This window comes from Serpula lacrymans, assembly GCF_000218685.1.
Source record: "Serpula lacrymans var. lacrymans S7.9 unplaced genomic scaffold SERLAscaffold_13, whole genome shotgun sequence".
Classification (NCBI taxonomy): domain Eukaryota; kingdom Fungi; phylum Basidiomycota; class Agaricomycetes; order Boletales; family Serpulaceae; genus Serpula; species Serpula lacrymans.
Window position 1 is genome coordinate 1001875 of NW_006763302.1, and position 69667 is coordinate 1071541.

At 45.0% G+C, this 69667-nt stretch overlaps 13 protein-coding genes across 13 annotated transcripts in view; 4 read left to right on the forward strand and 9 right to left on the reverse strand.

Annotated features, from left to right (window-relative positions):
* Positions 1-2391: 2391 nt before the first annotated feature.
* Positions 2392-2889, reverse strand: SERLADRAFT_399955 (uncharacterized protein; the record flags this gene model as incomplete). The annotated part of the gene is made up of 1 exon (XM_007322663.1): positions 2392-2889. The coding sequence occupies one exon, from the start codon at positions 2748-2750 to the stop codon at positions 2556-2558; it is 195 nt and encodes a 64-aa protein (XP_007322725.1).
* Positions 2890-13936: 11047 nt separating this feature from the next.
* SERLADRAFT_442098 (uncharacterized protein) lies at positions 13937-17965 on the reverse strand (the record flags this gene model as incomplete). Its single annotated transcript, XM_007322664.1, has 6 exons — positions 13937-14043; positions 14095-14163; positions 14224-14340; positions 17172-17259; positions 17409-17732; positions 17786-17965. The coding sequence occupies 6 exons, from the start codon at positions 17963-17965 to the stop codon at positions 13937-13939; spliced, it is 885 nt and encodes a 294-aa protein (XP_007322726.1).
* A 424-nt stretch (positions 17966-18389) lies between these two features.
* Positions 18390-19083, reverse strand: SERLADRAFT_411029 (uncharacterized protein; the record flags this gene model as incomplete). The annotated part of the gene is made up of 5 exons (XM_007322665.1): positions 18390-18492; positions 18549-18643; positions 18824-18885; positions 18939-19010; positions 19065-19083. 5 exons carry the CDS (start codon positions 19081-19083, stop codon positions 18390-18392), a joined length of 351 nt encoding a protein of 116 aa, XP_007322727.1.
* A 6906-nt stretch (positions 19084-25989) lies between these two features.
* Positions 25990-26350, reverse strand: SERLADRAFT_399956 (uncharacterized protein; the record flags this gene model as incomplete). The annotated part of the gene is made up of 1 exon (XM_007322666.1): positions 25990-26350. A coding segment is annotated over one exon (197 nt), but the record flags the coding sequence as incomplete, so codon positions are not given.
* A 145-nt stretch (positions 26351-26495) lies between these two features.
* SERLADRAFT_399957 (uncharacterized protein) lies at positions 26496-26783 on the forward strand (the record flags this gene model as incomplete). The annotated part of the gene is made up of 2 exons (XM_007322667.1): positions 26496-26505; positions 26530-26783. 2 exons carry the CDS (start codon positions 26496-26498, stop codon positions 26781-26783), a joined length of 264 nt encoding a protein of 87 aa, XP_007322729.1.
* A 6544-nt stretch (positions 26784-33327) lies between these two features.
* SERLADRAFT_399958 (uncharacterized protein) lies at positions 33328-33907 on the reverse strand (the record flags this gene model as incomplete). The annotated part of the gene is made up of 3 exons (XM_007322668.1): positions 33328-33475; positions 33566-33626; positions 33686-33907. 2 exons carry the CDS (start codon positions 33819-33821, stop codon positions 33583-33585), a joined length of 180 nt encoding a protein of 59 aa, XP_007322730.1.
* Positions 33908-48068: 14161 nt separating this feature from the next.
* SERLADRAFT_399962 (uncharacterized protein) lies at positions 48069-48467 on the forward strand (the record flags this gene model as incomplete). The annotated part of the gene is made up of 2 exons (XM_007322669.1): positions 48069-48412; positions 48443-48467. 2 exons carry the CDS (start codon positions 48069-48071, stop codon positions 48465-48467), a joined length of 369 nt encoding a protein of 122 aa, XP_007322731.1.
* A 5871-nt stretch (positions 48468-54338) lies between these two features.
* Positions 54339-55385, reverse strand: SERLADRAFT_442107 (uncharacterized protein; the record flags this gene model as incomplete). The annotated part of the gene is made up of 2 exons (XM_007322670.1): positions 54339-55196; positions 55257-55385. The coding sequence occupies 2 exons, from the start codon at positions 55383-55385 to the stop codon at positions 54339-54341; spliced, it is 987 nt and encodes a 328-aa protein (XP_007322732.1).
* Positions 55386-60284: 4899 nt separating this feature from the next.
* Positions 60285-61920, reverse strand: SERLADRAFT_417884 (uncharacterized protein; the record flags this gene model as incomplete). The annotated part of the gene is made up of 4 exons (XM_007322671.1): positions 60285-60344; positions 60389-61252; positions 61301-61419; positions 61472-61920. 3 exons carry the CDS (start codon positions 61316-61318, stop codon positions 60285-60287), a joined length of 942 nt encoding a protein of 313 aa, XP_007322733.1.
* A 116-nt stretch (positions 61921-62036) lies between these two features.
* Positions 62037-63262, reverse strand: SERLADRAFT_417885 (uncharacterized protein; the record flags this gene model as incomplete). The annotated part of the gene is made up of 5 exons (XM_007322672.1): positions 62037-62500; positions 62550-62654; positions 62710-62925; positions 62982-63087; positions 63151-63262. 5 exons carry the CDS (start codon positions 63240-63242, stop codon positions 62408-62410), a joined length of 612 nt encoding a protein of 203 aa, XP_007322734.1.
* Positions 63263-63328: 66 nt separating this feature from the next.
* On the forward strand, positions 63329-66565 carry SERLADRAFT_363525 (uncharacterized protein; the record flags this gene model as incomplete). The annotated part of the gene is made up of 14 exons (XM_007322673.1): positions 63329-63595; positions 63650-64000; positions 64061-64170; positions 64223-64377; positions 64432-64642; positions 64696-64727; positions 64788-65029; positions 65093-65306; positions 65358-65555; positions 65608-65652; positions 65725-65819; positions 65877-66182; positions 66237-66251; positions 66306-66565. 14 exons carry the CDS (start codon positions 63365-63367, stop codon positions 66345-66347), a joined length of 2247 nt encoding a protein of 748 aa, XP_007322735.1.
* Positions 66566-66760: 195 nt separating this feature from the next.
* Positions 66761-67018, forward strand: SERLADRAFT_351878 (uncharacterized protein; the record flags this gene model as incomplete). The annotated part of the gene is made up of 1 exon (XM_007322674.1): positions 66761-67018. The coding sequence occupies one exon, from the start codon at positions 66761-66763 to the stop codon at positions 67016-67018; it is 258 nt and encodes an 85-aa protein (XP_007322736.1).
* Positions 67019-67410: 392 nt separating this feature from the next.
* The window catches only part of SERLADRAFT_477258 (uncharacterized protein), a gene marked incomplete at both ends in the record, with an annotated part of 3606 nt that continues 1349 nt past the window's right edge, over positions 67411-69667 (reverse strand). Inside the window, 3 exons of the mRNA XM_007322675.1 lie at positions 67411-68338; positions 68359-69483; positions 69546-69629. The remainder of the gene's footprint in view (positions 68339-68358; positions 69484-69545; positions 69630-69667) is intronic.

Here is a 69667-nt window from a genome sequence, read left to right on the forward strand (position 1 = left end):
AACCTGGCAAAAGCAAGAACGAGGCTGCTGAGAACATGGCGAAAGACATGAAGTCTGTCTTGGACAAAACGTGCAAGGCGCTATTTAGAACTGCAGAGCAGATGAAAGACAGGGCAGAGCGTAGACGCTCTAAAGCCCCTGATTACAAAGTCGGCAACCTGGTCTGGTTAGACACCGACCACTTAAAATTAAAAGATCGGCAGTCTAGAAAACTGACCGAAAAGTGGATTGGCCCTTACCGGATTAAGGAAGTCAAACCTAATGCGGTAGAGCTGGAACTCCCAAAAAGAATGAGGGTGGTACCCACAGTTAACATCAGCCGTGTAAAACCCTACAAGGGACCGTTGCCGGGACAACGTGTAGACTGGCCCGGACCGGTAGTAGTCACCCAGGAAGGTGAAGAAGAATTTGAAGTCGAACAAGTGGTAGATGCACGCTTGAAGCGTGGAAAATTAGAGTTCCTGGTCCTATGGAAGGGCTATGGAGACGAGGACAGAACGTGGGAACCAGAAACCCATCTGGAAAACTCCCGCGACACTGTTTGCGAATTTTATTCCAAGAATCCCGCAGCTCCCAGGAAGCTTAGAGGCATGGATTCGAAACTTTTTAATTCTCTTTTCCAACCGATGCCCGAAAATTTTACTACTACCTCCGGTATCTGGTCGAGCCTGGAAGTCGAGCCTTAGAGGGGGGGTAGTGTTACGATAACACAAATTCCGGACATCTCCTCCTGTTGTCTGTTTACCTTCTGGGGGTCTCAGAAGTAGGTGAGGTTCTGATGGTCGGTGAATATGGTGAACTGGTGTTTAGCTCCCATGAGAAGGTGTCGCCATTCTTCTAACGCGTGCATTACCGCTAGCATCTCTTTATCCCAGATAGCATAATTTCTCTCTGCAGGGTTCATCGACTTTGACAGGAATGCAACCGGTCTCCATTTCCCTTCTTGCTGCTGGGATAACACCGCTCCTGTGGCATAGTTGGAGGCATCACATTCAACTTTGAATGGATCTTCATCGTTAGGGATTGCAAGTGTGGGCGAGGTGGTGATTGTTTTTTTGAGAACGTCAAACGCTTGTTGTTGGTCTTCAGCCCATTCCCAGTCTACCTTTCCGGTGAAAATTGTCAGCGGTTTGGCAATTTTTCCATAGTCCCTAATGAATCGTCTGTAAAAGTTCGAGAATCCTAGGGACAACTGTAACTCCTTCTTGGTTCGTGGTATCGGCCATTCTGCGACCGCTTGTACCTTTAGCGGGTCCATGCAAATCGTATCATGGGAGATGATCATTCCTAGATATTCAACCTCTTTCTTCTCGAACTCGCATTTCTCTGGCTTGAGATATAACTGATTGTCTGCAAGTATCTGAAGAGCTTTGGATACAATCTTCCTATGTTCTTCTAACGAGTCGGTGAATATCAGGATCCTTCGTTGATTAGGTCTCGGAGAAGTCGGTCCATCATTGTTTGAAAGGTGGCTGGGGAGTTTGTAAGTCCGAAAAACATAACCAGAGGTTTGAACAGTCCTCTGTTAGTTTTGAAGGCGGCCTTGTGCTTATCTCCTTCTTTGATTTGAACGTTATTATATCCCCAACGGACATCTAGCTTGGTGAAGAATCTAGCTCCTTTGAGTCGGTTTATCAATTCTGAAATGAGGGGTAACGTATATCGGTTTTTAATCGTGAGGGCATTAAGTTTCCGATAGTCTTGTACCGGTCTGAGAGATCCGTCTTTTTTCTTGATAAAGAAGAACAGGGATGCGTAAGGGGATTTAGATACTCTAATCCTCCCTGTCTCCAGGTTCTCTTTCAAGAATTCGTCAAGATGAATTTGTTTGTCACGGTTAAGTGAATACGTTTTACAGTCTAGACCTTTGGCTTCTGGTAGGAGTTCAATTGCGTGGTCCCAGACTCGTCGTGGGGGTAGTTTGTCAAATGACACTTTCGTGAATACTGGCTCAAAATGATGATAAAACGGGGGAACAACGTCTCTGAATGTGAGTGTTGACTTTGCTCGTTCTGATTCTTCCGCAATCTGTTGGCTTTTGGTTTGAGATATGTTGCTTTCAACAGAAATTTTGTCAATCCTGCTCTGTAAGTCTACAGCAATGACTCTATCTCCGTCTTCAGGGTGATACTCCGTATCATCGGAAGGGTAAGTGATGGTGTTGGTTTGCCAGTTGATATTGGGATTCGTGCGTTGTAGCCAGTCATGTCCTAATAAAATTCTGGTCTTTTTCTGTCCAGTGACCAGAAAGTCCATTAATTCCGTGCGACCTGCCACCGTTAGGCAAAGTGTCACATATTCCGTCAGAGGTCCAGTGCAATTTTTGGTTCCATCTGCATTTGAAACAACAACACAAGTTGGGAGTGGTTTAGTGGAAATGTTGTGTTGCCGAACAAAGGCTTCGTCAATGATAGAGTCTGTGCATCCCAAATCTATCAGAACTGGTATGACATGCATCTGGTGATTGTCGATAGTGGATAGTTGGCATTGTAGTGAGAGTTTGCGTTGATGAGATGGGGGGAGAGATGCAAAGTCTTTGATCACATTCAATTGTTCTACGATGTAATCTTCATCGTGTTGCTTGAGCAAATTGATTGTATCCGTCGTGATGTGGGGGTAACACTGGGGTGAGGCCCAGTTGCGAACCGATGCTTTAGCTCTTTCTTCTTTCTGGTCTTTAATTCGTCGAGCCAACCATTCCGCTGAATGTGGCTTAGCGTATTTCTCGGCACGTAGGTTTTGGGAAACATGTTTTGATTTATCAGTTACAAATACATTTTCCGAACCATGCTTACTGGTCAGAGAGTTTGTGCTTACTCCTGACCTTCGAGAAAATCCTTCGTCTTTGTCTCCTCCTGGGTTGTGGTTGCTTCTTTAGCTGCAACTTTCTTCAGAGGGCAGTTCTTTGCGATATGACCCGGCTGGCCACATCCGTAACATAATCTGAACCGACTCTGTCTGTCTGTATCCATAGGTACGCCTTGTCCGGTGTCGATGATGAGAACTGTTGTTAGAAAACCACACACAAAAACAAACTAACAAACAATCCTCCCAGATTCCACGGAACTTGTTTATGGGCTTTGCCTCCTAGAACAGTGGGTGCTCTGGTTGTTCGTGGGGTGGTATGTATGAAGGTCCTTCAAAGTAAAACCCAGAGAGGTATGGGTGTGGGTTTTGAGGAGGAGGGATAGTTGAATTTATAGAAGATGGGGGCTTAATGACGAGTATAGAAGAGCACTACCTTGCTAATCGTAGCACAAGGTAGGTTTGAGGATGACAAAGATGACAGGGTGACGAGGTTCCCAGTGATAGCAGGCTCCTGAGGTGCTCCACAGCCTCCTGGCTCAATTTGTTAATAGGGTCATCAAAAGATGCATCCTGTACCAACATAATAAATTGCATCTCTTGCTGTATTTGTGGAAGGATGACAGAAGCTGTAAGTTGGTCTATAACAAGACCCAGAGGCTTGCAGCAGAAAACGCAGGGGGGAGGCATCTGGTGGTGGAAATTTGGATAGAATTGGTGCCTCGTTTAGCTGTAAACATGGTGGCCTTGTTAAAAAGAACTCAGTAGTAAACAGAATATAAAACTCACTTGAACGGCAGAACTTTTAGTGTGTTTGCACCATTTGGCATAATTTGCCCAAGTGCCTTTGTTGACACGTTTGGATGAGGCTGTGTGCTCCTACACTGCTGGGGCCTGCACTTGACTCAGCCTGCTGGGAGTCATACAGGGCTGTGAGGTTGGGAAAAGCCTTTTCCATCTGAATCTTCTGTTTCTCATCTTTTGTAGCTTCAGCTAGGTGCCGATACCAGGTAGACCTAGAAATTTGGTGAGCTTTACCCTGACTGTGTTTCATGCAAACACAAGTCAAGCTTTTGTTGGGGTTTTCAGGTGCAAAGTGATTTGTTTGCATTTAATTATGCTGGAAGGAAAGAAGTCATTGAAGTAGAAGAGCCCAGTGTTAAGAACAAAGCTTAAAGGAAGTGTTTAACCACTTGCTGAGAGCTATCAGAGACTGGAAACTAGAGTCCAATGAGAGAATACAGAAGGTATACAGTACCTAGAGTCCAATGTGAGTGACTATATTATGAGAGAGTACAGAAGGTATACAGTACGTAGAGTCCAATGTGAGTAACTAAATAATAGGAAGCATTGGACTCTGCAGTATTGTCAGAAGTTTTGTAAACAAAGGTAAACAAAGGAGTCACAGAGTCGAAATAATAGAGAACACAATCAATACTGAATGATAGAGGAATAGATAGAGAAAGGAATAGAAATAAGTAGAACACACAAAGGTGCAGAATCACCAAAACTAACACCCAGTTGTTTGCCTCAGGCTTGCACGTGTGATTAATGTGATTAGTGATTCACACTTAAGGCAGATTTCAAATTTGACTTGCATGCAACTCAAGGTGAACCCAAGCATAAGATAACTTATATTTCAATGTGCTGATCTGTGCTAATGATGTGTAAAAACATATATTAAAACAGAAAGTCTCATCCGCGCATAGTCAGTATCACAGGGACTCGACAGCCGGACATTGAACATTGAACTCAAGACTGCGAGTCTCTACAAATCTAACGCAAGCTTGCCAATATCAACTCCACTTCCAGACGCTCATCACAATGAGTTTCTGCGCAGCTATATTGTGGTTTAGCAAGGCATTGCCTCCACAGTACAAGTTTGCGGCCGAGCATATTCCAGATCTGTTGGGGAAGATTATAATTGTAACCGGTGCCAATACAGGGATTGGGAAGGAGACGGACAAGGGGGGTGATTATGTGGTTTTGTGCTTTCCAGCTTCTACCCAAAACATCTGCTCACACTGACTGGTGTCATGACCCTATGGTAGGTTTTATTGGAACATAATGCAAAGGTGTATATTGCTGCGAGAAATCAGACTCAGTCAGAGGATGCTATTCGTGAACTCAAAGAGAAGACATTTGGTATCCCAAGAATTTGAGATGCTTTGAAACCTAAAAAGATAGTCAGCTTGCTGATTCCCATTTTCAAGTGTAGTTTGCGATATTGCGACTCATTTGTTGCAGCTGCATCAGGAAAAACCATTTTTCTATATAGCTAAGCATGCTTCTATGGCTTCTATAACAGCTATAGCATTACTATAATAGTCAAAAATTTTCTATAATAGATATCATAACTGCTATGGTAGCTATAGCAGCTATAGTAGCCATAATGGCTTGTTTCTATCTATGGGAACTTTGTTCTGATTGTGATAAAAACACCATTATTACTCACTAAATGGTTTAGCACATATATTAGCCTGCTTATTTATGTAATAAAAGTCTATCACATATGTCCCAAATATTGTTTGTATATTTCAGCAACCAGGCATTGCTATGATAGATGCTATAAGTGCTATGGCAGCTATAGGAGCTATAATAGCTTGTTGTTTTCCATGAGACATTTTTCTGGTGGTAATGAGAATGCTATTATTATTCATACAATGGTTTGTTATGCATATGGACTAGTCTCATGGTTTTATAAAAATCTATCACAAATATTCAATTGTACAGATACTAAAGAACACCACTAACATCACATCAAATTTGAAGTGTTTTGCTTGACGCACAAGGATGGATTTAAGCGGAGTTTGAATATGTGGCACCAAAGCGAATTTTTCAGCAGTTAACTTTGAACACTATAATTGTAACAACCAAGAGTGATTTACTCTGGCGCACACAGCACACACTATAAAGAAGAGGAAGTTGGGGAGTGATTACCCCTTAGGCTGCAGTGAGTTAGTTGGTATACAACAGGAGGACTCACTGAGGAGTCTCCTGGATCTATTGGGGTATATATACTACTACAGGTTTGTTTGTACATATGTACTATACAGTTGATGAAGGCAGTGGCTGATGATGTCATAGGGCCTAGCCCGTATGGCCAGCTCCACTGCGTGAGAGAGTTGAATCTAAAAATAAGAGAAAGGCAGCGCGGCGCGGGAAAGGGGAAATGCCGCGTGGCGCTTAAAGTATAGAGTTGAAGCGGAGAATAAAAAGAAAGGAAATGTCCGGAAATTGTGTTATCGTAACACTACCCCCCTTCTAAGGCTTGACTTCCAGGCGAGACCAAATGTCGGAGGTAGTGGTAAAATTTTTGGGCATAGGTTGAAAAAGGGAATTAAAAAGTTTTGAATCCATGCCTCTAAGCTTCCTGGGAGCTGAGGGATTCTTAGAATAAAATTTGTGAACAGCGTCACGGGAGTTTTCCAGATGGGTTTCTGGTTCCCACGTTCTGTCCTCGTCTCCATAGCCCTTCCATAGGACCAGGAACTCTAATTTTCCACGCTTCAAGCGTGCATCTACCACTTGTTTGACCTCGAACTCTTCTTCACCTTCCTGGGTGACTACAACTGGTCCGGGCCAGTCTACACGCTGTCCCGGCAGCAGTCCGTTGTAGGGTTTCACACGGCTAATGTTAACCGTGGGTACCACCCTCATTTGTTTTGGGAGTTCCAGCTCCACTGCATTGGGTTTGACTTCCTTAATCTGGTAAGGGCCAATCCACTTTTTGGTCAGTTTTCTAGACTGCCGATCTTTTAATTTTAAGTGGTCGGTGTCTAACCAGACCAGGTCGCCGACCTTGTATTCAGGGGCCTTAGAGCGTCTACGCTCTGCCCTGTCTTTCATCTGCTCTACAGTTTTAAATAGCGCCTTGCGCGTTTCGTCTAAGACAGACTTCATGTCTTTCACCATGTTCCCAGCAGCCTCCTTTTTGCTTTTTCCAGGTCCTACACCCATTCTAGGGAGGTACGATCTAGTAACCTCAAATGGTGCCTTTCCTGTAGCCAACGACTGTTTGACATTATATGAGAATTGGGCTATTTTTAGCCACTTGGCCCAATCCGTCTGTCTGTCATTAATAAATATTCGGAGATACTGTTTCAACTCCTGGTTGAGTCTCTCCGTTTGCCCATCAGTTTGCGGATGGAACGCCGTTGATAATTTAGGTTTGATGCCCAGCATCCGGTATAGCTCTTTCGTAAACTCGCTAGCGAATTGTGGTCCTCTGTCGGAGATCACCGTTTCTGGCAATCCGTGGATGGACCATACAAAATCTTTAAATAAGTCTGCCGTACCGGCGGCGGTAATGGTTTTGTTGGTAGGTATGAAAACCACTTCCTTGGAGAAGCAATCTACTACTACCATTACCGAGTCATACCCGTTTGACTCAGGCAGATCCGTCGTGAAATCAACCGATATATCCTGCCAGGGTCCAGCTGGTATTGGGTTTGGCATAAGTTTACCGGCTGGCGGTTGGTGAGAGTTCTTGGCCATGGCACATCTTAGACAGGGTTTTACGTATTCCTGTACGTCTTTGACCATGCCAGGCCACATGTAGTTTCTGGAGATCGACTCCATCGTTTGTTGCCATCCAGGGTGCCCAGCCACTGGAGTGTCATGATGTCTATCTATGGCCTTGATCCTTACGGACTCAGGCACATAGATTTTGTCTTTAAAATGAAAGAGCCCATCTGTCCATAAATAGTTTTCATTGCCGTCAAGGCGCACCTTCTCTTCTGAGGAAATGTCTTTTTTGAAGACTTCTAGAAGATCAGAATCTTGCCCGATTCTAACATTGGCAACCCTTGATTGATCTATCAAGGTAACACCTTTGTTGTCATCTTTGATGCCGTTGGCATGATCCTCTCTTCTGGATAAAGCATCTGCTTTCCCCATTGAGCTTCCAGGCTTATGAATTAACTTATAATTAAACCTTGACAAGTACACCGCGTAGCGGGCCTGTCTTCGGTTCAAGTCCCGGGCCGTCATGAAGTACTCTAGGTTTTTATGATCGGTCCAGACTTCAAATTGGTGTCTAGCACCTTCTAAGTAGTGCCGCCAGTGCTCTAGAGCTCTAATGATGGCCAGCATCTCTTTGTCATAAATCTGATAGTTGCGCTCTGTAGGCAACAAGCCACGCAATAAATAGGCACAAGGCCTCCAAAGATTGTCAGGGCATTTGATTGATAGAACAGCCCCAGTAGCAAAATCAGAAGAGTCGGTTTCTAGCCGGAACTCTTTGTCTAACTCTGGAAATGCCAATATGGGCGCTGTTGTAAATGCCTGTTTAAGCTTATCAAAAGCTTCTTGTTCTTTGGCGCCCCAATGCCAAACAATGTCCTTTTTTGTGAGATCGTTCAACGGTCTCGTGATTTTTGCGAAGTCTTCAATAAACCTTTGGTAGAAATTGCCTAAGCCAAGGAAGGCCCTAACTCCTTTGACACGAGTAGGTTCTGGCCATTCCAAAATAGCTTGAACTTTCTCAGGGTTCATCCTGATTCCATTCTGGCCTATGATCATACCAAGGAAGTCTACTTCCTTCACTTTAAAATTACATTTTTTGGGTTTGACAAATAGGTCCCGTTCCTGTAAGCGTTGAAGGACTTCTTGCACGATCTTGTCATACTCAGCCTCATCGTCCGACTTCGTAAATATTAGTAAATCATCAATGTAAATGACAACACAGTTTTCCATATCCGCAAAGATCTTGTTCATCATGCTCTGGAAGGTTGCCGGTGAATTGGTCAACCCAAAGAACATAACAAAGGGTTCGAAAGATCCTCGGTGGCACGTGAACGCGGCCTTCCAAGCATCTTCCTCTTTGATTCGTACATTGTTGTACCCCTATCTGAGATCCATCTTTGTCAGGATCTTGGCGCCAGCCAATTTGTCCACTAGCTGACTAATTAAAGGCAGCGGATACGCATTTTTAACCATGTGCTCATTCACGTAACGATAGTCCATAATCATTCGCTTCTTACCATCGCATATCGCGATCACCATCCCCTCTGGACTTGTAAGCCCCGAGAATTTCTCGTAAACTGGGTGGAGGAGCCTGAAAAAGAGACGAGAAGAGGTGGTCGGTAATTAGATACGACGACGAAAGAATTACTGCAAACCTGTTCGAGAATATGCCATGTGTATTAGGAATGAAGAACACCGGGGACGTCATAGGACTTTTGGAGGTCCGATGTAACCCTTCCTAAGCTGTTCATCTATGAAACTTGATACCTCATCTCTTTCTGGAGCAGAGAGTGGTATCATGTATCCTTTTCTCGGTTTGAAGGTTTCTTTCAAATCTATAGCATGGTCCCAAGGCTTAGCCTCTGGGAAGTGCTCTGATTTATGTTTTGAAAAGACTTTCCAGAAGTCATGGTACTCGGGAGATACCAGCCTCTTAATCTCTTCCTCAGGTTTCACCTCGTCATCGTCATCGTCAATCTTTTCTAAAGATCTGAGCTCGTAAACGTGACTAGCGTTTAACTTTTCAAGACGCTCATTGTGATGGACATGATTTGGTTTACCCAAGTTTACACATTCCTGAGGGCAACGTGACAACGTGACAACCCCTGTCTGCCAGTTGATCTCAGGATTATGTTTAAATAGCCAGGTCCAGCCTAAGATTAAATTAATCTTCCCTAGTTGGGAAGCTTCGGCAGTGACTCGTTCTCTGTGTCCTTGGTATTTGACCACAAAAGAACATTTGTGAGTGATACAGCCACCTGCGTTAAGCGTACCGTCAACGTTATAGACGGGAATAGATGCATCTAATTTTACAAGGGGGAGTCCAATTTGCTCTGCCCTGACCTGATCTATGAAGATTCCGTTAGCGCCTGAATCAAGCAGTGCGCTTGTTGAGTGTACTTTGCCCCGGGCAAGGTTTTCCACGCCAACATCTAAACGGATCTCCTTTTGGAATAAATACGTGCGCATCAACACACGCCTTGGGATTTCGGGAAAGGGTGGCTCCAAAGAAGAAGAGGAAAGATTGAAAGATACATGTTTTTCTATTTTATTTTTACCAGAATCAAGTACCCTAGTGTTTGTCTCGCCGGGGCCACGCTCCAAGGGAGACGCTGGTGCAGCGGTAGTATCATAAATATTACAATCACATTTCTTCATACAAGTACAGACTTCAGATAACAAATTTAAAAATCTATTTACAAATTGGGGAGCCATCCCCGTCATTCCGTTATTGCTCGTGCAACACCCCGGAGCAGGGGCCACTTTGTTGTGGTTTACTTCATTTCTAGCTGGAGCTAAGGTACCCAAGTGACCTAAGCCCCGAATTCTTTTTCCTGAGCCTTCATTTCATTGACCTGCTGGTCATAGAAGAAGGCCCGGATTTTGTCGTATGAACAACCGGCCAAAGAGTTGAGCTGATCGTCCGGCTTCTCGGTTTCTAGTTGGTGCGCCTGGCGCCCTTGGTTATTTTTTTGTTGGGCGGCCTGCGCCCCTTTTCTGCAGTCTCGGGACATGTGTCCCTCTTGGCCGCAATTGTAGCAGCTCCCCTTGAATCTGCGCATCTGTCCGCCTTGGACCGCGCCGATATCTATAGGGGCTCCCTGCCCTGGTTGCAGCCCGAACGGCTTGAACCCGTGAGAGTGATTATGATTTTGGTTTGATGACCCAGGGCGCCTCTGGGATGTGTTGTTTTGTTTGGTGGACCCACCACCTTGGTGCATGGTGTAGAGCTCTCTGGCTCTACCGACTCGTTGTACTTCCTCAGCCGCCAGGGCCAAGTTGTCGCTTCGTGTATCTTGCAGATAGATCTGCTCTGCAATGCGAGGGTTCACATTGCGTTCTAGCAGTTCTACTGCATGTTCATTGCCAAGACCCCCTTGGATTGAGAGGGCCAGGAACCAGGTTACGAAATCATCTGTCCTTATGTTTCCTTGTTTGAAGGAACGGATTTGCTGACGCGCCCAGTCACGCTTAGCTTGCGGTTTGAAATATTTTTCGATCTCTATTTTGAGATCGTCCCAGGTGGGCCACACTCCCACAGTGTAGCACTCCTGCAATTGTACTTGGGCGTATCGACCTGCCACAGGTCCTTTTAGGCAAGATAGCACCGCAGTGGCTACCTCAAAATTGTCGGCAAACGCGTCCCAGTTTGCCTTGACCCAAATCTGGAGCTTGATCCACCATTCGGCGAATTGTGCTCTATCTCCTTCGAAGGCGCCAGGGTCAGCGACGACTTCGACTTTCTTGTTAAACTTTTTCTCTACCGAGGGGGTTGCTACAGGGGGGTTAGCCTGTATCTCGGCGAGCTGCGAGGTTAATGCAGCTATCTGCGTATGCATTGCGTGCAGTAGCGCATTCATGTCTTGGGGTTGCAATGACATGTTGACTTGTTCTCTTTGGGTAACGTAAAAATAGGTAACTGGGGGTCCCCGCTTGCTATCTGCAGATCAACCTCTTCCCAGCTGAGTATCGGATCTCAATCTCCGACTACCCACACTATAGTATTTAAAAAGGTATATAAAAATGTATTTGTAATAAACCCTGGTCCGAACGGTTGTCAGGGGGTGGTCCGCTTGTTAAGCTGTCAACCCTTCTCCAGACTGGCGGAGGCAAGTGCCTGGCCTGGTCAGAGGTATTTGAAAGTGAAGATTTGTATTCTAAATCTAATCAACAGTGGTTTCACACCGACTGCTGAGCTATAGTACTCCCCTTAACGCTGGGGGCCGCGTATCAAAGGTTTTGGGTTCTTCTCCTGAAGCACTACAAGGCCGTCGCTAGGAGCGCACCTATCTGCTATATGGGATATTCCTAACCGCTAACCAATCTCCTTCACCCTGGAGTCCGGGTGCCCAGTGGGACTCTTTGTACAAACGTGCGAGAGAGTAGAAAGAGCGAGTCCTAATGTAACAACCAAGAGTGAGTTACTCCGGCGCACACAGAACACACTATACAGAGGATGAAGTTGGGGAGTGCTTACCCCTAAGGCTGCAGTGAGTTTGTTGGTGTACAACAGGAGAACTCGCTGAGGAGTCTCCTGGATTTATTGGGGTATATATACTACTACAGGTTTGTTTGTACATGTGTACTATGTTAGAATATACTCTGACATACCAATACTCCATAGAATAATACCTCTGATTTGTAAGCCAGCCCAGTATGCAGCAGCTATTCTGTGTAAGACGTCCGTGGTTGCATGTCATGTTTAAGATCCTACATTGTATAACCTTGGCCATATAGCTCAATTGGTAGAGCAGCTGGCATGTATCCAGAAGGTTCCAGGTTCAATCCCTGGTCTGGTCATTATCCAATTTTATCATACTATACAGTTGATGAAGGCAGTGGCTGATGATGTCATAGGGCCTAGCCCGTATGGCCAGCTCCACTGCGTGAGAGAGTTAGATCTAAAAATAAAAGGAAGGCAACGCGGCGCGAGAAAGGGGAAATGCCACGTGGCATTTAAAGTATAGAGTTGGAGCGGAGAATGAAAAGAAAGGAAATGTCTGGAAATTGTGTTATTGTAACACGAAAGAGAATCACAAAAGAGCATGGGGAAGGCAAGTGACGAACCGGACCAACAACCGAGAAAAACCACCTAAAACAATTGCCTGGATCCTATGACAGGAATAATCACAGAGTAATGCACGACTATCAGTCAAACAACTGCGCGCACTTTCTGTCTACTTTCATGGACAATACAAACATATAGAGGGCTACAAGAGACATTAAAAGAGCTTTCTGCAGATATATCTTCAAGTCAGCAGGAAACAGAAGCAGTCATTGTGACTGAACAAGACATAGAAGATGCAGATGGACAACAAGGAACTCCTGCGGAACAATTGTATGCAGCATGTGCAATCAACATTGCAGAAGACATTGGGATTTTCACAGAGACAAAAGCCTGCGACGGTCTATAAAGCACCTTGTAAAGCAGTTCAGCATTGTGAGCGCAAATATGTTGACAATTTAGAAACATTTCTAACAAACATCAGCAACAATACAATACTTGCAGGGTTGGAAAAATACAATGCTTGGATTGCCCATGTACGAGACACCTGAAGGACAAGAAAATATTCAGGATATGGCAATCATTCAAAATAGCAAAAATCAAACAACTCCCACAGTAGTTGCACAACCTAACCCCATTAACATAAGCATACACAATACTCATATCCAACGCTTGAACGTAGACCAATGTATGGCACATGACATAATAGCAAACAGCACACAGAATTACCTGAATGGGTTGAAGACCAACCAAATACTCATGGTTATAAATGGGCAAGGTGGTACGGGGAAGACAACGATGTTGAATGCAATATCCAACACGTTCAAAAGATTAGGTGCAACACATCTTCTAGCCAAAACAGCAATGACCGGCGTGGCTGCAAGTTTGATCAATGGATCCACGTTACTATCCTTTAAATCCTAACAAAGTTTTGATGACAATCTTTACTATCAGATGAAAGAATTGAGCAGCTGCATATGGATCCAATGCTACAGCATGTGACCTGGCCGTCGAGTTAGGGCCTGCCGTGGAAATGAAGTCATCTAGATTGATTTCTGCACCTGTAAAAACCTGGGCTATAGGATCATGAGAATCAGAAGGGTTTATCCTCAATCAAATTGATGGTGGATTTTTCATAATGGTGAATCCCCAAACTTGTTTTCGAAGTTTAATCCTTGATTCATCCGTACCCATTACTTTAGCCCTGATGGTGGATAAGTGCCTTTTGAGTGATCTTATTGTAGGGTTTGATATGGTCTTCTTTTGGCTCTCCTCTTTGCTTGCAATTGCAAAGTCTGAGATGTTTAATGATCATATGGCTTTTTCATTTTGACGGAATGTGTTTTTGCTAAGTTGTAAACATGCAAACCAACAGACTTGTCTCTTCTGTATAACCCCAAATGCTTGGGACATGAATTGATAATCTAGTTGAAACCTCTTATCTCCATAGTGTAATGCCCATTGCACATGGAGTTCATAAGTGACCTTTTTTTTCTTGTTTGTTTCAAAGCCACCCTGCCCATATGGAAACAACCAAGGGAAAGTACCAAGCATGTGATTAGGATCCTCTGCTTGTCCCTCATAATTCATCCCTTCCTCATCAGTCCAAGGGTATTCATTGACAAACAGTAATCCTCTGATTGCATAACCTCCTTTTTTTCAGATCTTTGATACATTCGCCAATGCATGAGCAAGTAGTCCATTTTCTTGAATGTCGCTTCCAGATGCATTGACCACTTCTAGAGTTTGTAATGGTATGGTAGCCTCTTTGGGATAATTTAATAGCTGACCATGTAGGACTACGCAAATTTTCTTACCTTGCTCGGCAGAGCTGTGTTCATCATCATCATCCTCCATATCAGTAACTCCTGAAATGTTCAGATTCTCTGCAAGTCACTGGGCATGAGCTTATTTCCCCGCTAAATGTTGACAATCCTTATCTTCACTTCCGTCTGGTACATAGTTTGAACGTTCTATCTTAAGTTGATCAATGTCAGACGAATATTGAACATTGTCCATTAGCTCTGGAGGAACATTATTATCTGGTAGCAATGCAATCTTCACTGATTATTATATCAGAGTATAATGGGTTGTTATGCTGCAGGAACTTCAGTGCATCTTGCACAGCATTTCTTTGTACTAGGAACAGGCCATTCATGCATCTTTCAGGTATATTCTTTGGCCCAACAATTGTCACTCCAATAGTTGACAAAAGCACACTAAGACTGTGTGGTAAGATTGGATTGGCTACCATGTTGAGAATGTCCTTGGTTGGCAATCGGTATGTCGATACATTTTCCCTGATTCCACTATTCAAACCTTTGGCATCCCAATCTTTTGCACCAATTTTTTTTGGATAAAGCTTGATTACATGTACCACTGAGAAATATCATGGTATCAACCTCCTCTTAGTGATTGTTAACCTGCTCAGCTCAACAGGTACTTCACCCATCCATAAACCATTTGCTAGTGAAAGTCTCGGTGTTGTTTACAATGTGGTGAATAGGGAAACAGGCAGCTTTTGTGAGGTATTGACGAGACTAGGATCTTTGTTAAGCCATAAGCAAACATCAATCTTCCGCATACAGCACATATATCTTGTTTAAGTGCAGCGTTATTCGTCTGTTGTATAAATTGGCGGATATGTCCCTTGCTTTTTTCTGTATCCCCAACATCCAGAAATTTTTTGTAAGCCCGTGATGGTCCATTTGATGGGGAGGTTCTTTGTCTTCTCCCATTACACTCCTACTTCTTTTTCGATTCATACTATGTGAACCCCTTTTTTCTTCTACAGCAGTAACATATAATGCACACCATTCTTCAGGTAATTTCTCAATGACCTCAACTAGTAATTGTTTTGACCTTTTTTGCTCCCTAGTGAATGTAACAAAGTTTGATATGCGCAATATATGCTCTATTGTCAGAACTGAGAACATAGACATGATGTTTTGTTGTTGTAAAGAGTTTCGTTGCAGTCAGCCCGTCATCTTTTCCAAATTGTTCAAAACTGATGACCTGTAGAACGTGATGTCTACATTATAGTCTAGACCAGTTCTCTTATGTGGATCATGTGGAGTTTGAGTCCAGACCAAGTCATCATTTCAACTGATGATGATGGCAACCGCTGGTTCTACAATTACAACATCATCCACACTAAAGAGGTAAAGTGCCTCCTAATTTATATTATTTAAATGAATACTTCAACACAGATTTTTTTCAGCTCTTCCTTCTTACCCTTGTCATCATATTTGATGCTATCTCTTATCGTAACAACATCCGCAGCCTCTCCACTTATGTTGCATCTGCAGTATTCTTGTCCTGCATGGGCTGGAAACAATTAGGCAACGGTCATGGGTTATCACCAAGCAAACAGGCAATGAGTCTGCCATGATTATTGTTGGGAAAGTCAAGGATTTCAAGTTATTCTGTGGTCCCAATGGTAACTTTATCAATCGGTCATATGGAACTCTAGCAGGTGCAAAATTCCAATTCACCTTGGGTGTACCGGAGCAACCAGCCTTAGTCGATGATTTTAACAAGGGTTTTGACAATTTACTCAAAGTACAGTCATCTACAGCTGCCACTACGGACCGTTGTTACTTCTTAGAGGAACAAAGGCGTATTAAAACAGTCAGATTTATTACCCCTATTTTTGACAAAATTGTGATGCTTTTCCTACTCATTTATCATGTATCCTATCTCAATGAACTTCTACAGCAGCTGTTATCTCAATCAGAGGATTCTGATGTTTCTGGTTAGTTGTTTTCCACTCACAATGTTTGCCCTATGCATTCGTCACTAACTATTATGATTCAGAAAGAGTGAATTACGAGAGTGAAATGGAAACTTGGCCCGTGTCGGAGGAATACCAAGAGGACCTAATGGCCATCAAAACCCAATATATTGTTTTTGACATTTATAATGGATAACCCACTGCTTATTGCAACAACAATGCAGTGCCCTCTTTCTGCTATTGGACTTTATTTTATGGCTGTACAAACCTGTGACATTACTTACATAGCATTCATTGTTCTATCCCTTTCTTTTTCTTATTTTGACAATCTTATCCTGTACTACCTATGTAGGATTTGTGAGCGTACATTCCTTCCTTCATGTTCTTTCTCATTCTTTTTACACAGCTATACTGTGCATAGCCTACCTTTCTTTTACTATATAAACCCCTGTATTTTACCTTGTAAAAAAACAACAAGAACTCAAATCCAGACTTCTTCTCTAACTCTCAAGTTCACTAATCTGCTACTTGTGATCCAGTGTGGTCACAACACTTCCCACTGCTACTACTGTTAACTGCTGTCATTGTCACTCGTTACTTTTGAAAGTCATTGTCATCCCTTTCAATTAAAGTCCTTCTGAGCACTACAGTCTGTGCATCAGCAGCCTGCTACCACTGGGAACCTCATTATCTTGTCATTCTCAAACCTACCTTGTGTTACAATTAGCAAGGTAGTGCTTGTCCAAACTCGCTACAAAGCCCCTATCTTCTTTATTCCAACTATCCCTCCTCCTCAAAACCCACACCCATAAATCTCTGGGTTTGACTTTGAAGGATTGTTATACCTACCACCCCACAAACAACCAGAGCACCCACTGTTCTAGGAGGCAAAGCCCATAAACAAGTTCCGTGGAATCTGGGAGGATTGTGTGTTAGTTTGTTTTTGTGTGGTTTTTCTAACTACAGTTCTCATCATCAACAGCGATAATACATCTCTCTGTGAGCCGGCTTTTCCCATCTCACTAACTGTCATCAAGCCTAATAGAAAGCTAGCTTCATCACCAGCTCCCTCATCCTCTTTACCTCCCCTATCTTGTTCTCCCTCTCTCATTTGTCCTGCTACCATCCAGTTGTTGGCTCTATTGTGTTCAGACCACAAACATTCAACAGGTATGCATAATTTCTTTGACAGACTGTCTTTGCCTGCTCTGACATTGTCTGAACCCATAGCTTCTGGGTCTTGTGCCTTCTATATGCCTGGGTGAAAGTGTAGCGCCAGCCACAAATGCCTGCAGCGTCCAATAGCTTGTTAAATGAAGGTATGTTCTTTCGTCCCTTCTTTTCTTTGAAATGTCTGATGAGATTACTACAGTTAAAGTAGACTCTCCCAAAAAAAACTGTAAGTCTTGCGCGGGAGAGTGCTGTGAAGACCTTCTTCTTGTCTGAGTCATAGATGTCGTCATTTACGTAAAAGTATGCCTTGGCTGACAACATCCATCTGTTGGCCCGGTCAGGCAATCCATTAAAATCATCTATTTGTCTAAATTTGGTAGGTTTGGGTGTAGCAGTGTTGGACATGGTGCTTGTTGGTGGGATAGGAGATGGATTAGGTGCTGTGGGAAGTATCTGTGGTGTGGGTGGTGGTATTGATTGGCCTTCTGCGGCAAATTCTTCAAAATCATTTTTGTTGTAGACGTCTGCTTCAGTTACTGGGGGATTGTGCTGGGTTCTGGGTATTAGCTGTGGGTGACTTCTTGCGTAATACTGTAGCCAACATGTTCTGGCTTTGTAGAATGTGTCTGCTTGTTCCCTGTTGTGGAGTCTGGTGACGTTGGGTTGGGGAAAGGGGGGTGGTGCTGCTGTTCTTTCTTGTCTAGATAACACTGGGGGTTTTGCGGCTTGGGTAGGCTCTGCTCTAGTCTGCGCCCTGGTGGTGGGTTTCTTCCTTGTGACATTTTGTCGTCTTTTTCATCCCTTCGCTAATAAGCGTAGGATGATGTGGAATACAATTGTTTTGTTACGCCCAGAATGTACAAGCCCGGTAACAAGAGGGATTTCCGGCAATGAAGCGGTTTCCGATAAGCCCGTAGGTAACGGGTTTGAGACGTACTCTGATGAACAGGGCTTTACTGATGAATACCAAGTTGCACTGTTGAAGCGTACAATCATATTGGAGATGTTTACTACAATACAAGCATCTATATATACTGTCATACTTTAGGGTAGGTGTTTGTGTTGAACAAACAATGACCGGTGAGAAACCGTAACAGGTAACTAGTGTGGGAATAAGAATGAGTAGCAGTGCATAGCTACTCAGAGAAGAAAATAAAGTCCTTAAGAGACATAGTTCATAACAGGAGGTGGAAAAATGGCAGTTTTTTATGGATTGCTCTTCACCATGCAAGAATTAGCATGCAAACCTATTGGAGTGGGCCCCTTACTGGATAAACCAGTCATTTTGATAGTGACAGTGTTAAATACACTGGGAGATACACAGGTTAGTTGCAAGACAAAAGAGAACAAGAAACAAAAACTTACTGTAAGAGTAGGCTGCAGAGATGAACAACCCTGGCATCAAAGCCGTTTTGGTTCATTCCAGTAGCATCCAGGCAGCAAAACTCAAAGAAAAAAACCTGGTGGACAAGATCCAATAATGCCAATGGTCAATATCTATATGGAGTCCAGAAAAATTGAAGCACATGTTGTGTCTTCATGGGGCCCTGATTTCCACAAGGCGTACAATCAGATGGGATGATTACAACAAAGGCTACCAGAAAATATACCTCTCATAGCTGTAACAGCCACACTAATACCTGGTCAAGAAACCATAGCTGTGTGCAGTGCTCTTGGTCTGGCTGAGGGTCAGTACTACCACCTACAATAGTTTTGTGAGCACGTGAATATTCAAGTGGTTGTTGAGTCACTCACCCATAGCACTGGCAGCCGAGACTTCCCTGAAATCCCATTGGTTCTGAACCCAGGCAAAAAGGTGGTGGTATACTGCAATACAATTGAGTTAACATATTGTGTCACAATTTTTATCTGGGCACTTACCAGAGGCTGAACGATCCATGGCCATCCGACTTTGGTACTCAGTGACTTCCACAGCCTACAACCACAAGACCCTACAATTATTTGAAGGCAACCCTGGTACTCAAGTCATTATTGTGACGGTAGCCTTTGGGATGGGAATTAATAGGAGGAATATCCAAAAGGTAGTAATTTATGGTTTACCTTCTTTGTTGAGCAGCTTGGTGCAGCAAAAAAGAAGGGCAGGGCGAGACCAGATGATGATGCTGTCTGCATAACCTATGTAGAAGTGTCAGTTATCAGCAACATCACTGTACACCTACAAGGAAAAATGTTGAAGCCACAATGAGTCCAATGTAAACAGACAGTCCAAACAACACCAGCAAGTGAGCCAGAAATGAAACCCAACTTGGTGCGCTTTTTCAGCAATCATGTAAATGGCAGCTGCCTGCAGATTGCTATCAACAACATTTACCAGAATCCAGGCAATCAATCACTCACTGATTGGCCTCACTGTGAGGCGTTTATCTCTGTGTAGCCCGTGTGAACCGTACTGCCCACTGAACTCAAACTGCCCCAACCAGCTTCACTGCAGCTCCCAGAATCCACTCGAGCAAATGGCAAGTGCAAAGTCTTCAGTCCTTCACTCCCGCTGCCACTCACCAAAAACACCGTCAAGCGTGTGTCACGATAACACAATTTTCGGACCTTTCCTTTATTTTCATTCTCCGCTTTAACCTTGTACTTTAGCTTTCACACATGGTGCCATGCGGCACTTCCCCTTTTTGTTCAAATTCTCCTTTCTCGCACCGCATTGCTTTCTTCTTATTTTTAGATACAACTCTCTCACACAGTGGAGCTGGTCATGCGGGCTAGGCCCCATGACATCATCAGCCACTATATTTACCAACTGTATAGTACATAAGTACAAACAACTCTGTATTAGTATATATACCCCAATGAATCCAGGAGACTCCTCAGCGAGTCCTCCTGTTGTTAACCAACAAACTCACTGCAGCCTAAGGGGTAACCACTCCCATCATTTTCTTTATAGTGTGTTTCTGTGTGCGCCAGAGTAAGTCACTCTTAGTTGTTACATTAGGACTTGCTTTCTCTACTCTCTTGCACGTTTGTGCAAAAAAGTCCCATTGGGCACCCGGACTCCAGGGTGAAGGAGATTTGGCTATTGTTTGGGAATATCCCATATAGCAGATAAGTGCGCTCTTTGCAACGACCTTGTAGTGCTTGGGAGAAGAAACAATACCTTTGATACGCGGCCCCCAGCGTTAAGGGGAGTACTTAGCTCAGCAGTCGGTGCGGAACCACTGTTGATTAGAATTCACATACAAAAACTTCACTTTCTCTTTCCTCTGACCAGGCCGGGCACTTGCCTCTGCCAGTCTGGAGAAGGGTTGACAGCTTAACAAGCGGACCACCCCCTGACAACCGTTTGGACCAGGGTTTAATACTATAACTTTTATATACTTTTCAAATACTAGGCCTTGAGACCATGCTATAGATTTGAAAGACACCTTCAAACCGAGAAAAGGACACATGATACCACTCTCTGCTCCAGAAAGAGATGAGGTATCAAGTTTGTTTCATAGACAAACAGCTTAGGAAGGGTTACATCAGACCTTCCAAAAGCCCCATGACGTCCCTGGTGTTCTTCATTCCTAAAAAGGATGGTAAGAAGCATATGATTATGGACTATTGTTACGTGAATGAGCACACGGTTAAAAATGCGTATCTGCTGCCTTTGATCAGTCAGCTAGTAGACAAATTGGTGGTGCCAAAGTCTTAACAAAGATGGGTCTCAGATGGGGGTACAATAATGTACGAATCAAAGAAACAGATGCTTGGAAGGCCGCGTTCACGTGCCACTGAGGATCCTTTGAACCCCTCGTTATGTTCTTTGGGTTGACTAATTCACCGGCAACCTTCCAGAGCATGATGAACGAGATCTTTGCGGATATGGAAAACTGTGTAGTCATTTAAATTTACAATTTATTAATATTTACAAAGTTGGACAATGAGGCTGAGCACAACAGGATTGTCCAAGAAGTCCTTCAATGCTTACAGGAATGGGACCTATTCGTCAAACCCAAAAAATGTAATTTTAAAGTGAAGGAAGTAGACTTCCTTGGTATGATCATAGGCCAGAATGGAATTAGGATGGATCCTGAAAAAGTTCAAGCTACCTTGGATTGGCCAGAACCTACTCGCGTCAAAGGAGTTAGGGCCTTCCTTGGCTTAGGCAATTTCTACCAAAGGTTTATCAAAAACTTCGCAAAAATCACGAGACCGTTGAACGATCTCACAAAAAAGGACATTGTTTGGCACTGGGGCGCCAAAGAACAAGAAGCTTTTGATAAGCTTAAACAGGCATTTACAACAACACCCATATTAGCATTTCCAGAATTAGACAAAGAGTTCCGGCTAGAAACCGGCTCTTGTAATTTTGCTACTGGGGCTGTTTTGTCCATTAAATGCCCTGACAATCTTTGGAGGCCTTGTGCCTATTTATCGCATAGTTTGTTGCCTACAGAGCGCAACTATTAAATATACGACAAAGAGATGCTGGCCATCATTAGAGCTCTAGAGCACTGGCGGCACTACTTAGATATTGCCTTCTTCTTATTTTTAGATACAACTCTCTCACACAGTGGAGCTGGTCATGCAGGCTAGGCCCCATGACATCATTAGCCACTATCTTTATCAACTGTATAGTACATAAGTACAAACAACTCTGTAGTAGTATATATACCCCAATAAATCCAGGAGACTCCTCAGCGAGTCCTCCTATTGTATACCAACAAACTCACTGCAGCCTAAGGGGTAACCACTCCCATCATCTTCTTTATAGTGTGTTTTTGTGTGCGCCAGAGTAAGTTACTCTTGGTTGTTACAAATCCCCTACCTGCCCACAGTGATCCTGAAACAGAATACTATGAAGACTCATCAGCTTCATCCTCTCCAATCAGTGAATTAGAAGAGTTAGTTTTAGCAGTTGACAATGTAGCCTTTGAAATCTCCCAACTTTGCCAATACATTGCACTTATTAAAGGACACATTCACAGCTGCTCAAGGATTCTTGTGGGAATCAGATCAAGTGTCCAAAGAATTATTCAGATTTAATTTGATTCACCTGAAGCACTGCCCAATCAAGATCTACAAACAGAGAATTCTAGAAACCCCTTGTTGGAACAACAGCTCATGGAGACGTGAACTCAGACAACAAGTAGCAAACTACAAAACTGCTCTCCTAGTGTTAGCAGATGGAATCTCCCCACACCTTTTGTAACAACCAAGAGTTAGTTACTCTGGTGCACACAGAACACGCTATAAGGAAGATGATAAGGGAGTGGTTACCCCTTGAGCTGCAGTGAGTTTGTTGGTATACAACAGGAGGACTTGCTGAGGAGTCTCCTGGATCTATTGGGGTATATATACTACTACAGGGTTGTTTGTACATGTATACTATACAGTTGATAGAGATAGTGGCTGATGATGTCATGGGGCCTAGCCCGTATGGCCAGCTCCACCGTGTGAGAGAGTTGTATCTAAAATAAGAAGAAAGGCAACACGGCGTGAGAAGTTTGGAAAAAAGGGGAAGTGCCGCGTGGCACCATGTGTGAAAGCTAAAGTACAAGGTTAAAGCGGAGAATGAAAATAAAGGAGAGGTCCAAAAATTGTGTTATTGTAACACCTTTATCATTTACAGAACTATATTGAAACCCCACAGCTTGCATTTACACCAGGACAAGACACTATCATACACCAAAGTTGGTTGGTACTTACTCTCTTTCTGCTATTGGACTTTATTTTATGGCTATACAAACCTGTGACATTACTCACAGCATTCATTGTGCTATCCCTTTCTTTTCCTTTTTTTGACAATCTTATCCTGTACTACCTACGCAGGATTTGTCAGCATACATTCCTTCCTTCACATTCTTTCACATCCGTTTTGCACAGCTATACTGTGCATAGCCTACTTTTTTTTCACTATATAAACCCCTGTATTTTACCTTGTAAAATAACAACAAGAAATCCAATCCAAACTTCTCCCAAGTCCACTTCTTACTGCTACTTGTGATCCAGTGTGATCACAACACTTCCCACTGCTACCACTGTTAATTGCTGTCATTGTCACTCGTCACTTTTGAATGTCATTGTCATCCCTTTCAATTAGAGTCCTTTTGAGCACTACAGTTTGTGCGTCAGGAGCCTGCTATCACTGGGAACCTCATTATCTTGTTATTCTCAAACCTACCTTGTGCTACAATTAGCAAGATAGTGCTCGTCTATACTCGCCACAAAGCCCCTATCTTTTATCTTCCAACTATCCCTCCTCCTCAAAACCCACACCCATAAATCTCTGGGTTTGACTTTGAAGGATTGTTATACATACCACCCCACAAACAACCAGAGCACCCACTGTTCTAGGAGGCAAAGCCTATAAACAAGTTCCATGGAATCTGGGAGGATTGTGTGTTAGTTTGTTTTTGTGTGTGGTTTTCTAACCACAGTTCTCATCATCAACAACAGAAGAGAGATCCACTTTCTACTCCACTATGGAATTATCATCCATTGAAGACCTTACTCCACACCCTACCTAGAAATCCTTGAAGCTTTCCTTGCACCGTCAAAAATTAATGTATACATCACAGCATCCTTTGATCCTGTCCCTCTCAAAAGACTCTTTTTCTTACACCTGAGCAGAACAACACCTTGAACCCCCGAGATTATCTCAAAACAGGAGTCCACATATTGGTTGTCACCCTTTATTGCCGCAACAAGATACACAGGATAGTTGCTTGCATTTTGCAGTTCTGCAAACTTGTGTTTATAATTGGACAGAAGATCCTTGAAGGAAGAAACTGAGAACATGATCAGAGACAGATCAGAAATGTCTGCAGATTATTCAGAGAATACCAAGACTATGGAAAGGAGGTATTCAACTTAGCCATTTGTCACCCTACAAACCGCTTTATTGTTACAAAAATCAATAATGAGTTCTGGGACTACTCATTTGAGACAATAACTGAATCTACTCACAGTACAGACCAGAGTTTCAGCTCCAAAAAGGAAATTATTCTTACATCCCTCCCGTTCCATCCCTGATAGAAGAAAACATCCTCATTGAAAGATCTACTTCTCCAGACATGTCCAACTTGGACAGTAATTCTACCACTAGCTCACAGGTGGAAAGAAACCTGGATAAAGAAGAAAATATTTTTGGATTTACTTCTACAGATTGGAGCAATGATTTTGATTACAGTTCAAATTAAATAAACCCTTTTTCAAAGTGTTTTCTGAATACTGCAACCCGAAGCCACCAATTAAACCAGAGACGCCTCCTAGACAAACACAATCTCTCCCACCTCGATATCCACCTCCACCTCCTATCCCACCGGAATCCTCATCCATGTCTAACCCCACCACATAATTACACGGCAAAGTAATTTCTGCAGCCAAACCCTTTGAATTCAAAGGAGAGAAGGCACTTCAGTCAACCTCTTTTCATAGCCTCTTAGGTTGATCAGTTACTGTTCAATGATATGTTTGAGAGGCCTTTATCCTGGGATTATCCCATAGGCAGGTAATCCATACAGAACTCCCTTGAGTTAAGGTCATCCAAGGACAATTTGAGAATCCTGGAACTCCCAAGTGGTGTCAGGGGTCCTAGTATTGATTTAAATTTTGAGATTTGTATATCCTATATTATAACAAGGTAGGACTATCCTAGGATATTATTAAAATCAAAGTGTTCTATAATAGTTAACAAGGTGTACTTTAGGATTTATATACATGGTAGTCCAATTACTTCCCAGATGCTCCACCAGGATGTCCTTACTATACCCTGGATGTTCTTTGGGAGTACCTGTATGGTGTCCACAATACTCAACAAGACTACCCTGGGCACTACTTGTGTCCCACTAGGCATCCCAGATGCTCTAGTAGGATGTCCCTATTATACCCTAGATGTCCTTTGATAGTATCTACACATTGTAAAGAATATCCAATAAGACTATTATTTGTACTGCTGGTATCTAAATAGTCCTCTAAAATATTCTTATTTGTACCTGGATGTTCTTTGAAAGTACCAGACAGTGTTCAGATTATCCAAAGAAACTAATATTTGTACAATTAGTGTCCCAATGGTCATCTAAAATTTCTCAATTGTGTCCTGGATGTTTTTTTGGAGTACCTGTATGGTGTTCACAACATCCAATAAGACTATCCTGGGTCCCAATCTTACATAGGTATCCTTTAAAAGTACCTGTACACTGTCTGGAATATCCAATGAGACCACTGGGTATCCCTGATGCTTCTATTGTTACGCACAAAGTGCTAAACAAAGTCTGAGGGTTCGTCAAGGTTTGTAAAGAGACTTATCCAAAGACAAGTTCGAGAACGTAGTTCTGAGTGGAGGTTTTCCAACGGGAGTTGGTCTTTTTGTGAATAGAAGTCTGATCTTAGGAGTCTAGCTTTGTAAGTGTAAACTGCGTAGAATCGTATTAGAGAATACTACTGCTGTTACATGGTATTTATAATGGAAAGGAATCGGTGATAGGAGTTAGGTCCTATCTAGGGCAGGTCTGTCTGTTGAGGACTAAGTACTATAATAGGTACTGTGAATGTAAGAGGAATGGAAGTGTACGTGAAGGAAATGAGTCATTGGTCCAATGGTATAACCGATGAGTAAAAGGAAATGAGTAGTTCTTAAATGTCTAATAGAGATTGTAACATTACCCCCTTACTTGCTCCGAGTTTCACCGAAATTCGGTACCTTCGCCGTCCATATTGTAACTGTTGTTGTAGCTGACATCTCCATGTAATCCTTCCATCAGAATCCGGTCCTTGTCTTCCCTGTGGATGGGGCACCAATTGAAACTATGTCCCGGTGCACGACGGTCACAGTCGGGGCAATAGTAGGCTTTGCAATAGTATGTGCGATGATCGCTCCAACCGCAGTTTTGGCAGTATGGAGCATTGTTACAAACACCTTCATGGTATCTTTGTCGGGTGTTGGATGAGGTGTTGGATTGGGGAGTGGTTGGATCATCATCTCCCAGGTCGTACGTTCCTGCGTACAACTGATCAATCATGGCTGCATCGTCATCTACATTGATTGGGTTAGAGGGAGAGCCAGTCTCAGGCCTGTGCATTGCGCCAGGCGGACTGTCTTTCTGTCCCTTTGACATACAAGACTGCCGTTTTGATGGAGTTCTGGCGGCGGGGATCTGGAGTATCACCTCTTGCCGGCTGCGTCGGGCTCCTTGTCGGTTCGTCAGGCGACAGGTTTGGGTGTTTGGTACTGGTCAAGGTGGAGATGATGGGGGAGACGGTGGTTTTGGGTTTGACCCAATAGAACGGGGACTGGAGTGGCTCGACTCTTGTGAGATTGGGCTGGTTGGGACGGTGGGAATATATTTTTCCTCCGACGGGATGGGCGTAGGTCGACGGGTGATGATGTGGTAAGTGCGCTCTGGGGTAACACTGGTCTGGTCTGGGTGCGACAGGGACCGGAGGGACACACCGGGTGGAGGAGTACTCGTACAACCGTCTCGCTCTATCCGCGTGCAAGCTTTGTTTAGCAATGTCCTCCCGCCTGATTCCAAATATTCCTTTGCCAAGTCCATCTGCCCATTCGAGGAGCTCATCCTCAAGCGTTGTTCCAAAGATTCCAAAACTAACTTTTCCATCCGGAGTGCCCGACAGATACTCAAGTCCTGACTGTTGAGCCGCGAATGCTTGCTTTCCAATGAATGTATTGAGTCTATGGCTTTTAGGAGTTCATCAGCTATGAGGTCTATGGCAAGGAAGGTATGCATGGAAGAAAGAGTGTGATACGCATGGGGGCAGCGTTTTTCGGTCTCGTACAAGAGATAGGTATAGGCGTCTTTTGCTGACATTAATTCTATGGCGTCAGTGACGTCGGCTTGGTTGTGCCGTTGCCCACGGGCAAACGACACTCGTTTGTCGGCTAGCAAGTTGGTGTCGCCGGGTATCGAGTAGATGGTGATAGGGAAGCCGGTGGAGTTAGAAGTAGACATGTTTTGTGTTGAGAGACAGTGGATTGTTGGTAGTGGGGTGATTGTCTCTTCAATGCAGCTTGTGGTCCTTCTTATAGGCTTCCAATATCTCCGCAGCATTGGTTAAATGTTCTTCCGGTTCCCATGAGTTTTTGGAATGAGGGTAATGGCGCCGTTTAATCAGGTAGCGGCGCCTGCATTTCCAGGGTTTGTGTCTAAGAATACTTTCTACTTCCTATTCCTCTTCTTCGTTGACCAGGTCAGGTGGTGGTCGGATAAAGTTCGGGCCGTGAGTGTTGGTTTCCGTATATGGCGTGAGAAGGGATGCGTGGAAAACATTGTGTATCTTCCAATGGGGAGGCAGGGATAGTCGGTAGTTCACTGGGGAAATCTTTTCTTGGATGTGGAAAGGTCCGATGCGTTTCATGTTGAACTTCTTGTATTCGGTGGCTTTTTCTAGCAGGTTGGTGTTCTCTAACGGAGAATTGCGTGAACTTTCCATTGTTTCGTTTCATCATCTTGTTTCTCGCGAGTTTGTGTGCTTTTAGGGTGTTTTCCCTTGCCCTAAGCAGTTTGGATAATTGTTTTTCCACTGATGGGATATTCGTGGATCTGTGTTTAGTCAGGATTCCTTGGGGTTCATATTCCATAAGGAGGTAGAATGGTGATTGGTTGTTTGTGGAGTGTGGTCTTTGGTTGTGACAGAATTCAGCGGTAGTAAGGTATTTTGCCCAGCTGTGTGGTTGGTTCTGGCAAAATATGCGGAGGTAGATCTCCAGTTCTTGATTGGATCGTTCTGTTTGTCCATCCGTCTGGGGATGGTACGCAGAGGAGAGTGCGGTTTCAATGTTCAGGAGTTTGTGGAGTTCTCTGGATACTTCAGAGGCGAACTGTGGTCCCCTGTCGGATATGAGTTTATCGTGCAATCTAAATTGTTTGAAGATGGAATCGTGAAAGATTCGTGCGGTTTCGAGTGCATCAATGGTTTTATGACAAGGTGAGAGGATTACCCCCTTACTAAGTCCTTGGTCTACCACGACTATTATACTGTCGTATCCTGAAGATTCTGGTGAATCAGTTATGAAGTCTACAGATAGGTACTTCATTGGTTCTGCGGTTTTTGGGGTCTGGTTTGGGATTAATGGTACGGTGGTGGGATGTGTGTTTACTTTTGCTTGTTGACAGGTTGCGCATCCTTTCACGTATTCTTCCACTTGTTTCATCATTCCTGGCCACCAATAGGCCTTTTTGATCAACTGGTAGGTTTTGAGCCTTCCTGGGTGTCCTGCGGACAGGGAGTCGTGGTGATCTTTGATGATCGTCTTTTGTTCTTCTACTTCGTCAATTAGTAATTTATTTTGATAAAAGAACTGTCCTTCTTCTTTTCTCCAATCATCTTTCTTTGTTCTTCCTGGATAATTATTGTTTGTGAGCATGGCTTGCCCGACTGTGTTTTTAATTGTTTGTGCGTGATACAGGAACACTGAGGCGGGTATCATTGGCGTGTCATCGTCATCTCCTTCTATTTTGATGTATAAATCAGGTCTTCTTGAGAGTGCGTCGGGTACCACCATGTGGGTTCCTGGTACGTGCTCCAAGGTGTAATTGTATTGTGACAGTTCCAGCTGCCATCTTCTTTGTCGCGGTGTCAGTTTCCTAGCTTCTTGCCAGTACGTCAGGTTCTTGTAATCTGTCAGGATTTGGATTGTGTGGGGGCTTCCCAAAAGTAAGTGTTTCCACTCTTTTAAAGCTCTCATTACCGCTAATAACTCTTTGTCGTAGATCTTGTAGTTCTTTTCAGCGGGGGATAGAGTTTTGGAGAAAAATGCACATGGGTGCCATTGTCCTTGGTCATCGGGTTGCATTAATACAGCTCCTGTGGCGTGTTTGCTGGTATCTGCAGCAATCTTTGACGGTTTTGAGGAGTCGGGAATTTGTGTTACGGGGGATTTGAGGAATTTTTGTTTCATTAATTTGACAGCGTCATCTTCAGTTTGGGTCCAGTTCCACTTCCTATCCTTTTCTAGTAAGGCATTCAGGGGTCTGGCAAGGTCAGAGTAATGACCGATAAACTTCCTGTAGAAGTTTCCGTAACCTAAGAACTTCCTTACGCCTTTGGTGTCTTTCGGGATTGGCCAATCGCGGATCCCAGCGATTTTGGCTGGATCCATCGATACCTGATTGTGGGAAACAATCATTCCTAAGTATTCAATGGTTTCTGCTTTGAAGGTGCATTTTTCTAGTTTTAGGAATAGGTCGTTATTGCGTAGTCTTTGTAGAACCTGTTTTGTTCGGATTCGGAGTCTTTCGATGTTCGTGTCAAAGATGAGGATGTCATCCATGTATATGATCATCCAACCTTCATCAATGTAGTCTTTGAATTTGTTGTTCATCAGCCTTTGGAATGTTGCCGGTGAATTGCACATGCCAAAGAACATAACCGTTGGTTTGAACACTCCCTTGCTGGTTTTAAACGCAGCTTTCCATTCGTCTCCTTCTTTTATCCTTACGTTGTTGTATCCCCAACATAGATCTAGTTTCGTAAAGATGATGGCTCCTTTCAAATTTTCAATGAGGTTGGGTATCAGGGGTAATGGATAGGGGTCTTTCACGGTATATGTGTTCAGTTTTCTGTAATCTTGGCACGGTCGGAGCGATCCATCCTTCTTGCCGATGAAGAAGAAAGGGGACACTTGTGGCGACTTGCTCGGCCTAATGTATCCCTTTCTGTAGTTTTCCGTTAAGAACTCTGTTAATGCTTTGTCTTCCTTTGGTGCCAATGGGTATAACTTGCAATCTGTTGGTACCAATTCTGGTTTCATATTGATTGCATGATCGTATTCCCGTCGCTTGGGGAGTCTTTCCGACTTCTTTTTGTCAAAGACGTCCAAATACCCTTTATATTCATTCGGGAGGTTATGCTCCTTCTTTTCTCTGTGTATTTGCGCGTGTTCCATTGCTGAGTTAACCTTTAATTGAATTGTGGTTCGAGGATAGGGTGTTTGGTTGGATACGTATCTATGAATGGTTTCATACACATCTTTGTTTACTGCGGTTATCCTGATTTTTGTTTCTGTGGTTGTTTGGTTCATCCTGATGGCGTGTTTGTCTGAGTTTGGTAATTCCTTGTCTTTCCAGTTAATGACGGGATTGACTTTTTGTAACTAGGGAAATCCCAGTAATACGTCTTCTCCGTCTAGTCCGGTCAATAGGAACTTTGTGAACCTGTTTTGTCCTCCTGCATCTATCCTCTGATAGGTGCAGTGCGTAATTTTTCCGTTTTTGTTTGTGGTTCCGTCAACATTTTTACATGTTATAGGAGTTGGGAGTTTTTGGAGGGGGAGTCGGTGTCTGATGGCGAATTTGGTGTCAATGAAGTTGTCTGTAGCTCCTGAATCTATCAGGGCTTTGGTTCCGATGGTTTTCTGTTTCAATGAGTAATTGATTTGTAAAGAATTGGCATTGATTGTTGCTATTATTACAGTTGCCATTTTTGGCGGTACTAACATCGGGGTAGTCCGTCGTTTTAAAAACCCTCGTCTTCCAATTCTTTCATTGCCTCTGTTCATTGATCTTCTCCTAACTCTCTCCACATCCTCATGATGTTTTGGACCCTGTCTTCTTCTACCACTGTTTTGGTGTCATCTTCCATTTCGGTTTGACGTACCTTTCTTTCGGGAGTCTTTCCTTTGTTCCTACAATTCCTTCCTATGTGTCCTTTCTCGTTACATATGAAGCATCTTCCCTCTTCCCTCCTTGATTCTTCTTCGTCTTTGGTTAATCTTCTGGTGCTGGTGGATGGTCCACTTTTGCGGTTTCTGTCGTTCTGTCTTTTTCTGTTTCTGGTGCCCCACGCTCCTTCCGAGATAGCGTTGGCACTGATCCAGTTAGCGTCTAGGTTCGCTACTGTGCTCATCCAGTCTTCGATGGTGAGTAGTTCCTTTCCGGTGAGTGCCCCATGAAGGAGGGGTGGCCAGATAGCCTTTTGATAGACCATGATCATGGCTTCGTTGTTGATGCCGCTTTTCCCAGCATCTAGCATGAACCTTGAGTTAAATGCTACTGCATTTTCTCCTTGTTCCATCTTCATTTTCATCAAGGCGGCCGAGGCCGTTCCTTTGATGTTTGCCGTTCTGAAACTGGCTGTGAAGGTTTTCATGAAGTCTGCCCATGTGGGGTAGGCATTCTTTGCTTTGTATTCGGTCACCTTGGCTTTGCTCCATGAGGCGGTGTTGCCATCCTTCATGTAGCTGAGGGCCACATATACCTTTTTCTTGTCGGAGTTGTAGATGGTGTCGTTGATATCAAAGTGTAGATCGGTGGACGATATCCACCTTTGGGCTTTATCTGGGGTTCCATTGAAGTCATCGATTTTCCCGATCATTGTGGGTTTGGGGGCTGCAGCATTAGACATGGTGTGTGGTGGTGGGATATGGGATGGAGCAGGTGTGGCAGGGAGTATCTGTGGAGTGGGAGGTGGTACTGGGTCGCCGCGTGCTGCAAACTCTTCAAAGTTGTTCTCGTCGTAGATGTTTTCTACGGTTACTGGGGGATCGTGTTGTGTTGTGGGCAGTAGCTGTGGGTGGCTTCCTGCGTAGTACTGTAGCCAACGTGTTCTGGCTTCGTAGAAAGCGTCTGCTTGTTCTCTGGTGTGGAGTCAGGTTACTGTTAGTTTTGGTGATTCTGCACCTTTGTGCTAACTATATATTTTCATTCCTTTCTCTATCTATTCTTCTATCATTCACTATTGATTGTGTTCTCTATTATTTTGCCTTTGTGGCTGCTTTGTTTACCTTTGTTTACAAAACTTCAGACAGTACTGTTAGAAAACGCGAGTCGACAAAGACAAGCGTCGTACGAAGGGAAAGTATGGCGCAGGACACCATACTAGGAAAGTGTAGTGGTAGGATGGCCCGTGCGTTTTGATGGGGCAATTTACCCCCTTAGTTATACTTCCGTTCGAGTTTAAAAACCTTCGTAGCAACGATTGCCCACCTCAGAGCTTCGCCCACGAAGTCTGAGGTGAGGATCTTATACCTTCCTTATTTTTTGTGATATACTTACTCTGTACCTAGCATTTGGTTTATATTAGGTACGCGAATACATTCTCAGAGCTTCGCCCACGAAGTCTGAGCATTTGGTTTATATTAGATCTCTTTGAGGTTATGAGCCCTGCGAGTGAGACAACGTACCTTGAAAAAGACACCCTTGGGGTGCCAAAGCTCGAGCCGGATGGCTCGAACTGGTCGATGTACAAAACTCGCCTCGAATGGGCCCTTGCTGACCGAGACTGCGTCGAGCACCTCCATGGCACAGCAAAAAGGCCGATACCACTATCCCAGACCACTAGCCAGACTGCTGGCCAGGCCACAGCGACGACATCTCCTCCTGCAACAGTCAGCAAGGCTGATCAAGAAGCACTTGATGCCTGGCTAAAAAAGGAGTACCGCGCGCGAAATATATTAGGTCGCACCATACCTGATTCGACGCTGCGAAGGATCCTAAACAAACCCACCGTCGCCGACATGTGGGTCATGATCTGCCAAGAAAACGAGAACAAAACGGAGCTAGTTCAGTCCGAGCTAAGAGAAAGGTTGTCGAACCTACGCTGCACCGAGAAAGGAGACTTGCGCGCACATTTGGACAAGATTCGCGCGCTATGGGAACAGCTCAGCGCAGCAGGAGTCCAACTAGCAGACAAAGAACTCACCTCCAGCATCATCATGTCTTTGCCGCACTCATACGCCACCTACGTGTCGCACCTGTCAGCGTCTGCCCATATGTCAAAGCAGACCTTGGACCCAGAGACACTGATCTCGTACCTTCTCCAAGAATACGACCGACAGACCATATTCAGAAAACGCCCGACAGCGAAATCAGAGGACATCGCTATGTCAGCCACCGGAGGACAAGGATCGTCCAAACGTGGAAGTCGAGGCGGAAGAGGTCGCTACAAGAAAGGAAAATCATCTGGCGGCAGAGACGACAAGGATACCAGCGAGCTTGAATGCTGGAACTGCGGTGGAAAGGGACACAGGTCACACCAGTGTCCCAGTGAGAAGCGTGAGCGCTCCACAAAGAATGAGTCAAAAGGGGACTCACCAGGAGACAAGAAAGAAGAGGGGCAAACGGGCGATGCAAAGGGAAAGAAGCCTGAAAAGGCAAACCTTGCTGTCCACGTCCAATGCGACAGCGCGAGCCTATCAGATTTTGAAGAAGAAGGCGCGTGGAGCGCCCTCACTCACCAACTCGCCATGAACGCGAGGCCCAAGAGTCCCATTGAAATCTATGACTCCGGCGCTACGAGCCACTTCACCCCCCATCAACACCTCCTACTCAATTACCGCACGATTGCACCTTACCCTATAAGCGTGGCAAACCAAGACTCCTTCTCTGCTGTAGGAACAGGGGATATGATGATTAGTGTCCCCAACGGCGCCCATAAAGACACGCAAGTGCGCCTGAGAGACGTGTTATACGCACCAAATTTGGCCTACACCCTAGTTTCCATTGGCTGTATGGATAAGGCAGGCTACAAGGCCGTCTTTGCGAAAAGCGAATGCGTTATCTATGACCCGAGAGGAAAAATAAGAGGACGCATACCTAAAGTAGGTGGTGTGTACCAGTCGCGAGGCACAAATCTTCGCCACGAAAGCGCCAATGCAGCTGTCGAGCGCATATCTGCCACTGAACTCCACAAGCGCCTTGGCCATATAGCCATTGATGCAGCAAAGCGCATGGTGTCGAAGGGCTTGATCCATGGGGTAGAACTCCTGGAGGATAGGGAAACAGACACTTTCTGTGAAACTTGTGTCCGCGCCAAGGGCAAGCGCGAGGCAATCCCTAAAGTGAAACTGGGTGAGCGTGCACAGGAATATGGCCAGGAGATCCACACCGACCTATGGGGACCTGCACCAGTCAAAACGCTGGGTGGAAAACGGTACTATGTTGCCTTTACGGACGATAAGACACGCGAAACACACGTTTATCTACTGCGCGATAAATCCGACACTTTCCGTCAATTCCAAATGTATGAGGCCTGGGTCCGCAACCACATGAATGCAGCAATCAAAGTCTTACATAGCGACAGGGGTGGCGAATATATGAGCAATGCGTTTAGTGACTATCTGAGAGATAGAGGAATTATGAGGAAACTCACAGTGCATGACACCCCCGAACAGAACGGTGTTGCAGAGCGCGTGAACCGTACCCTACTCGAGAAAGTACGCGCCCTCTTACTTAGCAGTGGCCTGCCGAAATTCCTGTGGGGGGAAGCCATCAAACATGCATGTTGGTTGAAGAACCGCACCTCCACCAAGGCACTAGACAACATGACGCCGTTTGAAGCGGCACATGGTGTCAAGCCGGATCTTGCTGGCCTACACGAATGGGGCTGCAATGTACTCGTGCACGATGCAACTGGCTCAAAGCTTGAGAGCCGAGCTAGGAGGGGTCACTGGGTCGGTTTTGATACCAAAAGTCTCGGACACCGCATCTATTGGCCAGAGAATCATTCAGTCACTGTTGAGCGCTCAGTGCATTTCGACGTCGGGAATGTACCTGTAAATGCTGACAACGAACCTCCCTTTGGGCTTGAGGGGGAGCATGATGTCCTGGACCAAGCGCCAAAGGAGAGTGACATTGTAGAAATTAGTGATCACATACCTCATCCCGATTCACCCAATCCCCAAGCAATCCCTGACCCACTATACCCTCAGGATCAAGATCAAGCTGATCCTGATCCCATCCTACCAGCTCCGGTTCTTCCACCTCCACCTATAGTTGCTCCGCGTCGAAGTACCCGCATTCGCCAGCCAACCCAATATGTTCGCGACCTCCTACAAGGAAAAGGATCAGTATCTGGAAATAACGGACCCACCTTACCCAAAGGCATCCAACTGAACGTCGACGATCCGGATGGGAGAGATGAGGAAGAGAGAGATAATGAAGCACTAAGGGATCTCGCCCAAAATGTAGCCATGGTGGCACGCATGGCAGATCTTGAAGGCGTTGAACCCAGAACTATTGAAGAAGCCCGAAAGCGCCCAGACTGGCCAAAATGGGAAGAAGCGATCAATGAGGAATTGAACAGGCTTCGAGTAGCAGGAACATGGACTTACATTGAGAAACCCAAAGATGCGAACATCGTAGGGAGTAAATGGGTGTTCAAGCTAAAGAAAACAGCGTCAGGATCCATCGATAAGTACAAGGCAAGGCTTGTAGCACAAGGCAAGGCTTGTAGCACAAGGCTACAGCCAAGTGGAAGGAATAGACTATTTCGACACATTTGCCCCCGTTGCAAAGATGGCATCGCTACGAATCATCTTAGCGATGGCTGCTCGAAATGATTGGGAAACTCACCAGATGGATGTAAAAAGTGCATACCTAAACGGCGAACTAGAAGAAAACGAGGTCATCTACATGCGACAACCGCCTGGTTACAACGCACCTGGAAAAGAGACCCAAGTCCTACGCCTAAACAAGACACTCTATGGCCTGAAGCAGGCCGGCCGCAGGTGGTATCAGACTCTATGCGACGGACTCCAGAAAATTGGTTTAATTCGCTGTGAAACAGACCATGCAGTTTTCCATAGGCGCAATGAAGGAGAGCTCACCATTATTGCAGTTCATGTAGACGACATGACTCTCGTCACACCATCAATGACTGAGATGAACCGTTTGAAATTTGACCTAGGAAAACTCTTCGAAGTTAGTGACCTGGGGGAGCTACATTGGATGTTAGGAATAGAAGTGAAAAGAGACAGAAGCACACGCACCTTATACATGTCACAACGCAGCTACCTCGACACTATTGTCAAACGCTTCAACCTAGAAGATGCAAAAACGTTAGCGATCCCAATGGTTGCTAGCACGTACCTGAGTAAAGATCAGAGCCCCAAGACGCCTGAAGACTACGCAGAAATGCGAAACATCCCATATCGAGAGGCCGTGGGATCACTGATGTATGCGGTGATTGGCACACGCCCCGATATCGCGCATGTTGTTGCAATTCTTTCTCGTTTTGTCGAGAACCCAGGTCCGGCCCATTGGGAGGCAGCAAAAAGGGTGATCCGGTACCTAAAAGGGAGCAGAGAGCTATGGTTAGCATACGGTCCGGAAGAACAGCCACTTACCGGATACACCGATGCAGATGGGAGTATGAACGAGACCAGGCGAGCCATATCAGGCTATGCCATGATGCTTGATGGTGGCGCCGTCTCGTGGTACTCGAAGCAACAAGAAATTGTCGCGTTATCAACGACAGAGGCCGAGTATGTGGCTGCGACACATGCCACTAAGGAACTACTGTGGGCGAGGATGTTCATCAGCGAACTCTTCAATCAAGACTTACCACCAACCATCCTCCTGTGTGATAACCAATCAGCCATAGCACTTTCGAAGGACAGTCAATACCACGCGCGAACCAAACATATCGATGTTCGGTACCATTTCATTCGGCACGCCATTGAAGAAGGGAAGATCGAGATTACTTATTGCCCAACTGAAGAGATGACAGCCGACGTGCTCACCAAGTCCTTGCCCTCTGCAAAGGTGAAACATTTTGCGGCTGCGTTAGGCCTACGTACCGCTTGAGGGGGAGTGTTAGAAAACGCGAGTCGACAAAGACAAGCGTCGTACGAAGGGAAAGTATGGCGCAGGACACCATACTAGGAAAGTGTAGTGGTAGGATGGCCCGTGCGTTTTGATGGGGCAATTTACCCCCTTAGTTATACTTCCGTTCGAGTTTAAAAACCTTCGTAGCAACGATTGCCCACCTCAGAGCTTCGCCCACGAAGTCTGAGGTGAGGATCTTATACCTTCCTTATTTTTTGTGATATACTTACTCTGTACCTAGCATTTGGTTTATATTAGGTACGCGAATACATTCTCAGAGCTTCGCCCACGAAGTCTGAGCATTTGGTTTATATTAGATCTCTTTGAAGTACTGCAGAGTCCAATGCTTCCTATTCTCTAGTTACTCACAATGGACTCTAGTTCCAGTCCCTGATTGCTCTCAGCAAGTGGCTAGACACTTCCTTCAAGCTTTGTTCTTAATAGGTTATGAGCCCTGTGCTCTAGCCATCTTCCTGACCTCATATCTCATCATCCAAGTGTCCTACTGTTTATCCATCGTAACCATCGTCTTCTGGGACTCTTATTATCTCATCCATCACCTCAGATTACTCTGATCTCATCTTGATCTCCAACAACAACTCCTTGTTGCAAGTTACCCCCATTTTGGACGCTTTTTTGGTCTTATCTGCACCATATCCCGCCCAATCCTTATCTGATTGTCCTGTAACTTCTACCATCGTCTTCTACGGCCTAAATAACCCTAGGAGACCTGTCAGAGCGGTTGGATTTGAGCTGGATCTTTCTGTGAGCCTTCATCATCATTTGATCATCTTTTGGCCCTCTATTCCATATCTCCACATCCTGTGCTCGGATCTTGGCCCTATTTGAGCCATCTACTACCCTATACTATTGCACTTTACACCCTCAATTTGGGGGCAATCCATCCACTCCATCATCCTCTGTGAAGTTTGCATTTTTGGCACTTTCACCCCTATTGGACCCCTATTGCATATCTCCACATCCTGTGCTTCACTTCTTGTGATATTTGGGCCATCTATTACTCTATAAAAATGTTCCCTATACCTCTGATTTGGTGGCAATCTATCCATCTTATCTGTCTCTGCATCAATTTCAACTTTTTGCCCTATTTTTCGCTTTTTGGCATATCTGGTGTGTGCATAAAGCTCCAATCTTCTCTACTCTGTCCATTATCAGATAGAACAAGCCTATAGACTGTGAAGCTTGCCTGCATTGCTTCAGTTTGCTGTTGTCTAGAGCCTCTCTCAGTCTGCGGTGTTTGGGGAGCTTAAGTCACTTTGTTGACTCATATACAAGCCCTATTAACCAACACTGTCTCAAGGTGATTTCTCTGTTAATATCAGTGTGGAACCGAAAGGGGAACACAGGCGTAACCCTGTAGCAGCACTAGGAAGCCTTAGCACCCTCCTGGATTGCTTTTGGACGCTTTTTGGACCCTATTTGGACCTATCCTTGCGCTTTCTGACCCTCTCCATATCCTCTCTCTACCGCCTCACCATCTTATCTGCTCACCTCCTACTGTTGCCCATTGTCTTTGCCACTATTCCATCGCCTATAGCCGTCTCCTACATCATTTATCATTGCTCTATTGACTTATACAACACCCATCATGTCTGACTCTGATCCCAAGTTCCATCCCTTATCTGGCACTAACTACCCCCAGTGGAGTGGTGAAATGCAAGCTTGGTTGATGACCAAGGGACTGTGGAGGCTTGTCTCTGGCACTGAAAAGTGTCCTGGGACTGACACTGAAGCAATAGAGAAATGGGAGTTGAGAGCTGAAAAGGCTGCTGGTGCATTATACCTCAATGTCACCAAAGAGCAGCGCATCCATCTTGATGGCATCATTGATGATCCTGTCAAGATCTGGGAGAAACTGGCAATTGTGCATGTCTCTAAGAAGCCTGGGACGAGATTTAATGCCTATGACGACTTCTTCTCTATCAGAAAGAAGGAGGACGAGTCCCTGCAGTCTCTCATGACCAGAATTGACGAAGGCATGCATCAGAATCAAAATCTTCGTCCTACTGGCTTCTCATTGTCTGAATTGGACGATGAATTGACATGCATGGCCATGATTAGGGCGCTTCCTGATTAATATGCCCACTTCACTTCATCTCTACTACTTCTGGGCACCTTGGACAAGACCCAGCTCAGGGATGCTTTCCTTGCTGAAGAGGTCAATCGCCGTCGTCGTGCTGAAGTCAATTCTGCCTTGCATTCTTCGTCTACCACTGCCCATAGCACCTGCACCCATCCTAACTGCCATCATTGCAACCAATCCACCACCTCTACTCACGTTCAGTGTAATTTCTGTGGTTTACTTGGTCATACCCAAGACAAATGCCACAGATACATTGCTAGTCGCCAACAGGCAGTGGAGGGTGCTAAGAATCGCTACAAGCGTGGCAATAAGGCTCAGGCAGGCTCCAGAAACTCTCAGAATACCTCTCAGCAGCCCAAATCTTCGCCCAACAATGCTAATTCATCTACTGTAGTCACTGAATCAGCTGGAAATGCAAGTCTTTGTTCCATTCATCCCTCTGATCCTCATTGCCCTCTCCAACTTGATGCTGACATTGATTGGAATGCAGACACAGGCGCCACTTCTCATATGACACCTCATCGTCATTGGGTGCACCACTATACCCCATATCGTGTGCCAATCAAGCTGGCTGATCACACTGTCGTCTATTCAGCTGGTGTTGGTACTGTGGTGTTTAATCCTGTGATGAATGGCAAAGTGGCTAGGGCTGTGGAATTCTCTAGAGTGCTCCATGTACCAGATCTTCGAAATAATCTCCTCTCAGTCTTGTATTTAACTCGTCAAAGTGGTTTCAATATCACTATTTCGTCTCATTTCATGTCCTTTATGCGTGACAACACTCTCTTGTTCACTGCAACTATCAATGACAACAATGCAGCATTCCTTGATGGATCTACTGCTGCTTGTGTTGAATTGGGACATTTTACTGCGACTATACCACTTGATTTGATGCTCTGGCATCGCAGATTGGCTCACCACCACCATGCTGATGTCAAGAGACTGATACAGAGAGATCTGGTCACTGGGCTTACACTGGAATCCAAGGCTGCTCCTGATCCTGTCTGTGAACCGTGCTTGTCTGGCAAGATGCATGCCAATCCATTCCCCTCATCTGATACTCGCTCTGCTCATCCTTTGGACCTCATCCATTCTGATGTACACCAAGTCTCTTCCCCCACATTCTCTGGTTATCGCTACTGGGTCACCTTCATTGACAATCACAGTCAATTCCGTGTTGTTGTGCCTCTCAAGGCCAAGTCAGATGTCTTTGATGCTTTCAAGAGATTCAAGGCTTATGCTGAGACTCAATTGGAGCGTAAAATCAAGGCTTTGCGCGATGACAAAGGGGGAGAGTACATGTCCAAGGAATTTGAGCAATTTACAGATGACCATGGGATTGTCAGACAGCATACCACCAGGAATTGTCCTCAGCAGAATGGTGTGGCAGAGCGAGCAAACAGACTTCTGACTGAGCGTATCACTGCCATGTTATCAGAGTCTGCATTGCCTAACAGCTTCTGGGGTGAATGTCTGTCCGCTTTGGTGCATGTCTGGAACAGGTGTCCCACTGATGCAGTGGCCCATGCCACTCCATTTGAGTTGTGGTATGGACGCAAGCCTGACATGTCTCACCTTTGCGTTTGGGGCTGCACTGCCTATGTGCATGTGCAAAAGGACAAAAGAGGCGTCTTTGGCTCTCATATGGAGAAATGTGTGTTCATTGGTTACCCTGAGGGGTACAAGGGATGGAAATTCTACAATCCTACCACCAAGCGCACTGTTATCTCTGAGAGAGCTGATTTTGATGAGCGCTACTTCCCTGGCTTGAAGAGGTCTTCTGACAATTTCCCGCCTCCACCTCCCACTTGTAAGGACCATTTTATTATTTTCTTACCTTCGCTATGTCTTGGTTCTCAAACACCTTTCCCATTACGCCTCTGGCTCTAGGGCTAGAGGTATCATTTGCCGTTCTACTTCTCATAGCCCTCACAGGCTTTCTTAACCATTGCTACCATTTTATATCACAGATCAGAGACTGGGTATTGCTCCCAGCCAGCCAGCACACTGGGTAGGGACTGGTAGTAGGCATCTCGCCAACCAGCTCCAAGCCCCAGTAAAGCCTGGCTATATTAATAACACCTTATTTAGGATCGTACCTCATCATGAGGATATGGTTTTTGAACACACGTGACAATCCTCTATTATTAGTACAAGTCTCTCACCTGCTGATTAATCAAGTTAAAAGTCGTACAATAGTTACTCTCCCTTTTTCTTATTGGTCAATTGATTCCTCAGACCACTTTTTGTATATTCTCCTTTCGGTCAGAGGAACGGACAGTTCACTATATAAAGCCTTACCTATTCATGTATGGCTCCTTAGTTTTCTATTACTGAATTTACCCGCTTTACTCCTTAACAAGAACCTTTGAAGCTTACCTCTCCAAAGTCCTCTACTCGCTATATTTGCTAGCATCTGTCGACCTCAAGCTCATCGAACCCCTTACTCCCTGCAAGTGCAGAAGGAGACAGGTTTCGTTTTTGTTATAGTTCATTGTTGCCTCACAAAATAGAAAACTCACTCTACAATCTGTTCACAGCGCACCATCTCGCTTGAACCCATTGTAGCCCTAACCTACCTTTTCCTTCATCCCTCGGACGTGCTGTCATTCACTGTCCTCCTACCCATCCAAAACATCCAATTGCCTTCTAGCTAAGCTAGCTAGTTGTCCTCTCCAACATTCCTACCCACCTTGAAGTAATACTCTTACTTGTTCTTGCTCAAGTCCTCACCCTAGCCGTCATCTTTGACCACTTCTATAATCGTCAAACTGTCAAACACCAGAGAGAGCCTAGTAACGGATGAAGAACAACGTTCACTCGAGGAATTCCACCGCGCCCTCAACAACCGAGACCTCCACGTTGCAGTACCTGTCAACGCTGCCATGGACCCCCAGCCTGCCCACAGCAACACAGAAGCTGAGTACTACGAAGACTCATCAGTCACCTCTTCCCCCATCTCTGAACTAGAAGGACTAGTTCTAGCCGTCGACGATCTAGCATTCAAAATCTCCCAACTCCGTCAATATGTCGCGCTTACTCGAGTACGCATCAGCAGCTGCTCAAACCTGCTTTTGGGAATCCGATCAAGCATCCAGAGAATTGTTCAGGTTCAATTTGATACACCTAGAGCACCTACCGATCGAAGTCTACGAACAGAGAATCCTAGAACCCCCTCGCCGGAACGACAGTGAAGAAAGACAAGCCCTCAGACGAAGAGCGGCAGAACATAAAACAGCTCTTCTGATACTATCCGACGGAATATCCCCACGCATCTATCATCTCCAGAACTACGTTGAAACTCCCCAACTTGCGTTCTCACCAGAACAGGACGGGAGAGAGATCCGTTACCTACTTCCCTGTGGAATCATCATCCACCGACGACCCTACTCCACACCATTCCTAGAATTCCTTACACCCTATCTTGAACCATCCCAAATTGACGTATACGTCACAGCGTCGTTCAATCCCGCCCCTCTTGAACTTCTTTTCACAAGAATTGGAATTTATAAAACCGATCTCATCAAGTTCTATCGGGAAATACCATTCTTCTTTGACGTCCCCCTCGCTCCCGAACAGAACAACGCCTTCAACCCACGAGACTATCTTAAGACAGGAGTCCACGTATTAGTTGTCACCCCTTTCTGCTGCGACGCAATACGAAGGATAGTAGCCTGCATATTGCAATTTTGCAGACTAGTGTTTAAGATTGGACACGAGATTCTCGAAGGAAGGAATTGGGAAAGAGAACAAAGGCAGATCAGGAATGTCTGTTGATTGTTCCGAGAATACCAAAACTACGCAAAGGAAGTTTTTGATTTAGTCATCCGCCACCCCACAGATTGTTTCATTGTTACCAAAATCGACACCGAGTTCTGGGGAGTACTTATTTGAGATAACAACAGAGTCTACTTGCAGTACAAACCAGGGTATCATCTGACTAGAGGAAATTTTTCCTATATTCCTCCCGTCTCCTTGTTGATCCAAGGAAACATGCTTATTGAAAGAACCCCATCACCAGACGAAACAACCTCGAACTTGGACAGTAACTCTACCACTAGCTCCTAGGTAGAAAGAGATTTGGAAGAAGAAGAGAATATTTTTGGATTTACTTCTAACGATTGGAGTGACGAGTTTGATTACGATTCAAATTAAATAAGCCTCGTTTCAATCTTCAAAAGTGTTTTCCGAATATCAAAACCCAAAGCTGTCCATAGAACCGGAGACTCCGCCCAGACAAACCCTACCGCTACCACCTACACGCCCACCTCCACCTCCAATCCCTCCGAAACCCTCATCTATGTCTAATCCCACGCAGTTACACGGCAAAGTAACTCTCGCAGCAGATGTTACGATAACACAATTTCCGGACATTCCCTTTCTTTTCATTCTCCGTTTCAACTCTATACTTTAAATGCCACGCGGCATTTCCCCTTTCTTGCACCGCGTTTCCTTCCTTTTATTTTTAGATTCAACTCTCTCACGCAGTGGAGCTGGCCATACGGGCTAGGCCCTATGACATCATCAGCCACTGCCTTCATCAATTGTATAGTACACATGTACAAACAAACCTATAGTACTATATATACCCCAATAAATCCAGGAGACTCCTCAGCGAGTCCTCCTGTTGTATACCAACTAACTCACTGCAGCCTAAGGGGTAACCACTCCCCAACTTCATCTTCTCTACAAGTGTGTTCTGTGTGCGCCGGAGTAATTCACTCTTGGTTGTTACAGCAGAACCCTTCAAATTCAAAGGAGAGAAGGAACGATTCATAGCATGGCGCCAAGCACTACAGTTGTACTTAACCGCCTACGCATCCTACTTTCCAGACGAGAAGACGAAGCTCATCTACCTCCTGTCCAAAATCAGCGACCAAGGAACGTTGACAGTAAAAGCTTGGAAAGAGAACATGCTTACCAAAGCTCTCAACGCAACTACCCCCGTATGGCCGACTCTCTCGACTGTCCTAACCGATCTAGCCCAAGTATTTGGGAATCCAAACGAAAGATCACAGGCGGTAAACAAGATCAAGATATACAAACAGGAGAATAAGCATTGCAACAAATTCTTTAGCCACTTCACAATGCTTATGGACAAGGCCGGATATGACGCTACCACTCACTTCGACGTAATCAATTGCATTCTCAAAAAGAATCTTCACTCTCGAATCTGTGATTTTATCATCATCCAGAAGGACCTACCAAAAACATTTGCTGAGTGGAAGACGCAAGCGTACGCATGGGAGGCAAGAAGAGAAGAATTCCAGTTAGACGAAAGACGAAAGAGAGAAGTCATGCAGCCGTCGCGACCTATCTATAGACAACAGACGTATACGCACCAGCATGTGCAACAGCAACAGCCACAGCAGATGGCAAAAACCCAGACAAATCAGTATGCAAGAAGGTTCGAGGATCAACCTCAGAGAGGTGTATTCCCCGGTGTCATGCACCAAAATTGATTGGTAGCATGGACAGGTGTCAATAACGAAGCGAATATTTGAAAAAAGACTCGCCTTTGCGCCACACAGGCACAGTGCCACGTGGAATAGTGATTAATATTGCCTGTTTCAAACTTGTGGCTGATCAGCACCACCTCTATTAGGCAATCCAGTCACGCTCACCTTTGCTTTTCCATCCGGTACTTTCCGTGTTTCGGCATTTCGGCAAATTTTCGCGTCGCCACTGGCTACACATTGCATTGCGCCCTCGCTTTTGTCGCTTCCCTTACTCCCCTTCCTTTGCCTAGCCCCACCATGGGCCCCTTCCTCTCCTTTTTATTCTCACCCGACGGTTGTTTCTGGATCCCCATTCTAATCCACTTTTTCGTCACCTCCACCCTCCTCCTCCTCATATTATTTGCACCCCCACCATTTCTGATGTCACCACTTCCTATCCGCTTCCGTCGCCAATCTGTTGACTACCACGTGCCACTGCTGATATCAGCAAAGCCCCGGCGGCCGGTCCAAATAGGGCAACAGGTCCATCTTCATGACGTCGATCTGCCATCACATACTATCAAAACATCGGTCACTTGTCTTGCCTGGTTGGAGTGTGGGTGGGTAGTTTTTGAGCTGGAGAAGGTTCATCCCCTTACATCGCCCATGTTCATTGCTGTCCCATTCACTTGGGTACACTTATCTTTTGTCCATCGTCTTCGCTACAGCTACACCTACCACACGCTGCCTGGGACTCACTTGTTCCAAATTGGAACTACTCCTCTCCCTCCCTCGTTTGATCAGGTGGTCCAACACAACCAGTCCATTGGTAAAGCGATGGAACTGTCGGATTTGGACTAGGTGGTGGACTGGTGGCTCCAGTTTCTTTTTTCAGCAGAACATTCATTTACAGTGCAATTATTTTTGATTTTTGAATCATTTTTATGGACACATATTTTTTTAGAATGCCTGACTGACAATAAAGGAACTGTGTTGATACTGATAGTGTTTTTCCTTGCCCTTTTTTTACTGCATCCTCCCATGACATCATGATTTTCTTGCTCTCTTTTTGCTATTGGACTTTACTTTATGGCTGTACAAACCTGTGACATTACTCACAGCATTCATTGTTCTATCCCTTTCTTTCCCTTATTTTGATGATCTTATCCTGTAGCAACTACGCAGGATTCATCAGCGTACATTCTTTCCTTCATGTCCTTTCTCATTCTTTTTGCGCAGCTATACTGTGCATAGCCTGCCTTTCTTTTCACTATATAAACCCCTGTATTTTACCTTGTAAAAACAACAAAGAATTCGATTCCAGACTTCTTCTCTAAATCTCAAGTTCACTACTCTGCTACTTGTGATCCAGTGTGGTCACAATACTTCCCACTGTTACCACTGCCATCTGCTGTCATCGTCACTCGTCATTTTTAAAAGTCACTGTCATCCCTTTTGATTAGAGTCCTTCTGAGCACTACAGTTTGTGCGTCAGGAGCCTGCTATCACTGGGAACCTCGTCACCTCGTCATCTTTATCATTCTCAAACCTACTTTGTGCTACGATTAGCAAGGTAGTGCTCATCTATACTCGTCATTAAGCCCCCATCTTCTATAAATTCAACTATCCCTCCTCCTCAAAACCCACACCCATACCTCTCTGGGTTTTACTTTGAAGGACCTTCATACATACCACCCCACGAACAACCAGAGCACCCACTGTTCTAGGAGGCAAAGCCCATAAACAAGTTCCGTGGAATCTGGGAGGATTGTTTGTTAGTTTGTTTTTGTGTGTGGTTTTCTAACAACAGTTCTCATCATCAACACCGCATGCAGCAAGATAGATTGATAAAATCACGGTTATACAGCAACAATTGACAGAGACTATGGATGAAGATCAAGTTGATGACCGTGGCCCAGGCAGACAGAGGGACTTGGGGATCAGTAGTGACGATGATAGTATGGGAGAGGGAGAGGAGGGCGTTGAAGAGAGTGAAGAAGTGTCAATTGCCCGTAGGTGTCACGACTTGAACCAGAAGCGCTAGTTTGAGCGCTAGTTTCTTTTTCATTTTCTTTGATATCTGATCACATGACAGATAAGATATGTTAAGCTGCTGCTATTAGCGCGGATGACATAATACATAGACTACATCAGATCACGTGACCATCACGTGACAAGAGTCTAGAACCATTACAAAGAACATCAGTCAGCGCCTCATGGTTGACTTCAGAAAGGTATATATAGTAAACCACCATGTATATACTTTCCTCAGTTGTTGATTAATTCTCAATCGCTATCTTGTAACGCTACTTGTTTGATTTGAACCTTCGTCCCTCTGTTAGTTCGGTAAAGGGGATAAGGGTTTTACACAATCAACAACTGCCACAAGTACCGTTTATGAATATAACAGCAACTATCCTAACCACCATTATCATCACCATCATCATCATTTTCCTCATCATAGCCTTATCTAGACACTCTAACCGAACCACCACTACCCTCCCACTTCATCACCTACCCACCCACCCCAACACCATCCTATCATTTTTTCCTGCCAACATCTCCCCCTCCTCATCCCAAGACTCGTTCGTCACCATCCCTCTGTAAATACATTTATATCATCATAATCTCCTTGGTGTGGAACCATTGGATTTTCTCGGCTTTACGTAAATTCTTTTTCGCTTTCCTCTGACCAGGCCGCGCATTTGCGTCCGCCAGTCGGGAGAAGAACCGACAGCTTAATAAGTGGGTTACATTGGGACAACCGTTCGGACCCCAATTTAATACGATACCTTTTACATAAATTCATAAAATACAAAAATAGTTACTGTACATACATAGTCAGTAGTGGGCTGAAGAGGACCACTTTGACTCAAAGAGAACAGATAGACTACTAGGATCTTAGAAAGCGGTGTATCGATCCAGCTTATCACTGGTGAACTCCTTTCTATGCTTAGTAGAGATTTTTACATTTGGATCGGAGAGCAACACATTTACTCTCAAGATTATGTATTCAGAGGGCAATTCCCCTTACCAGAAATAGTACCCATCAGAATCCCATCTCCTATAATCAAATCCGAAACTCCCCCTCCTCCCCAACTCACATTCGATGTCAAACCTAGAATATCGAGATCTGCCCGAGCCATCCAACAGCACGGACAGCTCATTTACCAGGGAAATGATGGACTCATTACCCAGAATAGACACTCCCCCCCCGAAAGAAGCGCGATTGGAAGCATTCGTAAAACAAGAAGTAGAAAAAGCAGTAAGACAAACACAAATGCATTACCAATCCCAGCTAGACGAGGCGCTCGAAGAAGTGAGCGTCTTGCAAAGAAAATTAAAGAAGCAGACACCGCCACCTCCAGAAAAGGTGGAAAGAAGTAGAACGGCACTAGAGAAACCCGAGAACTTCTCCGGAGATAAGAAAAAGTATACGGCCTTTAGAGAGTCCTTATTATTACACTTTGAAGACAATGCCGTACACTTCAAAGATGACAGAAAGAAGATAAGCTTTGTGCTATCTTTTATGAAAGAAGGAGAAGCCGCGGCCTTTTGGACCGATTGGCTAGAGAACCGAGTCAACGCCCAACAGCTGGGGCTCGATATTACAAACACATATGGAAGCTGGCCATATTTTGCGGACAAAATGGAGGAAAGATTCAAGGACAGCTTTGAAAAAGAAGCTGCCAAAAATGAAATATTGACCCTAAGACAGGGCAATGAAACCGCCCAAGCCTTTTTTGAAAGGTTTGAAGAAAAGAAACGATGGGCGGGGTATACAAACAGAATAAACGAAGAATTCCTGATATCTCTACTCAGAAGGAACATGAACAAGCCGCTAGTAGACAGGGTGATCTACGGCGGGCATATTCCCAGAGATTACCAAGAGTGGAAAAAGGAACTTATCAGAATAGACTATATTTGGAGAGAAAGGGAAAAAGAGAAGAAAGGCTCCAAAACGGGGAAGAAACCCTATTCGGAACAAAAGAAGGAAGCGGAAAAGAAGAGAGACGGAACCGGGTATACCTATACCGGTAACGGAGAAAGAATGGAGGTAGATAAAGCGAAGTTCCACACCGAGGGACGATGCTACCGATGCGGAGAAAAGGGACATAGAAGCTTCAAGTGCAAAGACGCACAAAAGAAGAAGCCACAATTTAATGTCCGAGAGTTCTTAGAAAAGATGACAAAAGAGGAAAGGGAAAAACTCCTTGAGGGTTTTTAAGGGGGCCAGCGGTACCGCATCGACCGACTGAGCCTAAAGATGTTTTGAATCGATTTCTTCCTTTGACTGTAGATATGTATGACTCAGAATTGTTACGCTGCAGCTTTAGCGCGGATGACAATAAAACTATTTCCACCCAGACAAAGAAAGAAATCTGAAACAAAAAAGATGCAACTAGAGTGAAAGCGGCGCAGAGTGATCAGACATCCGCAGTTCCGACGGCGGGCGAATCACTAAAAGGCGCAGCATTTACGATAGAACCTAAGATTCCTACACCCAATGCGGCAAGCTCTACGGAGAAAAACGCAGCAGAGACTGTAGAAGAGAGGTCAGGAACCCCTCTAAAAAAACCTAGAACAGAAGTCTGGACCCCAGAGTGGGTAGTAGACAGGCTAAAAGACCAAAAGGAAGAAAGATCCATTGGGATTCTAAGTGCCTGGACACATAAAAAGAGAGCGAGAGAAGTAACCCGGGAAACGATAAAAGAAATCAACCGGTTACCAAAAGTAGAAGCTATACAAGCGATCATAGAAATTGCCTCCCCAAAAAAGTACATCAGGGGCACCCAAGGCAATCAAATGAACGTAAAATGTAAGCTTACTACATTAGATACTCTCCAATCAGAAACAGTCGAAGCACTATTGCATAGTGGATGCACGGGGAGTTGCATCGACTCCCAATTTGTTAAAGACAAAAGATACGAAACAAGGAAAATACTGAGACCTATTCCAGTTTACAATGCAGATGGAACTCTTAATAAAAACGGAGCCATCAACAAATTTGTAATACTGCTCATGGAAATCGACGGACACGTCGAGAAGATACATCTTGCCGTAACCAATCTGGGTAACGGAAAAATGTTTCTAGGACATGAGTGGTTGAACAAACACAATCCTAAAATAGACTGGAAGGAATCGAAATTGACCTTTGAAAGATGTCCCGAAGAATGCAGACCAAGAATCCAAATCTCTGATCCAGAGGAGGATCCGGAAATATTCTTTGAGGAACTAGGAGAAGACGAGAGGATGATACAGGTGAATCTCCACAATTTCGAAGATGCCACGATTGACGATCAATATTACCATATCAGAGCCCAAGGCACAATGGCACAGAAGTTAGCAGAAGCCGCAGGCAAAGATCGAAAAGAAGGAGGATTCGAAAAGATAGTGCCAAAACACCTTCATCAATAGAAAGACATATTTGATAAAAAGGAGTTTGACACGTTACCTGAAAGAAGGCAATGGGATCACGCAATTGAACTAATACCGGGAGATCACTCCCTAGATTGCAAGATCTATCCATTAGCAAGAGGAGAGCAAGAAGAAATAGATGCGTTCCTGAAAGAGAATCTAGAATCGGGACGGATAAGACCATCGAAGTCCCCATTTGCATCACCATTCTTCTTCATAAAAAAGAAAGACGGGAAGTTGAGACCGGTTCAAGATTATAGGAAGCTAAACGATATCACTATCAAAAATAGATATCCACTTCCGTTGATTGGAGAACTAGTAGACAAGTTGAGTGGAGCGAAATACTTCACAAAACTGGACGTAAGATGGGGATATAATAACATCCGAATGAGAGAAGGAGACAAGCATATGTAACAACCAAGAGTTAGTTACTCTGGCGCACACAGGAACACACTATAAAGGTAGTGGAAGATGGGGAGTGGGTACCCCTTGGGCTGCAGTGAGTTAGTTGGTATACAACAGGAGGACTCGCTGAGGAGTCTCCTGGATCTATTGGGGTATATATACTACTACAGGTTGTTTGTACATGTGTACTATACAGTTGATGAAGGCAGTGGCTGATGATGTCATAGGGCCTAGCCCGTATGGCCAGCTCCACTGCGTGAGAGAGTTAAATCTAAAAGTAAAAGAAAGGCAACGCGGCGCGAGAAAGGGAAATGCCGCGTGGCACTTAAAGTATAAAGTTAAAGCGGAGAATAAAAAGGACAGGAGATGTCCGGAAATTGTGTTATCGTAACACTACCCCCCTTCTAAGGCTCGACTTCCAGGCGAGACCAAATTCCGGAGGTAGTGGTAAAATTTTCGGGCATAGGTTGAAAGAGGGAATTAAAAAGGTTTGAATCCATGCCTCTAAGCTTCCTGGGAGCTGAGGGATTCCTAGAATAAAATTCGCGAACAGCATCGCGGGAGTTTTCCAGATGGGATTCTGGTTCCCACGTTCTGTCCTCGTCTCCATAGCCCTTCCATAGGACCAGGAACTCTAATTTTCCACGCTTCAAGCGTGCATCTACCACCCGTTCGACTTCGAACTCTTCTTCACCTTCCTGGGTGACTACTACCGGACCGGGCCGGTCTACGCGCTGTCCCGGCAGCGGTCCTTTGTAGGGTTTCACACGGCTAATGTTAACCGTGGGTACCACCCTCATTCGTTTTGGGAGTTCCAGCTCCACTGCGTTAGGTTTGACTTCGTTAATCCGGTAAGGGCCAATCCACTTTTCGGTCAGTTTTCTAGACTGCCGGTCTTTTAATTTTAAGTGGTCGGTATCTAACCAGACCAGGTCGCCGACCTTGTAATCAGGGGCCTTAGAGCGTCTACGCTCTGCCCTGTTTTTCATCTGCTCTGCAGTTTTAAATAGCGCTTTGCGCGTTTCGCACAAGACAGACTTCATGTCTTTCGCCATGTTCCCAGCAGCCTTGTTTTTGCTTTTGCCAGGTTCTACACCCATTCTGGGGAGGTACAATCTAGTAACCTCAAATGGTGCTTTTCCTGTAGCCAACGACTGTTTGATATTATATGAGAACTGGGCTATCTTTAGCCACTTGGCCCAATCCGTCTGTCTATCATTAATAAATATTCGGAGATACTGCTTTAACTCCTGGTTAAGTCTCTCCGTTTGTCCATCAGTTTGCGGATGGAACGCCGTTGATAATTTGGGTTTGATGCCCAGCATCCGGCATAATTCTTTCGTAAATTTGCTAGCGAATTGCGGTCCTCTATCGGAGATCACCGTTTCTGGTAACCCATGGATGGACCATACAAAATCCTTAAATAGATCTGCCGTACCGGCGGCGGTAATAGTTTTATTGGTGGGTATGAATACCACTTCTTTGAAGAAGCGGTCTACCACCACCATTACTGAATCGTACCCGTTTGACTCAGGCAGATCCGTTGTAAAGTCCACCGATATATCTCGCCAGGGGCCAGCTGGTATCGGGTTCGGCATTAGTTTTCCCGCCGGCGGTTGATGAGAATTCTTGGCCATGGTACATCTCAAACAGGATTTTACGTATTCCTGTACGTCTTTGACCATGCCAGGCCACATGTAGTTTCTGGAGATCAACTCCATTGTTCGTTGCCATCCAGGGTGCCCAGCCACTGGAGTGTCATGATGTCTATCTATGGTCTTGATCCTTACGGACTCAGGCACATAGATTTTGTTTTTAAAATGAAAGAACCCGTCTTTCCATAAATAGTTTTCATTGCCGTCAAGGCGCGCCTTTTCCTCTGGGGAGATGTCTTTCCTGAAGACTTCCTGGAGATCGGAATCTTGCCCGATTCTAACATTGGCAACCCTTGATTGATCTATCAGGGTGACACCTTTGTTGTCATCTTCAATGCCGTTGGCATGATCCTCTCTTCTGGATAAAGCATCCGCTTTTCCCATTGAGCTTCCAGGCTTATGAATTAATTTATAGTTAAACCTTGACAAATACACCGCGTAGCGGGCTTGTCTTCGGTTTAAGTCTCGGGCCGTCATGAAGTACTCTAGGTTCTTATGATCGGTCCAAATTTCAAATTGGTGCCTAGCACCTTCTAGGTAGTGCCGCCAGTGCTCTAAAGCTCTAATGATGGCCAGCATCTCCTTGTCATAAATCTGATAGTTGCGCTCTGTAGGCGACAAACTATGCAATAAGTAGGCACAAGGTCTCCAAAGATCGTCAGGGCATTTGATTGATAAAACAGCCCCAGTGGCGAAGTCAGAAGAGTCGGTTTCTAGCCGGAACTCTTTGTCTAACTCGGGAAATGCCAATATGGGCGCTGTTGTAAATGCCTGTTTAAGCTTGTTAAAAGCTTCCTGTTCTTTGGCACCCCAATGCCAAACAATGTCCTTTTTTGTGAGATCGTTCAACGGTCTCGTGATTTTTGCGAAGTCTTCTATAAATCTTCGGTAGAAATTGCCTAAGCCGAGGAAGGCCCTAACTCCTTTGACGCGAGTAGGTTCTGGCCACTCCAAAATAGCTTGAACTTTCTCAGGGTTCATCCTGATTCCGTTCTGGCCTATGATCATACCGAGGAAGTCTACTTCCTTCACTTTAAAATTACATTTTTCGGGTTTGACGAATAGGTCCCGTTCCTGTAAGTGTCGAAGGACTTCTTGCACGATCTTGTTGTGCTCAGCCTCATCGTCCGACTTCGTAAATATTAATAAATCGTCAATGTAAATGACGACACAGTTCTCCATATCCGCAAAGATCTCGTTCATCATGCTTTGGAAGGTCGCCGGTGAATTGGTCAACCCAAAGAACATAACAAGGGGTTCGAAAGATCCTCGGTGGCACGTGAATGCGGCCTTCCAAGCATCTTCCTCTTTGATTCGTACATTGTTGTACCCCCATCTGAGATCCATTTTAGTCAGGATCTTGGCACCAGCCAATTTGTCTACTAGCTGACTAATTAAAGGCAACGGATACGCGTTTTTAACCGTGTGCTCATTCACGTAACAATAGTCCATAATCATGCGCTTCTTACCATCCTTTTTAGGGATGAAGAACACCGGGGACGTCATAGGACTTTTGGAAGGTCTGATGTAACCCTTCCTAAGTTGTTCATCTATGAAGCTAGATACCTCGTCTCTTTCAGGAGTAGAGAGCGGTATCATGTGTCCCTTCCTTGGTTTGAAGGTGTCTTTCAAATCTATAGCATGGTCCCAAGGCTTAGCCTCTGGGAAGCACTCTGATTTGTGTTTAGAAAAGACTTTCCAGAAGTCATGGTACTCGGGAGGTACCAGCCTCTTAATCTCTTCCTCAGGTTTTACCTCATCATCGTCATCGTCGATCTTTTCCAAAGATCTGAGCTCGTAAACGTGACTAGCGTTTAACTTTTCGAGACGCTCATTGTGACGGACGTGATTTGGTTTACCCAAGTTTACACATTCCTGGGGACAACGTGACAATGTGACAACCCCTGTCTGCCAGTTGATCTCAGGATTATGTTTAAATAGCCAGGTCCAGCCTAAGATTAAATTAATCTTCCCTAGTTGGGTAGCTTCGGCAGTGACTCGTTCTCTGTGCCCTTGGTATTCGACCACAAAAGAACATTTGTGTGTAATACAGCCACCTGCGTTAAGCGTACCGTTAATGTTATAGACAGGAATAGACGCTTCTAATTTTACAAGGGGGAGTCCAATTTGCTTCGCCCAGACCTGATCTATGAAGATTCCGTTAGCGCCTGAATCAAGCAGTGCGCTCGTTGAGTGTACTTTGCCCCTGGCAAGGTTTTCCACGCCAACGTCTAAACGGATCTCCTTTTGGAATAAATATGTGCGCATCAACACACACCTTGGGATTTCGGGAAAGGGTGGCTCCGAAGAAGAAGAAGAAATAGAAGAAGGGGAAAATGACACATGTTTTTCTATTTTAGTTTTGCCAGAATCAAGCACCCTAGTGTTTGTCTCGCCGGGGCCACGCTCCAAGGGAGACGCTGGTGCAGCGGTAGTATCATAAATATTACAGTTACATTTCTTTATACAAGTACATACTTCTGATAACAAATTTAGAAATTTATTTACAAATTGGGGAGCCATCCCCGTCGTTCCTTTATTGCTCGTGCAACACCCCGGAGCAGGGGCCACCTTGTTGTGGTTTACTTCATTTTTACTAGGAGCTAAGGCACCCAAGTGACCTAAGCCCCGAATTCGTTTCCCTGAGCCTTCATTTTGTTGACCTGTTGGTCATAGAAGAAGGCCCGGATTTCATCGTACGAACAACCGGCCAATGAGTGGAGCCGATCGTCCGGTTGTTCGGTTTCTAATTGGCGCGCCTGGCGCCCTTGGTTATTTTTTTGTTGGCCGGCCTGCGACCCTTTTCTACAGTCTCGGGACATATGTCCCTCTTGGCCGCAATTGTAACAGTTGCCCTTGAATCTGCGCATCTGTCCGCCTTGGACCGCGCCGATATCCATAGGAGCACCCTGTCCTGGCTGCAGCCCGAATGGCCTAAACCCGTGAGAGTGATTTTGATGTTGGTTTGATGACCCAGGGCGCCTCTGGGGTGATGTGGTTTGTTTGGTGGACCCGCCACCTTGGTGCATAGCGTAGAGCTCCATGGCCCTACCAACTCGTCGGACTTCCTCGGCTGCCAGAGCCAGGTTGTCACTTCTCGTATCCTGCAGGTAGATCTGCTCTGCAATGCGGGGGTTCACATTGCGCTCCAGCAGTTCTACTGCGTGTTCGTTACCTAACCCTCCTTGGATGGAGAGGGCCAGGAACCGGGTGACATAATCATCCGTCCTCATGTTTCCCTGTTTGAAGGAACGGATTTGCTGACGCGCCCAGTCTCGCTCAGCTTGCGGTTTGAAATATTTTTTGATCTCTTTCTTGAGATCGTCCCAGGTAGGCCACACACCCGCGGTGTAGCATTCCTGGAGTCTTACTTGGGCGTATCGACCCGCCACAGGTCCTTTTAGGCGAGATAGCACCGCATTGGCTACCTCAAAATCGTCGGCGAAAGCGTCCCAGTTCGCCTTGACCCAAATCTGGAGCTTGATCCACCATTTGGCAAATCGCGCTCAGTCTCCTTCGAAGGCGCCAGGGTCAGCAACGACTTCGACTTTCTTGTTAAACTTTTTCTCTACCGAGGGGGTTGCTACAGGGGGGTTGGCCTGTATCTCGGCGAGCTGCGAGGTTAATTCCGCTATCTGCACACGCATTGCGTGCAGTAGCGCATTCATATCTGCACACGCATTGCGTGCAGTAGCGCATTCATATCTTGCGACGACATGTTGACTTGTTCTCCTTGGGTAACGTAAAAATAGGTAACTGGGGGTCCCCGCTTGCTATCTGCGGATCAACCTCTTCCCAGCTGAGTATCGGATCTCAATCTCCGACTACCCACACTATAGTATTTGAAAAAGTATATAAAAATGTAAACGTAATAAACCCTGGTCCGAACGGTTGTCAGGGGGTGGTCCGCTTGTTAAGCTGTCAACCCTTCTCCAGACTGGCGGAGGCAAGTGCCCGGCCTGGTCAGAGGTATTTGAAAGTGAAAGTTTGTATTTTAAATCTAATCAACAGTGGTTCCACACCGACTGCTGAGCTAAGTACTCCCCTCAACGCTGGGGGCCGCGTATCACAGGTTTTGGGTTCTTCTCCCAAAGCACTACAAGGCCGTCGCTAGGAGCGCACCTATCTGCTATGTGGGATATTCCTAACCGCTAACCAATCTCCTTCACCCTGGAGTCCGGGTGCCCAAATGATGGGACTTCTGCACACACGTGCGAGAGAGTAGAAAGAGCGAGTCCTAATGTAACAACCAAGAGTTAGTTACTCTGGCGCACACAGGAACACACTATAAAGGTAGTGGAAGATGGGGAGTGGGTACCCCTTGGGCTGCAGTGAGTTAGTTGGTATACAACAGGAGAACTCGCTGAGGAGTCTCCTGGATCTATTGGGGTATATATACTACTACAGGTTGTTTGTACATGTGTACTATACAGTTGATGAAGGCAGTGGCTGATGATGTCATAGGGCCTAGCCCGTATGGCCAGCTCCACTGCGTGAGAGAGTTAAATCTAAAAGTAAAAGAAAGGCAACGCGGCGCGAGAAAGGGAAATGCCGCGTGGCACTTAAAGTATAAAGTTAAAGCGGAGAATAAAAAGGACAGGAGATGTCCGGAAATTGTGTTATCGTAACAGCATAAAGCGGCGTTTAGGACAAACCGGGGGTTATTCGAACCATTAGTCATGTTCTTTGGACTGACAAATTCCCCCGCCACGTTCCAAACAATGATGAACACGCTTTTCAAAGAGTTGATAGACGAAGGATTAGTGATCATATATCTAGACGATATTATGATATTCACAAAAGATATAGAAATGCACCGAGCAACGACGCGACGTGTATTAGAAATCCTAAGAAAGAATCATCTCTATCTTAAACCAGAGAAATGTGATTTCGAACAGACAGAGGTGGAATACCTGGGACTGATCATCTCAGAGAACGAAATTCGCATGGATCCGGTAAAAGTAGAAGGAATTAGCAAATGGCCAGAATGCAAAAATAAGAAGGATATACAAGCATTCTTGGGATTTGTAAATTTTTATCGAAGGTTCATAGAAGGCTTTGGGGAAGTAGCCAAACCATTGACCAAGTTAACGGGAAAAGAAGACTTCATTTGGGGAAATGAACAACGCGAAGCATTTAACACATTGAAACAACGCGTAGCTTCAGCCCCAGTGTTAGCTCTCCCAGTACCACATGGCCAATACAAAGTAGAAGCGGATAGTAGTGACTTCGCTATGGGTGCTGTCTTATCACAAAGACAAAAAGATGACTGGAAACCGATTGCATACCTCTCCAAAGTGTTAAACCCCACAGAACGCAATTACGAGATCTATGACAAAGAGCTTCTTGCCATCATGACGGCACTTAATGAATGGAGACATTATTTGATAGACGCAGAAGAAGAGTTCGAGATATGGACAGATCATCAAAATCTGTTATATTTCAAAGAACCAAGGAAGTTAAATAGGAGACAGGCGCGGTGGATGACGGAGTTAAGCCAGTATCATTTCACGATACATCATATGCCGGGAAGGAAGCATATAAAAGCAGATCTTCTCTCGAGACGATCAGATCACAACAAAGGAGAAAACAACAACAAAGACGTCGTACTACTGGATGAGAAATTATTTGTAAGAATGACCCTCTCGCCGGAGCAGAGACAAAAGATCGCAGACAGTCAAGAGAAAGAATTGGAGATCTCAAAGTGGATTGCAAAGAGAAAGGGAAACGTAGATGAGTTGATAAAAAAGATGAAAGGAAAGATAGAACGGAGAGAGGATGGTTGGCTAGACAAAGACGGTTGCATAGTATTCAAAGGCAGGATCTATGTACCAAGAGATGCTGTGTTAAGGGAAGAGATTATCCGACAAAACCACGACTCTGTTATTGCCGGCCATCCAGGAAGACATAAGACAAAGGAGCTAATCACTCGACAATACTGGTGGCCCTATATGGACAGAGATATCACGAGATACGTAGATGGATGCGAAGTCTGCCAAAGAACCAAGACAGACCATAAAAAGAAAGCAGCACCGCTTCATCCAAACGAGATCCCGGATAAACCTTGGCAGATCATATCAGTAGATCTGATCGGACCGCTACCAAAATCAAATGGATATAACATGATAATGGTAGTAGTAGATTGTAAAGACCCTAGCTGTATGCCGGTGACCCGAGCAGCGTAGGACTTAAATCAAACAACAAGTAGTGACAAGCAAGTATAAAAGAGTAAATCTACAACTGGGGTATGTACATGGATATCGCGCTAGTTATATAGAAGAAGGCATGAGGCTTTGGTGAGGTATGAAGTAGTGTATTGGTAAGTAACATGTGTAATGCGTGAGGCTGATTGGTAATGAGTATTACTAATGTGTCACGTGATTACTAGATAAGATAAGATCAAAGGGAGATTAGATTAGGTGAAAGAATAGTCTCTATCTCGCGATTAGATAAAAATGATGAGTCAGATGGATACGATCGTGACATTACCCCCTCCTTAGGACTTCCATCCAGGTAATTCCCACAAACAGATGGACAAGAAGAATATGAAGTCGAAGAAGTTTTAGATTCACGTCTAAAAAGAGGGAAACTGGAATATTTAGTACATTGGAAGAACTATCCAAAAGAGGAACACACGTGGGAACCCGAACAACACCTAAACAACTCACCCGACAAAGTAAAAGCATTCCACGACCACAACCCTAGTGCACCCCAACGGATCCGATTCCAATTACATTTCCAACCCTTCGAAAACTTCACAATGACTAGAGTCCGAAAACAATTGTTTAATTGGGAAAACGGAAAGATGGACCCCTACTTTTGGGACGAAAGTCCTAAGGAGGGGGTAATGTCACGACTTGAACCAGACGCGCTAGTTTGAGCGCTAGTTTCTTTTTCATTTTCTTTGATATCTGATCACATGACAGATAAGATATGTTAAGCTGCTGCTATTAGCGCGGATGACATAATACGTAGATTACATCAGATCACGTGACCATCACGTGACAAGAGTCTAGAACCATTACAAAGAACATCAGTCAGCGCCTCATGGCTACTGCATGTTAGATCAGTCAGCGCCTCATGGTTGACTTCAGAAACGTATATATAGTAAACCACCATGTACATACTTTCCTCAGTCGTTGATTAATTCTCAATCGCTATCTTGTAACGCTACTTGTTTGATTTGAACCTTCGTCCCTCTGTTAGTTCGGTAAAGGGGATAAGGGTTTTACAGTAGGCACCGTGCAGTAATTTTCTTATGTGCCCAACAGCTCTCTCTTGCACTCATCAGCCTTCAAACGGTTGCACAATCAGCAGCACTGGTAGCTACCAACCAACTTGACAACTCTCTACCCCAACCATACCACACCTCTATTTTGACAGGCCATGGATGGGTCCTTGAATTACTGCAGGGCCATCCCAACCGCATTTGTGCTGAACTTGGTGTCAGGCACCATGTCTTCCTCAAGTTAATTGACCTACTCAGACACCATCATTACATTGACTCAAGGCATGTCAGCCTTGAGGAACAGCTCGCCATCTTCCTATACGCATCTGTCACAGGCTTATCTGTTCGCCATCTTGGTGAACAATTCCAACAATCAAACAATACAATTTCTAGGTACTTCAAGAAGATCCTGGCTGCATTTACCTCCCCAGAAATTTATGTTACCTATGTCCATCTACCTGCTGAGGACAACCCGCTGCTGCCTTACATCATGGAAAATCCCAAATATTGCCACTTCAAAGGTGCCATTGGTGCCATTGATGGGACACACACATTGCATGTGTCCCATCTGCCGCCAAACGCCAGGCATTGCAAAACCGCAAAGGCGGGGTATCTCAAAACTGCCTTGCCTGTTGCACTTTTGACCTCAAATTTTCTTACATGCTCAGTGGGTGGGAAGGCTCTATTGCAGATGCCGCTCTATGCCATGATGCTTGTACGAGCAACCTTCGCATTCTGCAGGGTAAGTACTATCTAGCGGATGGAGGATTTCCTTCCTGCCCCCAGCTTTTAGTGCCATACAGAGGTGAACACTACCACCTTCAGGAATACGCTCGTGGCAATTGCAGGTAAGATTTACCCTCCATTTCTCACATCCTATTCTAACATCTAGCATTTTTAGGCCACAGAATCCTCGCGAATACTTCAACCTTTGACATGCATCTGCTTGCAACGTCATTGAGTGTATCTTTGGGATCCTCAAGCGGCGTTTTTGTATTCTCCTCCTCCCTTCTGAGTATGACATGGCTGTTCAAGCATGCATACCCCCCGCCCTCTGCATGTTACATAATTTCATACGGGTCCATGACCCGTATGAAATCCAAGACTACAACACTCCCACTGAAGACCCCATCCCTCGCCTTGACACTGGGACTTTAGCCACAGGGCCTCCCACCGAAGCAACCCGGACACAAGCAAATGTGAGGAAAGATGAGATTGCTAAGTTGATGTGGGAGGACTATCAGGGTGAACTGCGTAGAAGAGGATTAGTGTAACATTGTCTCACAATATCTTACTGCCTTGTACTATGATACTAACTCAATGTCATTTTCATAACATTTCATATTGTACCAGCAGAAGTAAATACCACACAGATCTTGTGATGGAGCTGATCCATGCCCTACACAACTCAGTCGCATGCAACATGTTCAAGTATGTATCCACCACCCCCATTTTGTGCTCAAAGATACGAAGGACTTCAACCTGCTTGGGAATCCCAAGCTCATAGTCAAGTTCTTGTAGTGCTTGGATAGCGATACCTCTTTGTATATGGGAGGCCTGTTTAGCAATGTCGAATTGGTAGCGGGAAATGAAAGAGGAGGGGGTGGTAACAGATGTCCCAGGTGCAGATGAGGGTATAACAGTGGAAGAACTGTCTTGTCTCGTAGACAAGGTATCCAGCTCATTACAAATAGTGTCAGTTATCCCCTTCATTATAGGTACAATCTGACCCAGCGTATCATTCAACCCAGTTAGGGCATTGGTGGTCATTGTATTTGCAGCTACACGAGGGGTTTTAGAACTGCGACTATGCACAGTAACTCCTGTGCCCTTGCTGCAAGTGGCAGTTGACATCACATCCACATCCGCATCTGAGGTACTTTCTTTTTGCTTGCTACTGGAAGACCCACCGGACATAACTGGTGACATATTGGTAGGAGGGGGCAGTGATTTGGGAGATGGCAGCCCAATAAGCCAGTCGCTCACACCGGCATCACTGCGCTGCATGTTGGGACTTTCTGCACCACGCAGGCCAGCAGGAATAGTTGGCATGGTGAGGTGAGGATTGTTGTTGGGATATGGTTGATCACTCCTAGGCGTTTGTGGGGGAAAGGGCAGGGAACTACCGGATATGGACAACAAAGAATTTGGGGCATTGGTAGATATAGGAAAACTAGATACAGAGGTAGGAATGAGAGAAGGGCAAAATGCATTTGCTCCCTTGGCATGACGCCCAGATATGAGATTGTCCATTGCTTTGAAATGGACCCAACCCTTGTTGCAAAAACCCTTGACACCAGGGTTTTTCTACAGACCAATAAGATGCAGATATTGTTTTAAAAAGTGAGCACATACCTTGAGGTATCCTCCCATACAGTGTTTCTTTCAATTGTGATATCTGCACCATTAGTATCATCCCAATGAAAGCCCAATTGCTCTGATAACGCTTTGATGAGTTTGTAGGTAGATCACAACTAATTGCAGGCTAAAGTAAACCGTCAATTAATAAATTGACATTGTACACACCCTTCCCCATTTGCTAGAGCAGTGCTTGCCTTCCTTTGCAGGGCCAACTACATGATCCTTTTGTATATTCTGATTGAATTCCACAGCAGCCTTTGGCCAGAATTTCTTTGGGAAATTCATCCCATCTCCACCCTCACTTCGCTTGCTAGTTATATACGCAATCAACCCAACTTCCTCAGCCTCTGACCAAATTTGCCTGTCCTTTGTGCTGGTGGAAACTTGACCATCATCAATATCAGGTGGAATAGGTGTGGCTTTTACACCATGGTAGTTGTGCGAGCTGGTGGACTGAGTAGCAAGATTGGTGTCTCTGTTCATCCTCAACCAGTAGCGAGGCCGTTTAGAGTCGCATGTAGAAGTTTCAATGCCTGAGGCTGAGGCTTTCCTCTTGTACATTGTTTTTAGAGGGGTATGGGGTCTGTGGGTGGTCTGAAAAAGAACGGCACGGCACGCCTTCTGGCATATCGGCACTCCTTGTGGCGCCAAAATGCGCAAAATCTCATTTTCATTTTTGTTCCCGTACAGCGCCTCAACCATTAGTCTGACTTTCACACAACTTTAGCCGACTTTTTGTTTTTACTGAGAGTGAACTGTCAATTGGTTTGTGCTTTGTAGGCAATACACTTGGAACTGTCACCCCTTTGGAAACTTTGGAAGCTTAGTATATTAATATACAACCCTCGTTGTACCCAAATTGACTCTGCTACGTGTTCCCAACGACTACTATCATTCATAAGTAGTCATCCGAGTTGGACGTCTGGCTGGGGCGCAAGATTATTCTCCCAGATGTGTTCAAACTTGATGCCTGTCCTTGGCAAGTTGTATGGTGTTCTTTCTATCGGCTTTCCGTTCTCTGCTACGTTGATTTTCAGTCACCTTCGACCGAGCTTAGCGGCTAAGATGTTAAGAAACTTTGAAAAACTACGCCAACCCCGATCATGGTGGCCGTGTCGAGCCTAATGATTCAGCAGTCTGGAGTGTCCACAATTCCATATCTTCGTGGGGAAGTTTATTCCACTTGTGGTAGATCTATGACTCAAGTGAGCTTGGAAAACGGAAGAACGACAATGGAACATACATCGTCGAGAATATCTAGAAGCTCGGTCGTCTTCGCATCTGTTTCTTCCTGTTTCCTGACATTCTCCTGAAATTGAGCTTGCAGTTTCAGATTTTCTTCTTCGAGCTAACATAAAACATATACTGTGAGTATGAGAATGAGCAGAAAAAATTTGTCGTACAGCTTTCAATGTTGCTTTCAGGCGATCGACCTCCCCTTCTAGAATAGGCACCACATGAGCACGACCAGCAGCTCGAGGTTGTAAATCCTCTTTCCAAACGTCTTTCCCCGATAGTTCTCCGCGCTGCTTTCGTGCACGAGCTTCTGTAACGACAGCATGCAATATGTTGATACTCTCCCTAACATTATACTCTTTGAATAGGTCTTCACAACTGTTCTTTAATCCTCGCTATGAGCAGTGTACCCTGACAAGTTATAGACCAAGACACGTACAGATATTGTAGATTCCATATGCCTTGAGACAGCATTAAACACAGCAGACGCGCCATTTGGTTCTTCTTTGCACCATAGAGAAAAATATTCGGTAAAGTCTTCATAGCTGTTTCATCATATCGTCAAATTCATCTGGTAAATGTGGCAACGAGGATATATGTAAATGTACGTCCATTGGCGCGCAGAACGTTGAATGGCGAGCTGTAATGCCGAGTGGAAATGTGTCCACCGTTTACTGTCCGACGCCGATGTCGTTGCCATCGTTGAGCTCGACGCGTTGCGGAGTTTCGAACGCGAGCGTGGCTGGAGAGATTTCCCCACACATACTAGGCTGTGGCTGAGCGTTTGTGTCAAGTTACATCGTGACTTGCTCGGTGCACGCTATGGACCGCAATGAAGGAACCGTCAATCCTCCAGAAGCCGTACGGATACAAAACCAAAGGAGCTCTGTTCCCTCTTTTCTTTTCATAATATTCATGCTTTTCATGCTCACCAATCACAGCGGAGACGAGTTTCTCGCACGGAACCATTATCAGGATGCACTCCAGTCATTGAACTACCAAATGTCCAATTTTACTGCGTGGATGAATGGGACGGAGTCAAATTTTACTCTAGTGCGTGCTATTTTTGACTGGGTTGTGTAGAACAATGTCTGAGTCCAAAGGTAGTCAGCACCAGACTCATCTGTGGCTCCCCTGCTACAGTCTTTCATGACATTTGGCTCGCAACTCGACCCATCGCATTCGTCGTATTTCCCCAATGTGACAGGTTTTATTCGCGGGGATGTAAACTACCACAACGTCACTCCTCCCAGCCTCTCTCATCCCAATACCTCAGACCTCGCATGGGCGTCCCTGGCCCGGACCTACATGGCTGATCCTAATATGACTGAAGTACTACAGAAAATAGGGCCATGGAATTGGTCTGGTTCAGAAAAGATTTCTTGGAGTTTGATGGCTCGCACCCCTGTGGAAGTCACTGCGGCGAACAATGCATCAGCGAGAATAGCGATGATTCATGTATGTCAACTCGATATTTCGTATCTGTTTGTTCACCAACACATCAAACATCACATTTAGGGCAGAATTGATCTCGTTGATCCTAAAAATGTAGGTGATATGAGACTTGATTTCGAAGGCGTCCATATCATAGGAAACGGTTCTATCTATGGGTTTGCAGAGCCAATCGGGTAATATCTCTTATTTACCAGAGTTTCGTCGTACTCACATGTTGCTGTACAGCCGAAACATAGATATACGCCTACTGCCATCCATAGTACCCGAGGGCTACCAAAACGCCACAGCACACGCTGTAGAACCTGAAATTGCTTCAAGGATCAACAAGCTAAAGACTATGATCGATCAAGGTATCATAGACCAAGACAGCAACAACGATGGTATGTCAATCATTCTTAGTCCCTGAGGGAGCTATCTTGCTAATCTCTCTACAGACAACAGCGGCAAATCAAAATGCGGATTCACCCTATATTCTCAGATAGAGCCATCTCAAGTTCCGGAGCAGCTCATGGATGAGCTGGAAGAAGAACTACAGAGACCCACTGGAAAATGGACTGTCAAGTCTCCCAAGTTAACTCTTAACGGTGTACTACTGAGCAAGGAATGTGGCATTCTTTACCATATCAACAACACTGAGGGTTTGAGGTAGGAGCACACATGTAGAGCATTCCTTATAGATCTGACATTGCAATCAATAGGTCTCGCACTTTTTTCCGCAAAGTTACAACCTGTCAGTTCATCATCTTATTTTTTGTTTGTGTTGCTCATCATTCCTCTTATCTTTAACCAGATGCCGGGACGGCAGCACTCGCCTACTTCGTTCTTCTCGTTCTTCTTTCTCGTCAGATGGACCGCAGCCGAACGCCCGCTGGCATTTCTCGTTTATCTCGCTGGTCATTCCTTACCCAAGCCATAGTGGACGCCGTTTCGTTTGCAGGACATATTACATTTGCCATTCTCGCTGATGGACGGCCATCGCTTTCACTTGTTGCCCCTGCGTTCTTAGCTTGCATGCTGTTCGCTTATGAAGCGGTGAGCGTAATCCTAATAGCAGCAGCGCCCTAGGCCTTGATTAAAATTTCCGTCGGTTTACAGCAATTCTCCATTCTCATCAATCAGGTACAAGCCCCAGAAGATGTCGTACCAGCTCCTTCTCCCATTCGTCAAACTCCACCTTCACCTCAGGAGGATTCTAGTTTACCTACGCAGGCACCACAAGCAGCCCCTCCCACTCCTTCCGTTCCTTCTGAACCCAGCTTCTTCCGCCTCTTCATGCAACATCTGCGTTCTGATCCCCAGGCTCGCATCTGTAGGCCGTATCGTGTGTTCTGGTATTTATAGCTGACGAGACCTCTCTTAGGGTTAGGGATGTTTTTCTTCCTCACTTTCGTCGTTCGCGTCATCGTTACACCTTCATTGGCACTGTTTTTCGTCGGTACTATGTACTCGTCGTTCTGGTTGCCACAAATCGTGCGGTCCGTTAGACGGAGCAGGAGTAGCGCATTAAGCAAGGAGTACTTAGTGGGTACCACAATTTGCAGACTTTATTTTGCGTTGTGTACGTCTATTCTACCTGGTATTACATTCTCATGGCTGACTCCATTTTGCAGATTTCCTAGCTTGTCCCAAGAACGTTCTCGATGTGGATCGTCGACGTAAGTCCGACTATCTATACCTGCTGGTGTTTGTCACTAATAATTATCTTCGTCAACTCTTAATATATCCAGTATGGATATACATCCTTGCAGTTTTCATACTAATGCAAGTCATCGTTTTGATACTGCAAGAGCAACTTGGACCTACATTCTTCCTTCCAAAGCGGGTACGTCCATGTTATATCGTCGTATTAGATCGGTATCTCATCTACTCTCACATGTAGTTTACCAGTACGAAGATGTACGATTATCACCCACCGATTCCGTCTTCTGGTGTTTCTGACCCAGAGTCGCCCGACTCTTCGTTGGGAGATTGTGCCATCTGCATGGAAGTTATCTATGCTGAAGATCCACGACAACGCCAGCAAGTTGCTGGAGGATTGTTACACAAAGTTAGTGCACGCAGAAACTACAGTCTTGCGCCGTGTAGCCATCTATTCGTGGGTGCTAGTATGATCTTAATTCCGACATACACCTTTAATAATTCTTTTGACAATGATCTTCAAAAGCATACCGAATGTCTCGAAAAGGTACGAATAGTCCCATTCCGTTGTTAGAGACATTTACTAATTGTTTCCTTTTAGTGGCTTGCTATTAAGGTCATTAAACACGTTCTATTAATATACGCAGGAAACTCACGTGGTTACTTACAGAATATCTGCCCACAATGCCGACGTCCTCTACCTCCTCTATGAACTAGTTTCTTAACGTTTCAAGATCATCGACTGTCTCAAGTTACGCTCACCTTCTCTTGCATCCCCACTCTCCCGTTGAGTGTACTTTCGCCATGTTACACTAGGTGCACTCGGAAATGGACTCACGATACTAATGTGTACTATAGCTCACCACATAAACCAATATGTCGCATTTACAATGTTATCCTGTTCTCTGCAAATCAACTGGAGTTTTGTCTTTCTCGCACGTGAATGACCTGCTCATCGCACGTGATGTCATCGCGTTGGTTTCCCTCATGTTCCCTATTTCTACAGGGCTAATCCTTACAGCCATGAGTACTTTACCTGGACCATCGGCAGAAAATGCTACTTCAAAGAAGCGGCCAGTATTTTCTTCCTCTTCAAGTGCTTTATGGGCCATTCTTGGCAAGGAAATGTCTCAATCGACCTCAACGACAGCGAAAACAACGATCCCTGTTCCTCCATTAGCTCCGCTCGACAAAGCAGGCGCATCTATGCGCATGTTACTATATGATACTCAACTTAACCTTGAAAAGTTCTCAGCTCGTGTGGATAAACTCACTGGTGGTGTCGAAGATGCTAGGAAAGAGCTGGTTACCGTACAGAGAATGTTCGAAGGTGATCGAGACAAAATCATGGGAGAGATGCTCGACATCTGTAAGTCTTGTTAGCCAGGTCTAAATTTCTTACAAATACTAATCACAGCGTCGATAACGTACTGCCTGCGTGGTCGTTCGACAGCGAACAGATGTCAGGCTGTGTTACAGAAGTGTATAGGCGCACCTGCTCAATCTGCACAACTAGAACTTATGCTTAAGTCACAAACATCGATCGAAGCTGTATTCCAGGCACTAGAAAAACGCACAGATGCGCTGCAAACGGTACCGTTTGATGCCATACCTCAGCTTTGGCGAATGCGCTCTGACCATGAGATCATCTAGCTGATGCAATCCCAGACGCATACAATCCAAATGATTCAAGAGCAGCAAAATGCACTGATAACTAGTGTTCTATCTGTCCCACCCCTTCTTCATGCTATTCCGCTCCACATCGATCAAGCGAGGTCCGGCATCGTAGACGCTCTGAACACTAACATTTCGAAAATCTCTTCGTTATCGGATGCTATGAACTCTGACATACCTCAATTTCACTTAGAACAGATTAAATCCAGTATCATCGACGCGCTAAATCCTAGTATATCTGGTATCTCGACAGCTTTGGACCTGATGAAAACGAATATTATTGAAGTCATAAAGAATAGTGTCTCAAGTATACCGTCGACTCTGGACATCATGCAAGCGAAAATTATCGATGATATGAAGACCAAATCTGTCGAAGTCCTACAAGGCCTTTATTGCCATTCTCCACCATTGGCATCTCACGCAGAGTCACGTCCGCTGGTCCCCAAAAAACGTGCCACATCTGTGGCGGACGTTGATACACTCTCCAATCATGGACCTCTTCCTGATCTTTCTCCACATAATTACAACACAAAAGGAAGTAAGAAAAGGGTCAAAAGGATGCGCATCGATTCTCCGCCTCGGTCACCTTCCATATTGCCAATTTCCCCCCGCCAATCGCCACCGAAAATTGTGAGCCTGTGTAGTGACGAAGCAGGAAACCTCTCTATCCCCAATATCACTACTTCTGGCGGTATAATTCACAGTGCGCATCCAATTTCTCCTTTTCTGTCTGAGATACGACAACCTGTTAGTGGCCCCTTCCGCATGGGTTATTCTGAGCTATCGGGAACAGGCAATCATCACCCACAACGCGACTCTCAGGCTCCCACTCAAATCATGATGACCTCCGCCCCTGGTCCTGGCCGTAAGAAACTTGTCGCGGCCAAAGCAAATGGATCCCATGGCCATGCAATTCAACTTGATCCGTCAGCTGAATCATCTAAGGCCAGGACACGAGCAAAGCTACGGCCAAGACCTATCAATAGGGAGTCAGGTAAGAATCAAGTAACTCCCATAGTTCCTCGACAAGTACCGGCCGAATCCCAATTGGAATCCCTTGCTCCTACCCTAAGGTCATCATCGGCGATGTCTTCCTTAGCTGCACAAGCTGCACATGCTCCCGATGAACAACATGTTTCTCATGCTACTCCAAGCCGTCACGATATTCCCGCTAGTCTGTCCCCCCTTTCGTCCGTCCCTTCGTCGAGCCCTATTCAAATGCACAAAAAGCCAGCCCAATTGTCACAAGTCGAATCAAAAACCACTTCTAGAGATGATGACGTTTTGAGCCACAAAGATAAGTGGCTTATGGGCCCGGGTATCCCACATACTAGACATGATGCTGGATATCATTTTTCGAAAACATCGAACTCAAACACTGCCGAGCCCTCTACAAAAGTCAGCGATATATCTCGTGGCAACCACTCGAAGCAGCTGGCATCAGTTTACAGCGCAAATTGTGCCTTTCCGTCTTCGGACGTTGGTTATGGTTCGATGGCGTCGTCGTCATTGAAACCAATAAGTTTGCGAGATAGGCAAGCGCACATGTCCTTCGTATGTATTTCAACGTTCTCCTCCAAAGATGGCTGGCGGTCTTGTCGACAAAACAAGAGCAATGCACTAATTCACATTGGCTCGGGGCACCGCTAACTTGAGCCTCTTTAATATTTTTTTAGTTCCATCATTCTCGTGCAACCGCAAAGCGATTTATACCCCTCGGGTCTTTTTCTTCTTCCGACGAACATGAAGAAGTATGACTTTCCAGCGCTACCAGCGCTACCGGAACTGATAAAGGACGTAGATATAAAACATTGCTTTCTTGTCGCAGATGCAGAAGAAAAAAGGACTATGTGTTGCAGTCACACTATTCTTGAAAGCTGATTATTTAGAGATTACTCACACCGATCAGTGTGGATATAGTGGACGACTCAGATGGAATAAGTAGCATCGAACGAATGGTTTAAACAGGGGAAATACAGTAGTGATGACAGATTTAAGTTCAGGATTCGGAAAGTTGCATGGCATAAAGTGAAGGAAATACAGCAACTGTCCTATAGCAACGTGATTCACACGTCTTTGACCTGCATTTCCAACCACTCCCACAGTGCCTGGCCGAGCTTCGGGTCCTGTGTACCCTGCCGAGGAATCCCAGGTCGTGCCCAGGGGACAAGGGACTGGAAATCAGACGCAGCAACATCAACAAGGGCAGAGCGAGCTTGAAGAGACAGAAATTTACCTTGCCGTTGAGTCCGGCGGCCTCAGGTGCAGTCCCCGCATATAATTGCGTGAGAGCGCGGGTGTCGAACAAGAGTACCGCAATCTGTGAACGATCAGAGTGAGAAGTCGCATACCAAATAA